Here is a 72,089-nt window from a genome sequence, read left to right on the forward strand (position 1 = left end):
GCCAATGTCGCGTTTTCACTTTAGCTTTGCTAGTTGTGCATCTCTCACTTTTTACTGTGAACTGTCACTCTTGCATCCCTGTGCTACCATCCGTGACTGCCTTCTCCATACTGATTCACTCTTTTCTCTCACTGTCTCCTTCCCTTCTTCCGAGTTCTGCCCTCGCATAACTGTCGGTGTTGATGATATTCACTGACATTCAGGTTCGTAATCATCGCCAGTTTGCTGTGCCTGTACAACTACTTATCAAATAAATAAAGGCACACACTCAGAAGTGAAGTAAACTTGTATATTCACTTTGCAGAGAGAGCAACAGATCAATGTGCATGGATAAGTTATCAGTCAATAACTAAGTGCTAAGTGGAGTCATTGCACTAAAAGAAATAGATCTGTACACTACACTCATTTCAATGAATATAACTTGATTCAAAACATACTTCTGTAATTAGGAACCTACTGTTGTATTTCAGTTGCCATGGGTCTCCTGTAATCCACAGAACTATACACCATCTTCTGATTGACCATCACCCAGGGCATGCCCTTTTCTCACTGTTACCATCAGGTAGGAGGTATAGAAGCCTGAAGGCACACACTCAGCAATTCAGGAACAGCTTCTTTCTCTCTACCATCCGATTCCTAAATGGACATTGAAGCTTTGGACACAACCTCGCTTTTTTTAATATACAGTATTTCTGTTTATGCACATTTAAAAAAATCTATTCAATATATGTAATTGATTTACTTGTTTATTTATTATCATGTTTTATTTTATTTATTTTTTTTCTCTCTCTGTGCTAGATTATGTATTGCATTGAACTGCTGCTACTAAGTTAACAAATTTCACATCACGTGCCACTGATTCTGATTCTGAACAAAGACATAGAGGGTTTGCCAGATATGAATATAGCATGAACATAAGACAGCACAATAGCTTTTCATGAATAAGTATCATAAATTCTAGAAACATTCTAGATCAGCCAGAGTTTGTGGAGAACAAAAAACATTTCAGGCCAGTGATTTTTTTTTTCAAAAGTAGTCACTGTCCTGAAACATTATTTCTGTTCCTCTCCAAAAATTCCTGGCTGGCATGTTGAATATTTCTGATATTTACAAATCTCTATTTGGCCTTTGAACTAAGTACCTTGAAAATGGCCATGCCAAATGCAAGGTTGAGTGGGAATATTGTACTCTTCATCCAAATATTGAAGAATCATAGAATATCTACAACACAGACAAATGCTATTTCACCCATTGTGGTGATGACTGTCTATAAAGAATTTCCCTGCCTAACCCTGACTTTCCAGCACCAGATCTCCTGCCTTGCAGGTCACAGTTCTTCAACTACATATTGTGATGGATTTAACATATTTCTTTGAACTGATTGGAATGAATTTCAGAGACAGTATACATCAAAGTGATATTGCCATACAGCATGATTAATACTTTCAACCATAGATGAATTTCAAAGCAATGCTTTTCCCTACAGCACAAAATATGTAGGTTGTTCCTTTAATTAAAAGCAATACAAGCAGCTAATTCCATTACACGTTTTTGAAATTACCATCAATGGGAATGTAGAATATATATAGATTCCTTTCACTGACTTTTATTTTTCAGAAAAACTGACTTAAATAAATTGGAAACTGGGCAACATGATCAAGATCTTTCATTGTTACAATGGGAACACAAACGCTTCACAGATTTAATTATTTCTGTTTTACTTGCTCTGCTAGGAGTAGTCCTCCATTTATGTAGCAATTTAATTATTTTTCAATATCTTCTTGTGATGATAATGTATCTTAGCTACTAAAAGAGGAAAAATCTTTGAAAGGAATGAACTTAGTATTGAATTCACTTTCACTCTACTCTGAGGGCCTCAGGACCTACCTGTACTCTGGGCCTGTACTAGCTGGAGTTTAGAAGAATGAGGCTGAATCTCATGGAAACTATCAAATATTGAAATACCTAAATAGAGTGGATGTGGAGAGGATGTTTCCTACAGCAAGGGAGCCTAGGACCAGAGGCCACAGCTTCAGAATAGAAGGATGTCCTTTTACCACAGAGATGAGAAGGAATTTGTTCAGCCAGAAAGTAGTGAATCTGTGAAATTCATTGCCACGGATGGCTGTGGAAGCCAAGCCATTGGGCATATTTAAAGTGGAATTTGATAGGTTATTGATTAGTTATGGAGTCAAACATTAAGGGAGAAGGCAGGAGAATAGGGTTGGGAGGGATAATAAATCAGTCATAATAGAATGGCAAAGCAGACTCAATGGACCAGAAGGCCTAGATCTGCTCCAATGTCATATGGTCTTATGGTCTATCTGTGTGCTTTTCCTGTTAATTTCCTGAGCCAGAGGCACAGGGGACGTGAGTATTAAATGCTTAAATCTTAGATGGTGTTGAGGTTGTAACTCCTCCCCCCGCACCCCCATCCAGAGATCAAAATTGATTTGCACTCTTACATAAGAATAAAACCAAACTTACTTCAAACTTAATGAAAAAATCTATTTTCAGACCTTATTAACTGAATTGCCTGACCCCTGCCCATTCCTGCAAAGCAGAGATAACCATTATTTTCTCTGAACATATAAAGTGAAAACCTTGTTATTGAGCTATAGAAAATAGATTCCATCTGTCAGAGTCTAACAGCTGATAACATATCTCAGTTGGTATGTTTAAATCAAGTTGTACAGCACCATCTTAAACAGTTCCTGTGTAAGTGCTAATGTGATTTTCCCATTAACTGGACTGGATGCTTCAAAGAGGAGGTACTATTCAACTAGACTGCAGCAAATTATTATTGAATAAACAGAGCAAGATTAGTCGACTGCGAGAGGCCAAAGGGAAAAGATTTGTGAGGTACTGGCAATTGAACATGTAAGACTATTTCAAAGTTGTTTGGAGGTCAAAAGAAGTCGATACACCTTTGGGACAACCAATACAGGGTAAGGAATGTATCGAGGCATAGGGTTGGGAGGAGAGTGATGGAAGATCATCCAGAAGCCGGTTGAAATGACAACTGGCAAAGTCCTGGGATGGGAACAGAGGAGATAGGTGTAGAGTGAGAGTAGATAAGTACAATAGATGGTAAGGACATGGAGGGCCACAGTGTTTGTTTCTATACTGTACAACCCTGACTACAAAAAAAGTGGAAAGGTGCAGAACAGCATAGGTGAATATAAAGTATCAACCATTTGAGAATGGACGAATCAACATGAATAATAAATAAGATGACATCTCATCCAGGAAAGCATAAAATAAATAAATGAAACTTGACATTAGCAATGAAATATTACTTAAATTGGATGCATCCAATCTTCACTGGGGAAGTTAATTAAAAAAAATTAAGCTTCACTGGGGAAAATTAATTAAAAGGCAAATCTTCACTGTAAGAAATAAAGATATGCACTTCGCTGGGGAAAATAAATTAAGGATAGAATTTTCCTTTTGGAAAATTAATTAATTATTTGGTCTTCACTGGGAGGGGGGATTAATTAAATATCAAAATGCCAAGGGAAAGATAATTAAGGATTTGAATATTTCTGCAGAAATTAATTAATTAGTAGGCCTTCACTGGAGATAATTATAGATTTAAGGATCACTGGGGAAAATTAGCTAGTTCTTCACAAGGGGAAATAAATAAAAGATCTTCACTGGGAAATGAAGTCAAGACCTTCTAAGATGTAGTGTATATGGATCCAAAACTAAATTACTTTTTAGGAACAATGGATAAGTAGAAGATCAGAGGACATAGCAAATTAGTGACCTTATAAAGGTGTACAGAATGATAAATTAATTTGGTGGAATAAATGAAGAGGAAAAGAAATCTCCCAAATTCATGCCCATGTTTTCAAAATCCTAAATAGAACCCTTTTCTCAGACTTATGCCCCTGGTCCAGCAATGAAAATCACTTACAAAATGATTACTGACATTCTGTGTGATAGTGAAGATAAAATAGCACTTTCCATCTTTCTCAACCTCCCTGCACAGTGTCCTCTTCAAAAACTTCTTTGCTGTTAGGCACCACTCAAAACTATTTCTATTCCTTAGTTCTCACATCTGCATTGAGAACACATACTCAAAAAAATTAAATGATCTCTAGAATCTGTGGCCATATGGGCTTTCCTTGGATGTAAACAACAGGAATTCTGCAGATGCTGGAAATTCAAGCAACACACATCAAAGTTGCTGGTGAACGCAGCAGGCCAAGCAGTCCTGACGAAGGGTCTCGGCCTGAAACGTCGACCACGCCTCTTCCTATAGATGCTGCTTGGCCTGCTGCGTTCACCAGCAACTTTGATGTGTGTTTCCTTGGATGTGCCTGTTTCCACCCACATTACAAAGAACTGCTGCTTGACAAGTTAGTCATTGACTGTAAGTATCACCGAGAGTAAGCAGTTGACTAAAGAATTAGGTAATAAATAGGAAGTTACAGGAAATGAATGGAAACGTGGGATTGATGGGATTTGTGATACAATTGCCTCTAACTGCTCAGGTTTAAACAACAAAATAAATCTTACTAAATGATTCAGCACAATGAAATACATTAAAAAGTAGTTTACAACAAGCGGGTTCATAGTAGAAAATAGCACAACTTAATGATCTGAATAGTCTTCTTCAATGTCACAAGAAAGAAAAAGAAGCAAATCTTGGATCCTCCAGCAATTTATTCCTGGCAACTTGTTTTCCCAAAGAGCATTTGGCCCATGTTCTTTGATCCTGTGCAGATCAGCTGGCAAGAGTATTAACAGGCATTTTTTTTTCATTCCCTGCTTCTGTCTGTGGCTTCCACCTGCGTTCATTCATCATCCTGGTACCTAAGAAAAGAAACATAACATGCTTTAACAGCTAATGCCCAATGGTTCTGATATCTACAATCATGAATTGCTTCAAGAGGCTCATTACAGCCCACTTTAACTCCAGCCTTTCAGACAACATTGACCCTCTGCTGAGAAAGCTCTATGGTGGATGCACTCATTTATGGAGCACATGAACAGTAACCTTCAATACTATAAATCCAAACAAACTCATTACCAAGCTCATAACCTTAGGAGTTAATACTTCCCTCTGCAAATGGATCTTTGACTTCTTGCCCAACAGACCGCAATTAGTAAAGACAGGCAACAATGCCTGTGCCACAATTATTCTAAACACTGGTGCTCCACAAGATTGCATTCTCAGCTGCTCCCACTCTGCTCCCTCTAATCTCATGACTATACGGCTGGATGCTGCTCAAACTCTATCTACAAGTTTGCAGATCGTACCACTACAGTGGGCCATATCTCAAGCAATGATGAGTTGGAGTGCAGAAAGGAGATAGAGAGCTTAGTAAGACGGTGTTATGACAACAGCCTTCCCTCAGCAAATCAAGGGAGCTGGTTATTGAGTTCAGTAAGGGGATAGTGAACATCTCCTGTCTACATGAACGGTACTTAGGTTGAGAAGATTGAGAGCTTCAAGCTTCTATGAGTGAACATCACCAATACCCTGTCCTGACCCTACCATGTAGATGCCATTGCCAAGTAAGCTCATCAAAGCCTCTACTTCCTCAGAAGCTAAAGGAATTTGGCATGTTTCTGTGAAACCTTACTAATTTTTATCAATGGACCAGAGAAAGCACCCTTATCTGTATGCATGATGGGTTGGTATGACAACTGCTCTGCATGTGACTGTAATAAACTATGGAGAGTCGTGAACACAGCTCAAGCACATCACAGAAACATGGAGTCACCTATGAACTCTTCTCCAGCCTCAGTAAAGTATCCAACAGAATCAAAGACCCTATCCACCCCAAACATTCTCTCGTCTCCTCTTTTCCATTCAGCAGAAGATGCAAAACCATGAAAGCATGCACCATCAGGCTCAAGGAGGGCTTCTAATGTGCTGTTATAAGACTATTAAGTGTTTTTTTGCTACAAGAAGATGAAATATTGGCCTCACAATCTTGCACGTCATTGCATTGCACTTTTCTGTAGCTATTACACTTCTATTCTGCAATGTTATTGTTTTACATTGTTCTAGCTCAATGCACTCTGTAATGACTTGATATGTAATGAAAAGTGTGCAAGACAAGTTTTTCACTGCACCTTGGTATCTGCGACAGCAAGATTACTCCACAAGATGTGCTCCATGAAATTGTGTCCTCAACCCCCTGCTCTACTCCCTGTACGTTCATGACTGTGTGGCCAGATTCTTCTCTAATTCCTTCTACAAGTTTGCAGATGATACCTCTGTAGTTGCCGTACCTTAAATAATGATGAGCCGAAGTATTGGAAGGAGAATAAAAACTTAGTAGCATGGTCTCATGACAACCTTTCCCTTACTGTCAGAGAAACCAAAGAACAAGTCATTAACTTCAGGAAGGGAACAATGCAAATGCTCCTGCCTGCATCAACGGTGTCGAGGTAGAGATCTACAAGTTATTGGGAGTGCCCTTGTTCACACATGTGACATGTGACAATAATAGCCTCATTCCATTTCTATTACCAGTTCCAATTTCAATTCCTTGTCTGTATTAAACTCTTTGAGGAAAATCATCACTTAGCTACTGATTATAACAGGTCCATTGCACCACCATTTTGTTGGTCTCTTTTCTGTTTCTAATTTGTTAAATTGTTGAATCAACAGGGAGCATTGGATGAGTAGAAATTTCCTCCAATAAATTTTGGGAAAACTGTAACATCTGTACTTGTGGTAAATTTTGTTTCCTACCAATTTACTCCATTCTTCTCCTTGGTTTCTGCCTGAAACTGAATCAAACAGTTTGCAGACTTGTTTTTATTTTGATCCCCATTTCCACCTTGGTAAGGTTACCCAAGCCTACCCTGCTTCTGTTCAAGTACAATTAAAGCCCTTATTTACTACTAGTTACTTAATAATAATGTTGACTATTACAAACATTCTGCATGATCACCATTATCTTACCGAAGGAAGAATCTTTTTAATCATTGCTAACAAAAAGAATAATTTCAATCCAAAGTGAAATACTGTGAATTGTAGAATCATGTAAATTATGTGAGAAGAACTTTAATAATAATTGAACCACATCAGGCTGATTGTTACCATCATCAGTTGAGCTAAGAAATAGAGACACTAAATTATCTGTCAACTGATAACAAAGGATAAATCATAAGTTGCTCAGGAGTGAACCATTCAAATTAGAGCAAACTTGAGACAAGCCATTTGTTAAACTTTGGCAATTGACATATAAAATGAAGAGGACAAACTGTTTTTTGACTAAGTCTCAACAACCTAGAATCTTCCTTCACAGAACTGAGAACATGGTCACAATTGCTGTGTATTTAATATGTCTGTAATATTTTCAATATATTGTTTGATTAAGAATTCTTTTCTGTTTACATAATCCATTATGAATTATATGTAAAAGTAAGTGAATGTTCTGTGTCATTACGCCACTAAGCCATAAGTGCATGCCTCACTAAAAGTAAAAATCAGGTGCACGTTATTCCCAGCTCTTTGTTTTTTTTCAATTAGATTTTTGCTTTGGAGTTGCAAAACTTAACTGTCACAATGAGTAAGAACTTAAACAAAACAGAGATGACTGCATACATATTTAACCACAGCATGTGTTATTCTTTGCAGGAGGAGAGAAATGGTTAAGTTTAAAAAAATGCACAAAACAGGTGAAATTCATGGGTTCATAAACAGTGAGTACAGGATAATAATAATAATGATAAATTTTCAAAAATCAGAATTGGCTAGTTATCAGAAAGATAGACACATTTGATTACACAAGAGATAACTGGATATTGTAAGCAAATGAAATAGGCAATGCAAAGCAATTGCCCGTTTTGCTGAGCATGTTGCATGGAAAAGCATTCAGTTTGCTTAGAAGTGTGACTGTTCCAACCAAACCAGCCGCAATGAGCTTTGCTGATATCGTGAAAGTAATGCAGGAATGTTTAGAACCAATAATATTGCTGATTGCAAAGTGCACTAATCAAAACAATTTCACTGCATGTGGTTGAACTGAAGTAAGTGTCTGAGCATTGTCTGAGAGATTGTTTAGTTTGTGGAATTTACAATAAAACATTCAAAAACAGCTCCTAATTGAGGAACAACTCACATATAAAAGAGAAGTGAAAATTGAGGAGACACAATTATGTTGCAATCAGGAATGAAAGTTAGCATCAAAAATGTTTCAGCATCTAATAAGAAACCGACCTGGCTGAACAATTTCTTATACCATTGTGCCCGGGAGTAACATACCCCAAACCAATGCAGGTTTAAAGGAAAAAATTGCAGAAAATGCAACAAAGTCAAACACATACAAAGAGCATGTTGGGCAGATAGAAACAAAGGGAATGCACAGGGAAGACAAAAAGCTAAAATGTAAAGTAGCAGGTTTAAAAAGCCAATTGAAAGTGAGTTAAGTAAGGTACTGGTTGATGCCACAGCAGTTTTCAAAAGGGCATTGGAAAACTCAAACATATCAAGGATAAAACAGCATTAAATGAAAATGCCACACCCAAGATTTACAAAGCCCGTCCAGTTCCTTATACCATCCATGATAAAGTAGCTGGTAACCTAGATTGCATGGAGGCTGAAGGAGTTTTTTTCCCAAAGTTGAGTGGAGCCCAGTATTCCCAGTAGCCAAGAAAAATGGATCTGTCAGGATCTTTGTTGATTTTAAGGTCACTATTAACCCAGTGGTGAAAGTGAAAATCTCTTCCCAGCATAGAGAATATCTTTGCAAGCCTTTCTGGAGGAAAACCCTTCAACAAAGTGGATTTATCTGAGGCGCACCTACAGATAGAAATCAAAGAGGAATTTGAAGTGTTTGCCACCATAAAAAATTATAAAGTGATTTATCACTATAATAGGCTTATACTTGGAATAGCATCTGCACCTGCCGTCTGGCAGAAAACTATAGACTAGGTGCTGCAAGGTAGTACAGGCACTTAGTGTTACCGAGGTGATATCATTGTTACTGACAAGGATGACACGGAAAATCTCTAAAACCACAAAACGGTGTTAAAAAGATTAGACAAAAATGGGCTCGAAGCATAACCAACAAGTATGAATTCTTTAAACCAAGCATCATTTACTGTGGTCACACCATTGATGCACAAGGATTACACAAGTGCACGAAGTAAATTCAAGCAGTGCTGAATGCTTTCATGTCAAAGGACATGTTACAGTTGTGACTCTTTTATTAAGTTGTCAGTTACTATAACAAGTTCCTGTCAAACCTGGCTAATGTCCCTCCACCCCTTGAACTCATTTCAATAGATTGAGAAGAATGGCAATGGACAAAGCAGTGTGAGGTGGAAATGGCGATGTCACACACTGTTCTCACATTTAATGATCCGCATCATCCAGTAAAACTTACCTGTGATGCTTTGCCTAATGGTATAGGTGCAGTTATATCACATGTTATGAGTGATAGAAGTGAACACTCCATAGTTTTGCATCGCAGTCCCTTACAGGTGCAGAAAAAAATACGCACAGATTGACAGAGGACTTGAATCTGGTTTGCGTTGGAAAACATTTCAGCAGTATTTCTATGGGAGAGAGTTCACCCCCATTACTTATCATCAGAAGGATGTTCCACTAATAGTAGCAGCACAAATGCAGAGATGGACACTGTTTCTTGGAGGACGCAAATACAAGATCAAATTCAAGAGGACATATAATGATAGAAATGCTGATGGATTGCCTCATTTAACCTTATAAAAGGAAGTACAGTGAAACCCCGTTATAATGTGATTGTTTGGGTCCATAAAATGTGAACACAAAAAAAGCAGGTCGTGCTAAATCAGGGTTGTTGTTACTGTAGAAATTAAAACACAAATTAATTTTTTGTGAAGCTTTTTAATACACAAAACAAATAAAAACATTCAAGAATATTAGCAATCATCATTTACAGTTTATTTCTTTAAAAAGTGATCTAGTGTTCCTTGCTTAAATGTAGCATGTCACTGGCTGCGAGCGAAATCTAGAATGCTTCTGAGTTGGAGGTTTTTTTATGTGGTCGACCTCCTGGGTCTCCAGCCAACGGAGGCTAGCCTCGAGGTGTTCAATGGCTTCAGACACTTTTGGGGGTGGGGGTGGAAACTCTTCATTATCATTTTCCTGTGGCTCGAGAACCGGTACACTTGCGTCCAGCAGGTGCACAGATGTTGGGCATTCGTCGTTGGCAGCACTGGAGTAGCTCTTCTTTGTTCCATTGAGACAGCTTCTCTGTCTCATGCACATCTTCCTCTATGAAGCCACACAAATCTGGCTCGTCATCATCATCTACCGTGGTGGATTGGCGTGATGAAACGGCTGGCCCCAGACTCTTCTCCCAGCATTTCTCTACACATGACAAGCTGACTGATGCCCAGGCCTTCCCACCTAAGTGGCAAACTTCCTTCACATTCAGGCTTTCCAGATAGGCTTCAAGTGTTGTTGAGTAGTCTACAATTCCATGAATTAATTCCCACCTGTAATTCTGCTTGAACACGGAGATGATCCCCTGATCTAGGGGCTGGATCTTGGATGTAGTGTTCTTGGGGAGGTAAGAAGCTCGGATATTTCCATCACGGCTTACTAGGTTGGCAGTTGGTGGATGAGTGGGACAGTTGTCAAGCAAAAGAAGAGCTTTGGGTTCTAGCTTTTGCTTATGCAAATAAGCGCAGAGGGCTGGGAAAAAAGTTTTGTGAAACTAATCCTCAAAGATGATACTTGTCATCCAAGCGCTGCTGCTGTGCGTGTACACAAACGGTAACAACTTCATGTTGACATGGTGGAAACAGCGGAGCGAGCAAGATTTGCCAATCATGAATGGTTTTAACTTAAGTGTTCCAACTTGTTTACACAAATCAACAATATCACGCGATATTTGCGTTGTTTGAACCCCTCACATCTGTGGGCATCATCTTTGACCACAAGACCACAAGACAAAGAAGCTGAAGTCGGCCATTCGGCCCATCGAGTCTGCTCCGCCATTTTATCAGGAGCTGATCCATTCTCTCATTTAGTCCCACTCCCCCGCCTTCTCACCATAACCTTCGATGCCCTGGCTACTCAGATACCTATCAATCTCAACCTTAAATACACCCAATGACTTGGCCTCCACTGCTGCCCGTGGCAACAAATTCCATAGATTCACCACCTTCTGACTAAAAAAATTTCTTCGCATTTCTGTTCTGAAAGGGCGCCCTTCAATCCTTAAGTCATGCCCCCTCGTACTAGACTCCCCCATCATGGGAAACAACTTTGCCACATCCACTCTGTCCATGCCTTTCAACATTCAAAATGTTTCTATGAGGTCTCCCCTCATTCTTCTAAACTCCAAGGAGTACAGTCCAAGAGTGGACAAATGTTCCTCATATGTTAACCCTCTCTTTCCTGGAATCATTCTAGTGAATCTTCTCTGTACCCTCTCCAATGTCAGCACATCCTTTCTTAAATAGGGAGACCAAAGCTGCCCACAGTACTCCAAGTGAGGTCTCACCAGCACCTTATAGAGCCTCAACATCACTTCCCTGCTCCTATACTCTATTCCTCTAGAAATGAATGGCAACATTGCATTCGCCTTCTTCACTACCGACTCAACCTGGAGGTTAACTTTAAGGGAATCCTGTACGAGGACTCCCAAGTCCCGTTACATCTCAGAACTTTGAATTCTTTCCCCATTTAAATAATAGTCTGCCCGTTTATTTTTTCTGCCAAAGTGCATAACCATACACTTTCCAACATTATACATCATTTGCCACTTCTCTGCCCATTCTTCCAATCTATCCAAGTCTTTCTTGCAGACTCTCCATTTCCTCAGCACTACCGGCCCCTCCACCTATCTTTGTATCGTCAGCAAACTTAGCCACAAAGCTGTCTATTCCATCATCTAAATCGTTGATGTACAATGTAAAAAGAAGCGGCCCCAACACAGACCCCTGTGGAACACCACTGGTAACCGGCAGCCAACCAGAATAGGATCCCTTTATTCCCACTCTGTTTCCTGCCAATCAGCCAACGCTCTATCCACGTATGTAACTTTCCCGTAATTCCATGGGCTCTTATCTTGTTAAGTAGCCTCATGTGTGGCACCTTGTCAAAGGCCATCTGAAAATCAAAATACACAAAATCTACTGCATTTCCCTTGTCTAGCCTACTGGTAATTTCCTCAAAAAATTGTAATAGGTTTGTCAGGCAGGATTTTCCTTTAAGGAATCCATGCTGAGTTCTGCCTATCTTGTCATATGCCTCCAGGTACTCTGTAACCTCATCCTTGACAATCGACTCCAACAACTTCCCAACCACCGATGTCAAGCTAACAGGTCCATAATTTCCTTTTTGCTTCCTTGACCCCTTCTTAAATAGCGGAGTGACATTTGCAATCTTCCAGTCCTCCGGAACCATGCCAGGATCTATCGACTTTTGAAAGATCATCGCTAATGCCTCCGCAATCTCCACAGCTACTTCCTCCAGAACACGAGGGTGCATTCCATCTGGTCCAGGAGATTTATCTACCTTTAGACTATTCAGCTTACAGAGTACTTTCTCTGTCGTAATTGTGACTGCGCACACTTCTCTTCCCTGCCACCCTTGAGTGTCCGATATACTGCTGATGTCTTCCTCAGTGAAGACTGATGCAAAGTACTCTTTCAGTTCCTCTGTCATCTTCTTATCTCCAATTACAATTTCTCCAGCATCATTTTCTATCAGTCCTATATCTACTCTCACCTGTCTTTATATACTTGAAAAAGCTTTTAGTATCCTCTTTGATATTATTTGCTAGCTTCCTTTCATAGTTAAGCTTTTCCCTCTTAATGACCTTCTTGGTTTCCTTTTGTAAGGTTTTAAAAACTTCCCAATCCTCTGTCTTCCCAGTAATTTTTGCTTCCTTGTATGCCCAATCCTTTCCTTTAACTTTGGCTTTGACTTCTCTTGTCAACCACGGTTGCATCCTTTTTCCACTCGAAAATTTCTTCTTTTGTGGAATATACCTGTCTTGCACCTTCCTCATTTCTCGCATAAACTCCAGCTACTGCTGCTCTGCCGTCTTTCCCACCAGCGTCCCTTTCCAGTCAACTTTGGCCAGTTCCTCTCTCACTTTGCTAGCCAGTTTACGGTCTGGGATCATCTTGTAGCAGAGGCCTGTTTGTCATAGTTGTATACTTGTCACAGTTGTATACTTGTTCTTCCATGTAGCCACCTTCTTCTAAGAGTTTTTAGTTCAGCTGGGTATTTGCTGGCGGCGGCACTGTTGGCTCTGTGAATTTCTCCTGACACTAACACTTGAGAAATCCCGTGACGGCGTTTAAACCGGTCTAGCTATCCATTACTAGCTCTGAATTTTGTGAGGTTTCTCCGTTGATCTACTTCTCAACTTGAGCTTTGAGAATAGGACTGGAAATTGGAAGGCCTTCTGAGCGAGCTTGAATGAACCACTCGTACAGGGAGTCATCGAGGCTGAAATCTTTGGCTGTCTTCAGGCGTTTGGCTTTTAGTCCTGCTTCTTCTTCAACTTTGCAAAGCAACAAGCGTAACTTTTCTTCGTGAGATTTCCAGCCACAAAGTGTTGATTCTAGTATCCCAAGGTCTCATGCAGCTTGAGTTTGACTTTTAGTCTTGATCGCGTCAAGTGCGTGAAGCTTATCTTTCACAGAAAAAGATTTTCTTTTTCTCACTTTTTGTTCCATTTCCAGAGAAAAAAAGGTCCAATGACTCACACAAAATGCTGGTGTAAAGAAGCAGGCCAGGCAGCACCTCGTCGTGACTCTTCATCAGGACCATGTCATACGGGGCGGTGGCTGGGAATGGACCCAAGTGCGAGACACAGACACTGAAGTACTAGGAACAAGGCTAGGAGACAGGGCGAGGGCAAGGACATGGACAGGAGAACCAGGAACCTGGAACAGGACTGAACAAGAGAGCTGGGAGCCCAGGCAAGGACTCCGAGCTAGAGACTGGACAAGGACCCAGTCTGGATGGCTCCAGTCTAGGTACAGGGTGGCTCCAGGACCAAACTTGAGGCGAGGCTGGAGGCTGGAGACGAGGCAAGGCGAGGCTGGAAGCTGGAGACTTGAGGCGAGGCGAGGCTGGAGGCTGGAGACTTGAGGCGAGGCGAGGCGAGGCTGGAGGCTGGAGACATCAGGCGAGGTGAGACTGGAGGCTGGAGACATCAGGCGAGGCGAGGCTGGAGGATGGAGACGAGGAGAGGCGAGGCTGGAGGCTGGAGACTTGAGGCGAGGCGAGGCTGGAGGCTGGAGGCGAGGCGAGGCTGGAGGCTGGAGACTTGAGGCGAGGTGAGGCTGGAGGCTGGAGACTTGAGGCGAGGCTGGAGACTGGAGACTGGAGACTGGAGACTGGAGACTGGAGACTGGAGACTTGAGGCAAGGCTGGAGACTGGAGACTGGAGACTTGAGTCGAGGCTGGAGACTGGAGACTTGAGTCGAGGCTGGAGACTGGAGACTTGAGGCGAGGCAAGGCTGGAGACTGGAGACTTGAGGCTAGGCGAGGCTGGCAGCTGGAGACTTGAGGCGAGGCAAGGCTGGAGGCTGGAGACTTGAGGCGAGGCGAGGCTGGAGGCTGGAGACGTCAGGCGAGGCGAGGCTGGAGGCTGGAGACGTCAGGCGAGGCTGGAGGCTGGAGACTTGAGGCGAGGCGAGGCTGGAGATGAAGCGAGGTGAGGCTGGAGGCTGGAGCCTTGAGGCGAGGCAAGGCTGGAGGCTGGAGCCTTGAGGCGAGGCTGGAGACTGGAGACTGGAGACTTGAGGCAAGGCTGGAGACTGAAGACTGGAGACTTGAGGCGAGACTTGAGACTGGAGACTGGAGACTTGAGGCGAGGTTGGAGACTGGAGACTGGAGGCGAGGCTGGAGACTGGAGACTTGAGGCGAGGCGAGGCTGGGGGCTGGAGACTTGAGGCGAGGCGAGGCTGGGGGCTGGAGACTTGAGGCGAGGCGAGGCTGGGGGCTGGAGACTTGAGGCGAGGCGAGGCTGGGGGCTGGAGACTTGAGGCGAGGTGAGGCTGGGGGCTGGAGACTTGATGCGAGGCGAGGCTGGGGGCTGGAGACTTGAAGGGAGGCGAGGCTGGGGGCTGGAGACTTGAGGCGAGGCGAGGCTGGGGGCTGGAGATTTGAGGCAAGGCGAGGCTGGGGGCTGGAGACTTCAGGCGAGGCGAGGCTGGAGACTTGAGGCGAGGCGAGGCTGGAGACTTGAGACTTGAGGAGAGGTGAGGCTGGGGGCTGCAGACTTGAGGCGAGGCTGGAGACTGGAGACTGGAGGCGAGGCGAGGCTGGAGACTGGAGACTTCAGGCGAGGCTGGAGACTAGAGACTTGAGGCGAGGCTGGAGATTGGAGACGAGGCGGGGCGAGGCTGGAGACTGGAAACGAGGCGGGGCGAGGCTGGAGACTGGAGACGAGGCGGGGCGAGGCTGGAGACTGGAGACGAGGCGGGGCGAGGCTGGAGACTGGAGACGAGGCGGGGCGAGGCTGGAGACTGGAGACGAGGCGGGGCGAGGCTGGAGACTGGAGACGAGGCGGGGAAAGGCTGGAGACTGGAGACTTGAGGCGAGGCGAGGCTGGGGACTGGAGATGAGGCAGGGCGAGGCTGGAGACTGGAGACTTGAGGCGGGGCGAGGCTGGAGACTGGAGACTGGAGTCGGGGCGAGGCTGGAGACTGGAGACTGGAGGAGAGGCTGGAGACTGGAGACTGGAGGCGAGGCGAGGCGAGGCTGGAGACTGGAGACTTGAGGCGAGGCGAGGCTGGAGGCTGGAGACTTGAGGCGAGGTGAGGCTGGAGACTGGACGCGAGGCAAGGCGAGGCTGGAGACTGGAGACTTGAGGAGAGGCTGGAGACTCGATACTGGAGGCAAGGCGAGGCGAGGCTGGAGACTGGAGACTTGAGGCGAGGCGAGGCTGGGGGCTGGAGACTTGAGGACAGGTGAGGCTGGAGACTTGAGGCGAGGCGAGGCTGGAGGCTGGAGACTTGAGGCGAGGCGAGGCTGGAGGCTGGAGACTTGAGGACAGGTGAGGCTGGAGGCTGGAGACTTGAGGACAGGTGAGGCTGGAGGCTGGAGAATTGAGGCGAGGCTGGAGACTGGAGACTTCAGGCAAGGCTGGAGACTAGAGACTTGAGGCGAGGCTGGAGATTGGAGACGAGGCGGGGCGAGGCTGGAGACTGGAAACGAGGCGGGGCGAGGCTGGAGACTGGAAACGAGGCGGGGCGAGGCTGGAGACTGGAAACGAGGCGGGGCGAGGCTGGAGACTGGAAACGAGGCGGGGCGAGGCTGGAGACTGGAAACGAGGCGGGGCGAGGCTGGAGACTGGAGACGAGGCGGGGCGAGGCTGGAGACTGGAGACGAGGCGGGGCGAGGCTGGAGACTGGAGACAAGGCGGGGAAAGGCTGGAGACTGGAGACTTGAGGCGAGGCGAGGCTGGGGACTGGAGATGAGGCAGGGCGAGGCTGGAGACTGGAGACTTGAGGCGGGGCGAGGCTGGAGACTGGAGACTGGAGTCGGGGCGAGGCTGGAGACTGGAGACTGGAGGAGAGGCTGGAGACTGGAGACTGGAGGAGAGGCGAGGCGAGGCTGGAGACTGGAGACTTGAGGCGAGGCGAGGCTGGAGGCTGGAGACTTGAGGCAAGGTGAGGCTGGAGACTGGACGCAAGGCGAGGCGAGGCTGGAGACTGGAGACTTGAGGAGAGGCTGGAGACTGGAGACTGGAGGTGAGGCGAGGCGAGGCTGGAGACTGGAGACTTGAGGCGAGGCGAGGCTGGGGGCTGGAGACTTGAGGACAGGTGAGGCTGGAGACTTGAGGCGAGGCGAGGCTGGAGGCTGGAGACTTGAGGACAGGTGAGGCTGGAGGCTGGAGACTTGAGGACAGGTGAGGCTGGAGGCTGGAGAATTGAGGCGAGGCTGGAGACTGGAGACTGGAGACTTGAGGCGAGGCTGGAGACTGGAGACGAGGCGGGGCGAGGCTGGAGACTGGAAACGAGGCGGGGCGAGGCTGGAGACTGGAGCCGAGGCGGGGCGAGGCTGGAGACTGGAGCCGAGGCGGGGCGAGGCTGGAGACTGGAGCCGAGGCGGGGCGAGGCTGGAGACTGGAGCCGAGGCGGGGCGAGGCTGGAGACTGGAGACGAGGCGGGGCGAGGCTGGAGACTGGAGACGAGGCGGGGCGAGGCTGGAGACTGGAGACGAGGCGGGGCGAGGCTGGAGACTGGAGACGAGGCGGGGCGAGGCTGGAGACTGGAGACGAGGCGGGGCGAGGCTGGAGACTGGAGACGAGGCGGGGCGAGGCTAGAGTCTGGAGACGAGGCGGGGCGAGGCTGGAGACTAGAGACGAGGCGGGGCGAGGCTGGAGACTGGAGACGAGGCGGGGCGAGGCTGGAGACTGGAGACGAGGCGGGGCGAGGCTGGAGACTGGAGACGAGGCGGGGCGAGGCTGGAGGCTGGAGACTTGAGGAGAGGTGAGGCTGGAGGCTGAACACTTGAGGCGAGGCTGGAGAATGGAGACTGGAGGCGAGGCGAGGCTGTAGACTGGAGACTGGAGGCGAGGCGAGGCTGGAGACTGGAGACTTGAGGCGAGGCTGGAGACTGGAGACGAGGCGGGGCGAGGCTGGAGACTGGAGACGAGGCGGGGCGAGGCTGGAGACTGGAGACGAGGCGGGGCGAGGCTGGAGACTGGAGACGAGGCGGGGCGAGGCTGGAGACTGGAGACGAGGCGGGGCGAGGCTGGAGACTGGAGTCTGGAGGCGGGGCGAGGCTGGAGACAGGAGACTTGAGGAGAGGCTGGAGACTGGAGACTGGAGGCGAGGCGAGGCGAGGCTGGAGACTGGAGACTTGAGGCGAGGCGAGGCTGGAGGCTTGAGACTTGAGGCGAGGTGAGACTGGAGACTGGAGACTTGAGGCGAGGCTGGAGACTGGAGGCGAGGCGGGACTGGAGACTTGAGGAGAGGCTAGAGACTGGAGACTGGAGGCGAGGCGAGGCGAGGCTGGAGACTGGAGACTTGAGGCGAGGCGAGGCTGGGGGCTGGAGACTTGAGGACAGGTGAGGCTGGAGACTTGAGGCGAGGCGAGGCTGGAGACTGGAGACTTGAGGCGAGGCGAGACTGGAGACTGGAGACTGGAGGCGAGGCGAGGCTGGAGACTGGAGACTGGTGGAGAGGCTGGAGACTGGAGGCGAGGCGAGGCGAGGCTGGAGACTGGAGACGAGGCGGGGCGAGGCTGGAGACTGGAGACGAGGCGGGGCGAGGCTGGAGACTGGAGACGAGGCGGGGCGAGGCTGGAGACTGGAGACGAGGCGGGGCGAGGCTGGAGACTGGAGACGAGGCGGGGCGAGGCTGGAGACTGGAGACTGGAGGCGGGGCGAGGCTGGAGACAGTAGACTTGAGGAGAGGCTGGAGACTGGAGACTGGAGGCGAGGCGAGGCGAGGCTGGAGACTGGAGACTTGAGGCGAGGCGAGGCTGGAGGCTGGAGACTTGAGGCGAGGCGAGACTGGAGACTGGAGACTGGAGACTTGAGGCGAGGCTGGAGACTGGAGGTGAGGCGAGGCGAGACTGGAGACTTGAGGAGAGGCTAGAGACTGGAGACTGGAGGCGAGGCTGGAGACTGGAGACTTGAGGAGAGGCGAGGCTGGGGGCTGGAGACTTGAGGACAGGTGAGGCTGGAGACTTGAGGCGAGGCGAGGCTGGAGACTGGAGACTTGAGGCGAGGTGAGACTGGAGACTGGAGACTGGAGGCGAGGCTGGAGACTGGAGACTGGAGGCGAGGCGAGGCTGGAGACTGGAGACTTGAGGAGAGGCTGGAGACTGGTGGAGAGGCTGGAGACTGGAGGCGAGGCGAGGCGAGGTTGGAGACTGGAGGCGAGGCGAGGCGAGACTGGAGACTTGAGGAGAGGCTAGAGACTGGAGACTGGAGGCGAGGCGAGGCGAGGCTGGAGACTGGAGACTTGAGGTGAGGCGAGGCGAGGCTGGAGACTGGAGACTTGAGGCGAGGCGAGGCTGGGGGCTGGAGACTTGAGGACAGGTGAGGCTGGAGACTTGAGGCGAGGCGAGGCTGGAGACTGGAGACTTGAGGCGAGGTGAGACTGGAGACTGGAGACTGGAGGCGAGGCTGGAGACTGGAGACTGGAGGCGAGGCGAGGCTGGAGACTGGAGACTTGAGGAGAGGCTGGAGACTGGTGGAGAGGCTGGAGACTGGAGGCGAGGCGAGGCGAGGCTGGAGACTGGAGACTTGAGGCGAGGCGAGGCTGGAGACTGGAGACGAGGTGAGGCGAGGCTGGAGACTGGAGACTGGAGACTTGAGGCGAAGCTGGAGAATGGAGACTGGAGACTTGAGGCGAGGCTGGAGACTGGAGACTTGAGGCGAGGCTGGAGACTGGAGACGAGGCGGGGCGAGGCTGGAGACTGGAGACGAGGCGGGGCGAGGCTGGAGACAGGAGACTTGAGGCGAGGCTGGAGACTGGAGGCGAGGCGAGGCGAGACTGGAGACTTGAGGAGAGGCTAGAGACTGGAGACTGGAGGCGAGGCGAGGCGAGGCTGGAGACTGGAGACTTGAGGCGAGGCGAGGCGAGGCTGGAGACTGGAGACTTGAGGCGAGGCAAGGCTGGGGGCTGGAGACTTGAGGACAGGTGAGGCTGGAGACTTGAGGCGAGGCGAGGCTGGAGACTTGAGGCGAGGCGAGGTGAGACTGGAGACTGGAGACTGGAGGCGAGGCTGGAGACTGGAGACTGGAGGCGAGGCGAGGCTGGAGACTGGAGACTTGAGGAGAGGCTGGAGACTGGTGGAGAGGCTGGAGACTGGAGGCGAGGCGAGGCGAGGCTGGAGACTGGAGACTTGAGGCGAGGCGAGGCTGGAGACTGGAGACGAGGTGAGGCGAGGCTGGAGACTGGAGACTGGAGACGAGGCGAGGCTGGAGACTGGAGACTTGAGGCGAGGCTGGAGACTGGAGACGAGGCGGGGCGAGGCTGGAGACTGGAGACTTGAGGCGAGGTGAGACTGGAGACTGGAGACTGGAGGCGAGGCTGGAGACTGGAGACTTGAGGCGAGGCTGGAGACTGGAGACTTGAGGCGAGGCGAGGCTGGAGACTGGAGACTTGAGGCGAGGCTGGAGACTGGAGACTGGAGGCGAGGCGAGACGAGGCTGGAGACTGGAGACTTGAGGCGAGGCGAGGCTGGAGACTGGAGACGAGGTGAGGCGAGGCTGGAGACTGGAGACTGGAGACTTGAGGCGAAGCTGGAGAATGGAGACTGGAGACTTGAGGCGAGGCTGGAGACTGGAGACTTGAGGCGAGGCTGGAGACTGGAGACTTGAGGCGGAGCGAGGCTTGAGTCTGGAGACTTGAGGCGGGGCGAGGCTTGAGTCTGGAGACGAGGCGGGGCGAGGCTTGAGTCTGGAGACGAGGCGGGGCGAGGCTTGAGTCTGGAGACGAGGCGGGGCGAGGCTTGAGTCTGGAGACGAGGCGGGGCGAGGCTGGAGACTGGAGACGAGGCGGGGCGAGGCTGGAGACTGGAGACTTGAGGAGGGGCGAGGCTGGAGACTGGAGACGAGGTGGGGCGAGGCTGGAGACTGGGGACGAGGCGGGGCGAGGCTGGAGACTGGAGACTTGAGGCGAGGCTGGAGAATGGAGACTGGAGACTTGAGGCGAGGCTGGAGACTGGAGACTTGAGGCGAGGCGAGGCTGGAGACTGGAGACTTGAGGTGAGCCTTGGCAGGCTCCTCCTGGGCAGGGCACGGATCACCTGGGCAGGGTGCGGATCACCACCCAACAGAGGCAACAGACAGGAAGGACAGAACCAACCCCAGGTAACGGCAAGACGGCCTGGCTTACTTGGGCGGAGGCAAGAGACAGGAAGGGAGCTAGGTACAGGGTGGCTTCAGGACCAGACAACAAGACAAGGCAAGGCTACTGGCAAAGCAAGGCAAGACGAGAACTTCAGTCGAGGCAAGAGTTACCTGCAAGACAAGGCAGGGCTTCTGGCAAAGCAAGGCAAGACAGAACTTCAGGCGAGGCGGGAGTTACTTGCTAGACAATGTAGGGCTTCAGGCGAGGAAACAGAAGGCAGGGGAAGGGATGCAAGGAGTAAGGACAAGAACAATCCAGCAACCGTGCCCTGGTCTTAGAGGTATTTATGCAGCCAGTCACAACTAGCATCAGCTGCCTCAATTAACTCAACAAGGACAGAAACAGGGTAGATAGGAAAACCTGGAAAAGGTTGATGGACCGGACCGTGAACTGGAATACGGACTTCATGGACCGGACCATGACAGACTAACAGAGAAAAGAGATAGTAAGAGATTTGAAAGTGGGAGGGGGTGGGAGAGACCCAAAATGATAAGAGAAGACAGGAGGAGGAGAGATGAAGCCAAGATCTGGGAAGTTGATTGGCAAAAGGATTCAAGGCTGGAGAAGGGGATGTATAGATTGATATGGACATGGATTCCAATGACTCATCACATTATATCTGAATTCGCGTTAAATCGGGGCGCATAAAATCGGGGTTTCACTGTTCCTGAAAAATTTTCAGAAGAGGATACTCCTCTTGCTGTATTCTCCCAAATGCAAACCAAAAGTCTACCTGTCACGACAGATTTGATCCAAAGGGAAACCAGATAAGACCCCACACTGTCTCAGGTCTATCTGGCTACCCAAAATGGCTGAAATGTGCAGCAGAAACTCTGGGTTCCCCCATTTTTACCAGTGCTGGACAAACTTGCCCTTGATGGAGGTTGTTTTACATTGGGTTTGAGAGGAGTTGTGCCATTCAAGCTGAGAGTTAAAGTGTTGGAGGAGCTACATCCGGTCATCTAGGCTTGGTCAAAATGAAAGCATTGTCTCGAAGCTTTGTCTGGTGTCCTAGGATAGATCAGGTGTTTGAGCAGCTTGCCATACACTATTCGGATGCCAGCACATCCAGAAGATGCCAAGAGCAGCGCTTCTCCATCCCTGGAAATGACCTACATTTGCCTTGGCAGAGGATTCTTGTGAATTTTACGACCCCACTCAAGGGAACAAAGTTCTTGGTAGTAGTGCATGCAGCCACAAAGTGGCCAGAAGTGTTCCCAATAGCCTCCACTGCAGCCTCACACACTGTTGATACACTGAGAAGACCCTTCTCAAGGACCAGTGTACCAGAAGTGTGCTGTTTTTCCCTATGTCCCAATAACTTTGGTAGATAGCATGAGGGATTCTGAAATTAATGGGAAAAGATATCTAAAGAGGCAGGCTTCAATGGTGGTTAATTTAGCACAGTCAAGTCTCTTGCAAATATTTAGTTGTAGTTCTTGATTTATTCATAAGTTAATGGTGAACTTTATGAGAATGGTACATCTACATTTCTGTCTCAGCTGAATTAGGTCCACAACCCCATGCTTAAATATGTGAACTACAAAAGAATGAGTAATCCCTCCAGCTCCAGCCCGATAAACCTACAGCCTTACAAAATTCTGCTGTCTCTGAATTGATGTCACATTCCCTTATTGTAGTTTATATCCTGACTAATGTCACTTTCACCCAAGCAGCCTTTGCTGAAACCCAAGTGTCTCAACTCAGAAGTTCTCTTAATGGTACTGTCTGACCCACTGAGCTGCTCCAGCATCTTGTTTGTATTGCTCTAGATTTCCAGCATTTCCAGTGTCTGTGAACCTGAACGGTTGTCATTGCACAAGCATTTATTCCTTCCATCACCAGTGCAGAGTGGATATTCTATAAAATGTTCTGCTGTTCTCACTAGGATGCTCTGTGAAACCTTTCAAACCTGGAAACTCTACGGAAGTGTGGATAGATGGGAACACCACCAAATGTATGTTCCACATGAACCAGATTGATCTGCAAATGGATTGCTTTATTCTAATTTGTTATTGACCTAAATCTTACAATTTCCTACCCCAGGAACTGAGGATGTAGGTTCTTTAGAACTGTGTAAGGTAAGGGAAACAAGTAGAGTAGTTATGGAAACTATGATGATTAAAGAAGGGGAAGTACTGGCGCTTTTAAGGGATATAAAAGTGGATAAGTCTCTGGGTCCTGACAGGATATTCCCTAGGACCTTGAGGGAAGTTAGTGTGGAAATAGCAGGGGCTCTGACAGAAATATTTCAAATGTCATTAGAAATGGGGATGGTGCCAGACAATTGGTGTATTTCTCATGTTGTCCCATTGTTTAAAAAGGGTCCTAAGAGTAAACCTAGCAATTATCGGCCTGTGAGTTTGACGTCAGTGGTGGGTAAATTGATGGAAAGTATTCTTAGAGATGGTATATATAATTATCTTGATAGGCAGTGTCTGATTAGGAAGAGTCAACATGGATTTGTGCGTGGAAGATCATGTTTGACAAATGTTACTGAATTTTTTGAAGAGGTTACTAGGAAAGTTGATGAGGTTAAAGTGGTGGGTGTTGTCTATATGGACTTCAGTAATGCCTTTGACAAGGTTCCACATGGAAGGTTAGTTAGGAAGATTCAATCGTTAGGTATTAATATTGAAGTAGTAAAATGGATTCAGCAGTGGCTGGATGGGAGACGCCAGAGAGTAGTGGTGGATAACTGAATGTCAGATTGGAGGCTAGTGTCCAGTGGTGTGCCTCAGGGATCTGTACTGGGTCCAATGTTGTTTGTCATATACATTAATGATCTGGATGATGGGGTGGTAAATTGGATGAGTATGTATGCAGATGATACTAAGATAGGTGGAGTTGTGGACAATGAAGTAGGTTTTCAAAGCTTGCAGGGAGATTTAGGCCAGTTAGAAGAGTGGGCTGAAAGATAGCAGATGGAGTTTATTGCTGATAAATGTGAGGTGCTACATTTTAATAGGACTAATCAAAATAGGACATACAGGGTAAATGGTCAGGCATTGAAGAATGCAGTAGAACAGAGGGATCTAGCACTAATGATGCATAGTTCCCTGAAGGTGGAATCTCATGTGGATAGGGTGGTAAAGAAAACTTTTGGTATGCTGGCCTTTATAAATCAGAGCATTGAGTATAGGAGTTGGGATGTAATGTTGAAATTGTACAAGGCATTGGTGAGGCCAAATTTGGAGTATTGTGTACAGTTCTGGTCACCGAATTATAGGAAAGATGTCAACAAAATAGAAAGAGTACAGAGAAGATTTACTAGAGTGTTACCTGGGTTTCATCACCTAAGTTACAGAGAAAGGTTGAACAAGTTGGGTCTTTATTCTTTGGAACGTAGAAGGTTGAGGGGGGACTTGACAGAGGTATTTAAAATTATGAGGGGGATAGATAGAGTTGACGTGAATAGGCTTTTTCTATTGAGAGTGGCGGAGATTCAATCAAGAGGACATGAGTTTAGAGTTAAAGGGCAAAAGTTTAGGGGTAACATGAAGGGGAATTTCTTTACTCAGAAAGTGGTAGCTGTGTGGAACGAGCTTCCAGCAGAAGTGGTTGAGGCAGGTTCGATGTTGTAGTTTAAAGTTAAATTGGACAGGTATATGGACAGGAAAGGAACGGAGGGTTATGGGCTGAGTGCAGGTCGGTGGGACTAGGTGAGAGTAAGAGTTCAGCACGGACTAGAAGGGCCATGATGGCCTGTTTCCATGTTGTCATTGTTATATGGTTATATCGTTACATATTAGAGCTGCAGTGTTTCTCGGAGCCAGTATCATATTTTTCCCCAAGGACAATGAGAGATGAGTTAAGAATGCTGCACTTGTTAGCAATGGCCATATCTCAAAGAAAAATTCTCACTTATTTTCCATTTGCACTATGGCTTACATCTCCCTATATGTATTAGTTTCTCCACCCTTGCAACACAGTGTTGCTTCAATGCTAGATTGCTGATCATCCCTAGATTTGATTTGATTTTCCTTGGTGGACGTGCTTTCAAGTGCCCAAGTTGTAGGCTCCAGAATTCTCTTCTTAAACCTCAGTATTTTTTCAACCTCACGTTCTTCCATTAAGAAGTTCCATAAAACCGACACATTTTTCTGAACAAATCTCTCCTCAAGTAAGTGTGATATTTAATAAGTAAATATATTCCTGCAAAGCAACTTAGATGAAGATGAGAGGGCATACAGAAGTGAAATATGCCAACTAGTGGAGTCGTGCTGCAGCAACAACCTTGCACTTAACGTCAGTAAGATGAAGGAGCTGATTGTGGACTTAAGAAAGGGTAAGACGAAGGAACACATACCAATCCTCATAGAGGGATCAGAAGTGGAGAGAGTGAGCAGTTTCAAGTTCCTAGGTGTCAAGATCTCTGAGGACCTAACCTGGTCCCAACATATCAATGCAGCTATAAAGAAGGCAAGACAGCGACTATACTTTATTAGCAATTTGTTTTGGTATGTCAACAAAAACATTCAAAAACTTCTATATATGTACCATGGAGAGCATTATGAGAGGCTGCATCACTGTCTGGTATGGTGGGGGGGTGCGTTGGCTACTGCACAGGATTAAAAGAGGCTGCAGAGGGTCTTGAATTTAGTCGGCTCCATCATAGGTATGAACCTACAAATTACCCAGGACATCTTCAAAGAGGAGTGTCTCAGAATGGCAACACCTATTATTAAGGAACCCCAGCACCCAGGGCAGGATCTTTTCTCACAGATACCATCAGGTAGGAGGTACAGAAGCTTGAAGGCACACACTCAGCGATTCAGGAACAGCTTTTTGCCTCTGGCATTTGATTCCTAAATGGACATTGAACTCGTGAACTCTACTTCACTTTTTTAAATATATATTATTTCTGTATTTGCATGATTTTTAATCTACTCAATATACATATACAGTAATTGATTGAATTATTTATTTTTCTTCTTCTTCTTCTATATTATGTATTGCACTGAACTGCTGCTGCTAAGTTAACAAATTTCACAACACATGCCGATGATAACAAATCTGATTCTGATTCTGGTTCTGAATACTTTTCAATATAACAAGACCAGCATTCCTGACTAACAGACTGAAATTAGTAAAATTAGGCAGCAACAGCTCTGCCATGACTATTTTAAACACAGGTTCTCCAGAAGATTATCTTCATAGACCTCTTCTCGACTCCTTGTACACTCATGACTGCGTGGCCAGATTTTGCTCAACTCCATCTACACGTTTGTAAATGACACCACTATATTGATCCATTTCTCAAACAACAACGAGTACAAGAAAGTGATAGAGAGCTTAGTTAGATGGTACCATGACAACAACCTTGTCAGCAAAATAAAAGAGCTGGTCATTGAAGATGGGGGGGTGGTGGTGTTGGTACACATGCTCTTGTCTACATCAGTGGTGTTGAGCTTGAGAGGGTTGAGAGTTTCAAGTTCTGAAGAGTGAACGTCACTAATAGCCTGCTCTGATCCAACTATGTAGATGCCATGACCAAGAAAACTCACCAACTCCTCTATTTCCTGAGGAGTCTAAAGAAATTTGATATGTTCCTGTCAACACTTAGCAATTTTAATCAATGCACCTTAGAAAACATCTTATTTGGATGCATAGCAACTTTGTATGGTAACTACTCTGCACATGACTGCAAGAAACTGCACTGAATTGTGAATGGAGCTCCCCTCTTTGGACTCCCTATAATCCTCACCACATCAGTGAAACAGCCAGCATAATCAAAAGCCACAATCATTCAGAATTTCTTGCTTCTCCCCTCTTCCTTTGCAAAGAAGACAAAAAAGCTTGAAATCACCTACCACTAGTCACAATGACAGCTTCCACCCCACTGTTATAAGACTCACAGTTGTAGTCACCAGCGTCACTGGAGGTCTCCCTGCATTCCTGCATCCTGCAAGAGGAGCATTCAACTATCCTGCCTGGCATCTCTACTGTTCCTATCTGAGCAATTATAAAGAAGGAAGAACAATGAACTGTGGGAGAGGAAAAATAATTCTACCTGCAGCTTTTTTGCCTTTTCTCACTTAAGCCTCTCCTCACTGAAGCCTCCTGACCTGTGACCAATACAACTGGAGAGGGAAAATCTGGAATGCTTCTTGACCCATGGGCCAGCAAAGGTGCCAGAGGCAGCCCAATATCTTCTATGTTGTAACTTAACAATATTTGCTCCTCGATGTCTCTGTTACTATTGGGGGCTCTATAAAAAACACCCAGTAGGATTATTGCCCCTTTCCTGTTTCTGACTTCCACCCACAATGACTCAGTACACAATCCCTTCATGACTTCCTCCATTTCTGCAGCCGTGATACTAGCCCTGATTAGCAAAGTCACTCCCCCACCTCTTTCACCTCCCTCCCTGTCCTCTTTTGAAAGGTCTAAAGCCTGGCACACTCAGCAGCCATTCCTGCTCCTGAGACATCCTCTCTGTAAAGGCCAAAATGTCATTATTCCACATACTGATCCACGCACTAAGTTCATCCACCTTGCTTATGATCTTCCTTAAATTAAAATAGACACATCTCAATCCATCTGGCTGAGTGCATCTTTGCTCTATCATTTGCTTATCCTTCCTACAAGCTCCCCACAATCTGTCTCTACCTGTGCACCAACCACCCCATCCTCTGTCTCTTCACATCAATTCCCTCCCCCCGAAAACCCAGTTTAAACCCTCCCCAATAGCATTATCAAACCTCCCTCCCAGGATATGGTTTCCCTCCAGTTCAGGTAACCTGTCCCACTTCTACAGGTCACCCCTTCCCCAAAAAAGGTTCCAATGATCCAAGAACTTGAAACTTTGGCCCCTGCACCATCTCCTCAGCCACTCATCCATCTGTGTTATCTTCCTGTTCTGATCTTCATTAGCTCATGGCAGTGGGAGTAATCTGGAGATTACCACCTTGGAGGTCCTGCTCTTCAACCTCCTTCCTAACTCCATAAACTTACTGCACAGGACCTCTACCCCTCTCCTGCCTATGTCATTGGTACCAGCATGTACCACGACCTCCGGCTGCTCACCCTCCCTCTTCGAGAATATTCTGTAACTGCTCAGAGACATCCTGGGCCCTAGCACCGGGGAGGCAGCACATTATCCTGGCATCTCTTTTGCTGCTGCAGAATCTCCTATCTGTCCCCCTAACTATTGAGTCCGCTATGACTATTGCTCTACCTGACTTCACCCTACCCTTCTGAGGCTCAGATCCGACCACAGTACTATTGATCTGGCTGCTACTGCCTTGTCAGACTGGTCATCCCCCTCAGCAATATCCAAAGCAGTATACCTGTTGCTGAGGGGAATGGCCACCGGGGGATTCTGTACTGACTTCTTTTTCCCTTTCTTCTCTCTGTGTTCACCCATCTACTCTCTGAATTCTGACCTCTGGATATAACCACCTGCTCAAAAGACATATCTATTAATTGCTCTGCCTCCCGGATTATCCAACGTTCATTCAATTCCAGCTCCACCTCTTTAGTTACGGTCTTTCATGAGCTGGAGTTCATCTGCAAATATTTGATCTGCTATTAGGCAATGAACCAGAGCAGGTGATAGAAGTTTGTGTAGGTGAACACTTTACATCTAGTGATCACAATGCCATTAGTTTCAAAGTAAATATGTAAAGAGATAGGTCTGGTGTGTGAGTTGAGATTCTAACAGAGAAAGGCCTATTTTGATGGTATCTGAAAGGATCTGGCAAGTGTGGATTGGGACAGGCTGTTTTCTGGCAAAGGAGTACTTGGTAAGTGGGAGGTCTTCAACAATGAAATTTTGAGAGAACAAAGCTTGTATGTGCCTGTCAGATTAAAAGGCAAGGATAGCAGGTTTAGGGAACATTGGTTTTTGAGAGGTATTGATGCTCTGGTTAAGAAACAAATAGAGGTGTACAGCAGGTTCAGGCAAGTAGGAACAAATGAGGTGCTTATGGACTATAAGAAATGCAAGAGAACACTTAAGAAATAAATCAGGAGGGATAAAAGAAGGCACGAGTTTGCCCAACAGGCAAAGTGAAGGAGAATCCTAAGAGATTCTACAGATATGTTAAGAGCGAAAGGATAGCAAGGAACAAAACTGGTCCTGTGGAACATCAGAATGGTAATCCAAATGTGGAGTCAAAAGAGATGGGGGCATTCTTAAATGCAATTTTGCATATGTATTTACTCATAAGACAAACACAGTCTATAGAAGTAAGGCAAAAAAACATCAACTTCATGGACTCAATAGAGGTTACAGAGGAGGAGGTGTTTGCTGTCTTGAGCCAAATTTGGCTGGCTAAATCCCCAGGGCCTGACAAAGAGTTCCCTCAGAGCCTGCAGGAGTCAAGTGCAAAAATTGCTGGGGCCGTAGTAGAGATATTTAAATCATCCTTAGCGATGGGTGAGATTCTTGAGGATTGGAGAATAGCCAGTTTGTTACATTGTTTAAAAAAGGCTCTAAAAATAGACTAGAAATTGTAGGCTAGTAAGACTGACATCAGTAATGGGCAAATTATAGGAAGATATTTGAACAGAAAAATGGCAGTTGAAATTCAATCCAGATTAGCGTGAGGTGTTGCACTTCGGTACGACCAGTGGGGTAGGTCTTACTCAGTGAATGGTAGGCACAGTGGATGTTATGTTTTGCAACTTCAAAACATTAAACTACTTCTAAGGAAGATGCAAGAGTCCAGGAATCTGGAGTCTAGTTGGAGTTTACTTTAAGGAGGCATGTACTTATTATGTGCTAGCATGACATCATATGCAGTTAACATATTTTCACATATAACCAATGTTCCTTCCAATTTGTAATGACCATTGTGCATGAAAATCTTGTGCTGTGCAATTTTTTGCCCAGTGACCACATGTGTGCACTGAATAATTACTTCAATAAAAGCAGTACAAATTTGCCATTTCTACAATCTGCAGGCAAATCATCACAAACTCCGCTTTGTCACACTGTCCGCATCAGAAACTGGAAAATGAAATGTGGTTGTGGACGATCGTGAGATATACTTAACATGCCAACAAGGTAGAGGCTGACAACTTTTTGACTGCAGTTTAAATTCTTTTCTGTGCTAGTAGCAAAAGATGTGTGCACAGGCACACTTTAGCGGGAACGTTGCATATAACCCATAATTAATTAATTAAATGAACAAGAATGCTTAATCAACCAATTTTTCACAAAATATTCTCAAATATTATTAAAATATTAACTATACATGGGATGCTATGTTGAAGCTGTATAGGACATAGCTGAGGCCTAATTAGTAGTATTGTCTGCAGTTTGGATCACCTACCTGCAGGAAAGATGTAAATAAAGTTAAAAACTTACAATGATGTTGCTCAGTCTGGAGGACCAGAATTATATGGAAAAAATGAATAGGTTAGGACTTTATTCCTTGAAACATAGAAGATTGAGAGGTGATTTGACAGAGATATATAAAATTATGAAGGATATAGATAGGGTAAATCCAAACAGGCCTTTTCCACTGAGGTTGTGTGGGACTACAGCAAGAGGTAATGAGTTAAGGGGAAATGGTGAAAAGTTTAAAGGGAAAACGAGGGGAAACTTTTTACTCAGAGGGTCATGAAGGTGTGAAACGAGCTGCCAGAGCAGATGTGCATGCAACCTCAATTTCAATCTTTTAGAGAAATTTGGATTGGTACATGGATGGCAGGGGTTTGGAGGGTTCTGGTCCAAGTGTAGGTCAATGGGATTAGGCAGTTTAAATGGTTCAGCATGGACTAGATGGGCCAAAGGGCCTGTTTCTGTGCTCATGAACACTGATCTGTGAGGATGCTGCATTATTTCAAGCAGCGTTTAAGAATGTCTTTGGATTATTTGCTCTGCACCCCTGTAATTCTCATGCGCTAGACACTCAGAATGAGCAAGACACGTAGTGAGATCCTTGTGGATCTTCTCTGCATCACCTTCCAGCCTAATGACATCCTTCCTATATCCAGGTGACCAGTCTCGCCAATGTCTTTACACTATGACTAATTATTTACATGGAAATCATATTTGTATAGAAATCACATGTTTAAAATGTCAATAGCCTAATTAGGAAGGAATAATTTGGAGTGTTTGCTGATTGAAAGGATAATAAGGAGGGTAAAGCAGTAAGGATAATCATAGACACACACACACACACACACACACACACACACACAAACACATGCACACACACACACACACACACACACACACATGCACACACACACACGCACACACACACACACACGCGCACACACACACACACACACACACACACACACAGAGTAGAGGGTGTGATATTTATTGAGGTGAGCTGAAGTGGTGGTGATTAGTACAAAAAGCATCAAGTGGAAGTGGGAAAAGATGGGATATGGGATTACCAGGAAAAGATCCTAAGGAAGCTTATAGGTCTGAAACATTAAATCCACTTTCTTCTCCATTTCTACCAACCCCATATACTATTTGCAGAATGTTATATTTTAATCAGATTGCTAATGTGCAATGCATTGATAAATGACTTTACAATACAGAATTATGAGGGTATAAATATAGTGAATACAAACAGACGTTTTCCACCATGTTCAGGTGAGACTAGAACTAGAGGTCAAAAGTTAAGGGGGTAAGGTAAAATATTTAGAGGGAAACCAAGGGGGAACTTCTTCACTCAGAGGGTTTTGAGAGTGTGGAATGAGCTACCAGCAGAAATGATGGGTGTGGGTTTGATTTCAATATTTAAGAGAAATTTGGATAAGTCTTCAAAGGGAAAGGTATGGGCATCTTTGAACCAAGTGCATGCCGCTGGGATTAGGCATAAAAAAGTTCAGCATGGACTAGATGGGCTGAAGGGCCTGTTTCTGTGCTGTAGTGCTCTATAACTCTATGACTAAAATTGAAATACAGTATTTAAAATCCATTGCATATACATAATTCAAAGATACCTCAGAGGCATTATTAAGACATGTTCTTTGGAAGCAGTTCATTAACAGACCCAATTCACTTTGCATTTTTCTAGCAAAATGCATTGTGTACTGACCCACATTTAACTGTTTACTCAGGGCATGCTGAACTCTTATATTACACAATGGATAAATGTAGTCGCTTACTGCAGCAAAGTGATCCAACTGCATTCTGTCTCTTGGATCATGAACACAAATAAACAAAATTAATTTTAAAAAATGAAATTAGCATGTTTATCATAACACAGAAATTTCAAAAAGAAAGAAAGCTTGGTAAGCATTCTTCATTATGCCCTTATTCAACATGATATATTTGCAAGTAATCAACAGAATTAATAATGCATACAGTAAACCACATGTTTGTGATTATATGCTTTTAAAAGTGATCTTCACGACATACTGTATAAAACAAAATGAAAATAAAACTGCTAATAATCAAAATCTAAAATAAAGGCAAGAGTGTTAGAAACAGTTATCAAGATACAGTCAATGGAATGCAAAACAGAGTTAATGTTCTAGTTTGGAAATTCAATATCAATATGAATTTTTGACCATGTTAGGCAATTGAAAATCAATTGTTTGTGAGCAAGACACAATAACAGCCATTTCTGGTTGATTTATATTCTGAAAACTCATGGGCAATTCCTGAGTCACCTTAGTGAACCAGATAAAATGTTTCCATCGGGGACCTTCATGATAATCACTGGTCTTTATCAGTCAATCCTTTGTAAGTGATGACAGAGAACTAAAACTACATTATATTTGGATGGCTGTTATCAGGTCATCCAGGGACAACAGCGCTGGAACAGGACACTAGAATGTCGATGAAATACTTTAGATCCTTCCACCACCCTCATCCCCATTCTGATTCTATACCCCTTTCGAATATCAGGAGACCGGCTTTGACGGAGACCCCCTTCCTGGGGCAGAGAGAAGGTTCAATCGCTTGACTAATGGAAGATCCCTTGTTTGGTGTGAGAAACATGTTTTTTTTGGTCCAAAATGGAAAATAAAATTAAGGAATTGTTGACCCAGGGCCATTTACATGAATACTTGCATATGATATAATAAAGTTGATGCATAAAGTTGTAAGATTGAATTAATTAGGATTTGTGTGGACATGTATGAAATTAAATTTGCTGTTGACACGACACTGATAGGCCTAATCTCAAATAATAATGAGTTAGCCTACAGCGAAGAAGTCACCCAGACACAGTGGTGTCAAGAAAACAACCTCACCTTCAATGGCGCAAAAGCAAAGGAGCTGGTTGTGGACTGCAGGAGGAATGGAGACAGGCTAACCCCTCTTGACATCAATGGATCTGGGATTGAGAGGGTGAACAGCTTTAATTCCTTGGCATAAACAACACCAAGGATCTCACATAGTCTGTACAGCACCTCTTTCACCTCAGATGGTTGAAGAAGTTTGGTTATGGGCCACCAAATCCTACGAACTTTCTAAAGGGGCATAATTCAGAGCATCCCAATTGGCTGCATCACTGCCTAGTATGGGAACTGTACTTCCCTCAATCGCAGGACTCTGCAGAGAGTGGTGCGGACAGCCTAGCGCATCTGTAGATGTAAACTTCCCACTATTCAGGACATTTACAGTGACAGGTGTGACGAGAATACACATAAAATTAAGATGTTTGCTGGCCTAGGTTAGCATCAGTGACATCAGCAAGTGGTCTGCCACCTGCCCTCAGGGGAAGGAGAGATAAGGAACAATGGAGCAGCGTCTGGAGATGTGTAATGAAGGAACGGGGGAGAGAGAGCTGTCTGGAGCGGCTCCCCCCTTTGAACCTTGAACTGTTTGAAGTGATGGACAGGCCATGCCCCAGCAGGGGGATAAAAAGGGACAGGTTCGCTAAGGCAGACACACACGCCACCCGAGGTAACGAGACCCTGGAAGCGGTACGCTTCTCACGAGTCGGTGGGAAGTATCAGACAACGGCCAGGGTGGAAAGGTATGATCAGCGGGAACCCGGTGTGTGTCCGCCCTTGCCTGGGTGCCGGGTTCACTTCAGAGGATCGACCGCATCTGGAGGAGGGGTCACAGTCGGTGACCTCAGGTGACATCACCAAGGACCTGCCCAAAAAGCTGTTTGTGAGCCATATCGCTGGTCTGTGAGTGAAGCCGTGTCTGAATGATCAGTTGTTCCTGTTCTCTCTCTCTCCCCCCCCCCACGTTGTCCATCGCCATGGCAACGATTACTGCGAACTAAACTACTAAACTGGACTGAACTTTGAGTCACTTTGAAATTTGGTCATTTACCCCTAGACAACGATAGAGCTTGATTGATGCTGTTATCTTAATTCTGGGCACATGTGTGTTTATCATCGCTGAACTGTTGCATTTATTATCCTTTCGATTATTGTGTTGCTTGTTTCTTTAATAAAACTTTCTTAGTTCTAGTACTCCAGACTCCAACTGAGTGATCCATTTCTGCTGGTTTGGCAACCCAGTTACGGGGTACGTAACACAGGTGTGTAAAAAGGGCCCAAAGGATCATTGGGAACCTGAGTTACCCCAACCACAAATTGTTCCAGCTGCTACTATCTGGGAAACAGTATCGCAGCATAAAAGCCAGGACCAACAGGCTCCGGGACATCTTCCACTAGGCCATCAGACTGCTTAACTCACGTTGAAACAGCTGTATTTCTATGTCCTGTTGTACATACTATTTATTATAAATTACCATAAACTGTACACTACACATAGTCAGAGTTGTAACGCAAAGATTTTTATTCCTCATGTATATGAAGGATGTAAGTAATTAAATCAATTCAATTCAATTCAACTAAGTTTGTTATCCAAGGTGCGAGTCAACAGGTCTCACTGCATCTTTCATTGAAATATCTACAAAATTGGGGGAGGGGGTGGATAATTATCAACTTAAACATAATCGCTTATTTTGTTTTTCAATAACTAGCTAAAATTTGTAGCTCGAATACTGCTTCTGTTGACATGATTCACATAAATATGATGGTGTAAAATAGAAGAATCAGAATCAGGTTTATATCTCGGACATACATTATGAAATTTGTTGTTTTGGAGCAGCGGCGGAGTGCGATTGAAAATTGCGATATGTTACAATAAGTATCAAAAAGTAAACAAACAGTGCAAAAAGTGATTGAAATGGTGAAGTTGTGTTCATGGTCAATGAACCATTAAGAAATCTGATCATCACAAATCAAAGTAAATTAAATTAAGATAATTTTGAGTGATAATCTTAATAACATCAAATACTGCTTTAAATCTTTGGTTAAAATGTTGTTTTCTCTGTATAAGCTGGAGGAACAGACAGTATAGACTGGCATTAATGTTATATGCAAAAATCATTTAGGGAGCTAATACCTAAGTCTAGAGAAGTCATTTTGAATCTGCATTACAAAAACTTGATAGTAAAGTTATGTAAGTATTTTAGATCAGTGGTCCCCAGCCTCCGGGCCACAAGGCATGCAGGGGTGCAGCGGTAGCCAGAACGCACCCAACATATCTTTAAGAAAAAAGCCAAAATAAGCAAGCTAATTAACTAGCTGCCACCTGGCACGTAAACGTCGCCCAGCCTGGCACGTAAATGTTGGCCCGGATCAGAGATGACACAATCAGCAATCGCCTCTGATCTGGGCTGACATTTACGTGCCAGACGGCACCTAATTAATTAGCTTGTTTATTTCAGCTTCTTTCTTACAGATGTGCTGGGTGCACTCCAGCTACCGCTGCACCCCTGCATGCTTAGCGGCAATGTATCGGTCCGCGGCCCGGACGTTGGGGGCCACAGTTTTAGATAATATAGGTCAACAAACAATGCTGTAAATTAATTGCTTGGGTTGAATAGATCATATGGGAGAATATAAAATAACAATTCACTAAGGTTAGATAAGTTTTTGAGAAGTTATGACTTGTTTGAAATTGATGAGTTCTGATTATATAGGATTTGAAATGGAACTTGTTGAAAGTAATTAAGAAATGCTTAAATTAGATTTGCAAAAAATAAGAGCATAAGATTCAATGTATGTAAGAACAGATATCTTAATAGAACTGAGATATAAATAAGTCCAGAAGTAATACCGGATAACTGACTGCCTGACTACAGATATTTATAATATTAACAAATTAAGTATTTTAAACTAAATTAAGCAGCATGAATAACATGATATCGAGGCTTGAAGGTTGCGTATTGAATGATAATGTAAGTTTAATGAGATTAATTAAGACATGGCTAATGCTTGAGAAAACACAGATGTTTCACTTCTTTGGGATTAAAATGGATCTGAAAGTAAAATAGTGGCATTTTTTAGAAATATATGCTATGACAATATTATTTATTATTTTATGTATTCTTCATAATATTATTATAATATATATATATATATCAGGACTAGGATCACTGCAATGCACAACCTGTGTTCTCCTGCTGGGAAGTGTGCTTTTCAACTGTCTGTACAACCTGATATTTTTGAAGTATCCTGAAATATTCGGTGCACTGGACTCTCAAGACTTCAAGTACAACTGTGGTAGCCATTACTGAAGTGGACTTGAGGACAGTCTGAACCAAAACAGCAGAGTTCAGCATGAGAGTGGATAACGAACAGTTTTCTGCCCGATTTGAGCGCCGAGCCAGATTAAAAAGATTAAGGCTTTGAGGTCAAGGATGGAGAGCTAGCTCGTGCTCGGCTCACTACATCGTTACACTGAGAAGCTTTATTGGCTTCAGCGCTGAACTGATCATGCAGCTGAGGCCCATGCCTCAGTGCTGATCCTGGCTCTGTGGCTGTGGCCTGCATGCAACCACCAGGCTGCTGGACTGTCTGTGGTGCTGAACCAGCTACAAGGCTGTAGATTTACTTAGGGGAACTCTGTGACTCATGCCTGTGGATTGTTTGTGTGATTTGTTCTTTCTTTTTCACACATTGGATGTATGAGTGTTTTTGTGGTGTGTTTCTTTGTGTTGTGACTGCCTGCAAGAGGCTGAATCTCAAGGTTGTATATGTTATACATACTTTGATAATAAATGTACTTTGAACTTTGATTTAAGTTGCTTAAAGGATAGATCTAAGCTAAGTTACAGTTATGATCAATATTGTTGCAAATGTGAACACCAATAGCTTAATTAGAAGGTATTTTGGAATATTAGATGTGTTTAGAATAATGTTAGATTACCTGCTATGTAACAGTTATGTCAATCAAGAGCAGTAGACTTCATTCTTACCTTTGGAATAAAGCTGACACTAAGCACAAAGCCTGAACTAAAAATAATGGTCCCTATGACTCATTAAAAGTGAACAGGAAAATAGTCAAAATTATGCAGAATGTTCATTGACACCTCATGTACTCAAGGCCTGAACATAATATGTCTAAAGCACTGCTTAAAGACAACTACACTCCTTAAATTGGTTCTAGCCTTTCAAATTCTTAAAGTTGGAACCTGCCACAGATTAGAGAAAATCTGCAGAAGCTGGAAATCCAAGCATAACACACACAAAATGCTGGAGGAACTCAGCAGACCAGGCAGTATCTATGGAAAAGAGTATAGTTGATGTTTTCGGCTGAGACCCTTCAGAAAGGCTAAGTTCCTCCAATATTTTGTTTGTGTGACCTGTTAGATTGTCAAAATTGGTAACAATTTTGAGATTTTTAGGTTCGCGGCTGGTATAGAATCAGAACCAAGTAGTTTCCAGACTAGTGCACAGGCTACAGCCAAAAAATGACAGAGTTATCAAAGTTGGGTATTGTATTAATGGACAGAGCTGAAATACTATAACTTCAACTTCAGTGAGATTCTCCATAACAGTCTTAATTCAGGCCTCTTCTTAGCACTCGTCACCTAGTTAACATAAACAACGCTACTGTACCTTTCTCCTCTGGTCTTTTACAATATGGGAATAATTTAAAGAGTATAAGAATCTGGCAGCTTCTCTGGAAAAGGAATGTGCAAGAGGTAATTGGTTCAGAAGTTTCATTGCAGTGGGGAAGAAGTTGCTCTTGAGTCCAGATATCCAGGCTTTCAAACTCCTGTATCTTCTCCTAGAAGGTAGAAAGCGGAAAAGGGAATGGCTAAAACGGCAAGCATCCTTGACAATACCAATAGCCTTCCTGATGTAAAGCACTGTGAAAATTGTCTGAATGGAAGGATGTGGTAAACAAAGCTGGCTAAAAATAATCTGAGTTTAAGGCAAAAATTTCAAAGTCAACACAAGTATCACAGAAACCCGAAGAGAACAATCTGACAGGTATATTAATAAATAACACTTGTGAAAGCAGCTTGAACAACCAGAAATCATTTGTCTAAAACCATAGATTCACTACACTACCTGGATAAGAACCTGACAAACTAACTGTTGATATAAATCTGCTTCCCACACTCTTCTCAAATCAATCTGATGCCCTGTCACATTATGAACTATATAAACCCAGGTGCAGCCAGCAGTTTCAGCTGCTCCAATGACTATACGGACTGGGCTTTTGCAAGCCTGTGAGAAGACAAGTGATTTCACCCCATCACTGGATCACAATGAAGAACCCACTCATGCTGGGCTTCCCCCACAGCGTACTGATTAGGTTACTGAGTTAACTACCAAAGTTGTAGAATAATTGATCCAAAGATGGCAATTAATTTAAACTCAAATAACTAAATAAACATGAAACAGAAGAATATTAGACTTTGTAATAGTAACAATTGCAATACTCCGTCCGTCGGCTGCATAAGTCTAGGGGAGACACCCTCGGACCTGCCAAATGTGGGAGATTGAGGTGCAAGCCTCCCAGATCACCTTTTTTTGTGTGGATGATGCGTGATTTGTTACCCTGTTACAAATAAGTACCACAGAATAACAGACAGAAACACCGCATACAATTAAAAGATTTAGCTTTATAATTCTTAATTTGACTAAAGGGATAATAAAGAAAAAGCAAAAAAGAGAAAAGGGCCAATGTTAAATGAAACAGTCTAATGTGCACAAGCTGGAGCTCACAGTTAGCTCTTCGCCGATCCTCCTTCGATCTCCCCGGGCTTCACCGAATCACAGCTCCACTCTGGGTCAACTCCTCCAACCTCTTCTCTCCAGCGTCTTCTCCCTTCTCCCCTCCCAAAAGCCCCAAGCCCAACCTTCGTCTCCCTCACCAGAGAAACCTCCCTGAATCCGTTCATCCCAACTGGATGGTACATATATCTCCTATCTCTTATCTTCGACAGTAACCCAAACAAGCAGCTTCAATAGAAAAAGAAAAGCATAACAAAGAAAAGATATGAACCATGTGAACCAGGGCATTACACAGTGAAGCTGCTGGACTGTTATAAAGGTTACATTGGCTGGATCAGAGGGGGGAATCTACCATTCTTACATGATCTGAACCTACATGTGACTCCAGACTTGGCAAAATTGTCAATTGTTTCCAGGTAATTAGGAACGGTCAATAATTAAAAGCATTGACATACAAAGATGATTGTTGGATGGTGAGGGCAGGATTTTTGAACCGCAGGTCAATCAGACCTGGCATTGGGAAGGAGATTGCATTATTTCAATAGGTTTCGAGGTCCAGATTATGTTAAGTAAAATCATATTTTATTTTATTTTTTTAATTATCCTAAGTTTTTTGTGTTGTTTCAATGTTATTATTGCATCTTAATCATTTTTTTAAAAAAAATTATTAAATGTTATGGTCCAGGTAATTTTCGTAGTAAAGTTATTGAAAATCTGTTACAGTGTGATGACAGGCTTTGAGAGACTGAAGCTCAACTCCAGCTTTTCATCCTGTCAAAGGCTGTCAAGACCGATCTAAGACGGGGTCTCAGCACTAAATTGCCCACAGTCACAAAGGCCTGGCAATGCCTTGCTGGGTCCCCACTTAGTGTAAGGAGCATTTCATCATCCCTCAACATTGCTCCAAGCAAACGCAATCAAACAGGGGATACAAACGAGGAGCCCAAGCTTAAGTAAACTCAGTCTCGATTCAGTCCACTGGTTTAATTGAGTCTATATTCTATTTAGATAACTGTCTGTAGCATGTAAAGGGATTCATGCATCAGTTTATGCAATTCAGGCATGGAATTAATTCCTGTGGGTAGATGGCAGTGCACTTAGATGCAGTGGCCTCTCTGGATCCATCAGAAGGTGTAATTTGTTATGTTTTTTAACTCCTAAACATTAAAGCTAATTGAAAGGAAAACAAGGGAGCCAGGAATCTGAGTCTAACTTCTTTTTTACCTTAAGCGAGATGCATACAGGGTGGTGGGATGATGTATGCCATTCACGTACTATTACAGATAACCTGTCATGCATTATGTAACCAACAAAGAAAGCTTAATTAAATAATATACATATTTACAATATACTCAAATATACAAATTAATTGTTCGCCCTTTTTGTCTTTTTTATGGTCACAGGACACTGCAGGATATTAAGAGCATCAAGTGTCACAGGTCTACCACATCAGCAAGACACTAGATAGCAATGTAGCTGGACCTATTGTGTACCATTGTTGTATTGTTGCCTGAACCTGTCGCGATCTAACCAATGATACAAATCTTGGACATCTTTCTTGTGATCGCAAGACCCTGTTGGACATTGATAACGCAGAATACTGCAGATCAGTTCACTGGGACATTGGCGAGACTGACCACAGGGAGCTCCATTGCCTCTGTTGTGGCATGGGCCAGGCTGTCATGGCATAGGCTCTCCTGTTGCAGCTGCCCAGGAAAGCAGTGTGGACAAGAACAAAGGTTCATATTGGAATCTGTATTGTTTGGGGCTGGCCTCTCCTGTCAGTGTTGATCTCCAGTGTTCACTTGATGAAAGAAAGTAGGACAACATCCCATGCACCATCAATCTATAGGCCATGCCAATCAGGGTTTTGAGCTATTTTTTCGTGACTCTGCCTTTGTACCTTGGCCCCAGAGAAACGCTGTTTCATTTGGCTGTATTCACGTATGATTTAATGATGATTAAACTTGAAGTTGAACTTGAACTTGAAGTATTTTACAACATGAAAAGCATGCAAACCAAGGTCCAATAACAAAACAAAGTACTGATTACCTTAGGTGCAATCACAGAATAAAACTTACCAAAGAAAATACATGTTTTCATACTGCTTGTTAAAGAAAGTTTATGAAAAGGACTCTTAATTAGCTCTTCAGTGATGGTAAACCTTGAAGATTATTAAGCCTTTCATCATAGATCTAACAATAATGCTAGGTGGCAAGTTCTAAGATCCATGAAGTTCTGGTTAAAGGAGACGGAAATGGAATATTTGCTGGGAATACTAAGCACAGTTAGCTTTCTATCTCAGCCAAAGGTGAACCATCAGCAGAGCAAATTCACATCTCAACAAGAAGCTTAGTCATTTTTATAGACTAAAGAAAATTAATGCTTAGACCAACCCTGCTCTGAACTTTCCTCCTTTTCTGCACCTTGTAGACCCATTGGGAACCTTAATATTTAAAGTACTGGTGCTGAGATTTTCACGCCTTGGATTCTTCCACCTACCTAACTCAGACAGAAAGTTTTTCAGAGGCAGCCACAAGAGTCTGTAAATGCTGGAACTCTGGAGCATCACACAAAAGTTGGAGAAACTCAGCAGGTCTGGTGGCATCTATGAAGGCTAATGGACAGTCAACTTTTCAAGTTAAGATCCTTCATTAGGATTGGAAAAAATAGGGAAAATAACCAGTATCATCTACTAGCCTTTGAACCCCCCCCCCACCACTGATTCGCTATCTCCCTACTTTCTTTCTCATCCTGATAAAGAAAACAACCCAAAATGTTGACTGTCCATTTCTTTCCAGAGATGCTGCCCAACCGATTGAGTTCCTCTTCAATGGTAGGTTAATGAGATCCAAAATTGAAAACCTGATACGGTAACTCAATTTCTCTTGTGGATAGTAACCTCAGAAAGATAGTGTGGTGCACACAATCCTGTTTACATCAATGGAGTTGATGTCAAGAGAACTCAGAGCTTCAGATTCCTATGTTTAAGCATCAGCAATCCCCTGCCCTGCTCCTACCACACTGACCCAAGAATACTCATAAATTCTTCTAGGTTCACTGTGTACAAAGCCCTAAACTCAAAAGAAGATATTAAGCCCTATCCAATATACACTAAGTGTCCCTGGCTACGATAGATTAGATTAGATTAGATTATGAGGACACTCAGTCCTCATTTATTGTCATTTAGAAATGAATGCATTAAAAAATGATACAATGTTCCTCCAGTATGATATCACAGAAACACAAGACGGACCAAGATTAAAACTGACAAAAAACACATAATTATAACATATAGTTACAACAATGCAAAGCAATACCGTAATTTGATAAGAGCAGACCATGGGCATGGTAAAAAAATGTCTCAAAGTCCCGATAGCCCCAACATCTCAGGCAGACGGTAGAAGGGAGGAACACTCCCTGCCATGAGCTTCCAGCGCTGCAAACTTGCCAATGCAGCATCCTGGAAGCACCCGACCACAGTCCAACTCTGAATCCATCCGAAAACTTCGAGCCTCCGACCAGCCCTCCGACACCAAGCACTGAACACCATCTCTGCCAAGTTTTTCCATCCGCCGAGCAATAAGCAAAGCCAAGGGTTCGGGGCCTTCCCCTCCGGAGATTTCAGATCACACAGTAGCGTGGCAGTGAAACAGGCATTTCAGAAGTTTCACCAGATGTTCCTCCGTGCTCTCACATCTGCCTCCATCAAATCAGACTTGTGCATGGTATCCTACTTGACAGATAACAGATATCATCACTGGAGAGGCGCGCGCGCTGCATCGTGTTGCCATCTTCTCCTCCTCCTCACTAGATAGAGTTTGTACTGCATCCACCCACTACATATGCAGTACTGTATTCACCGACTCTTCAAGACCTAACTTATTGCCCTGTCTAGTCATTGTGGTGAGGTTTAGCTGCCAATATCCACTGCTAGAGTGATGGTTGCCCCCACTTACCAAGGAGGAGATATTTCCATGTAACAAAGTAACTTAAACAAAGTTTATTTTATTTTTAATGACACATATTTATAGTTAGGCAAATAGGTCATAACACACATTTAGCATTTACAGAGGATTTCTAAATTTTAAAAGATTTCCAAATTACAAAAGATTTAAAACTACTAAAGGTTTTCCAAACACAGGTAAAATTCTTATGAACTAAAAGAGCATATCAATGGATTGCAGGTGAACGAGTTGTCCATCGTGGAAAGCGAAGACTGAGAAATGAATTCTAGTTCAGCTTTCTGTCAAGCCATATTTCCGTCATTGTCATCTCCAATGCTTTCTAATATTTATATAATTAGTTGCATTTGATGTTTCTCAGACACCTTTGTTGTGACAAAATAATTCACACAGTTGGTCTAAAAGCTTTTGGGATAGAATCCCAGATATCACATTTAATGCTGTGAGGGCAGAGTCTCTGAATACACAACTATCCCAACTATTGATTAATCATACCTGAGGCTATGTTTGATGTGGTAATTGACAAATCCTTATTGCCTTTTGTTGGCTAATGCACTCAAGATGTTTCATGGTCACTTCACTTTGCAAACCACATCTCTTGGCAGCCATCTACCATCACCCTCATTTCCCACCACTGTGGGCCAGCAGCCTATACTCTATAACACCGTTTGCAAAGTTGTCCTTTTAACTTCAGACTGAATACTGCTTGCACTTTACATTAAGAACTGAAGACTCATTCTTGTTTTCAACAAGAAGCAAAGCAAGAAATATTGGTTAGATGTTTAATTTTGTCACAAACAGCTTTGACCCTTTGGAAACGTTATGCTACTGTACTAAACAATTAAGGTTAGTAATAAGCATTTTGGGCCCTGGAAAGTGAATTTCCATCACAGTATGCCTGTTTTGACCCTCACCATTTTTTATTGATGCACCACAGAAAGTATCCTATCTGGATCCTTCATGGCACCTGCTCGATCCATGCTGCAATAAAGTCCGGGGAGAGTGGACACGGTTCAGCACATTACAGAAACCCACCTCCCATCCATGGACTCCACTTACACTTCTTGCTGCCTCAGTAAAGCAGCCTGGTTTCTCAAAAACCTCACCCACCCCAGACATTCTCTCTTCTTCACCCTCTCATTGGGTAGAACATACCACATCATTTACCACCAGGCTCAAGGCCTGCTGCTACCCAACTATTATAAGACTATTATACTATTATCTTATTGTAATACTCTAGTAGGATAAGATAGATTCTTGACCTCTTAATCTACCTTGTTATGACATTGAACCCTATTGTCTACCTGTACTCAACTTTCCAAGTAACTGTAATACTTTATTCTGCATTCTGTGACTTTCTTACCCTGTACTACCCTAATACCCTGTTATAATGCATTAATTAGTATAAGTGGTATGGAACAGCATGGAACACAAGCTTTTCCATTTAGCTCGGTATATGTGACAGTAATGAACCAATTTACCAAGTTGTTTTAATATATGCTGCCTGACCTGTTGAATGTCTCTAGTTTTTCCTGTTTAATATTTCAGATTTTCAGCAAGAAGAGTCCCAAACCTGAAATGCTACTTCTTTTCTCCATACAGCCATTGCCTGACCTGCTAATTTTTACTAAAACTACCATATCCAGCAAATCAATGTCAGTTAATTTTCCCTCATAATCCTGGCAAACAGAATCGTTCTAATTTTGAAAAGATCAAGGCAATTGCCTGACATCCTCTCTTCAATCTCCATCTGTTCCATTAACTCCAAACTTTTCCTGACTCCCATTGTGCTTGTTCAGAAAGTTAAATAAAACATCATGGAATAGAAGACGGTGCCACATATAAAAAGACATCTGGAGGAAGCCATGCTTACTGGTAGTTAATAGCCTGTGAAGTTCTCTAAAAATACAAGCAAAGTCTCAATCTAAGGAGAAATAAGTTGTTTAACATTGATTGATCATTGATTTCTGAATCAGGAATTGTTCTAAAGAGCTGTCAGCGGCAATTCAGACCATGTACAGTAAAGCACATTGGGCTGAAGCCAGAGCAAATAAACTTTCATGTGGTAAGATGATATGGCTTGTTAAAAATCTCTCAAGTCTTATCCAGGACCCCATTAGCTCTAATTGCCAGTCCAATGGTAAACACAGCTAACCAGAGACACAGGCCAAAACAGACTGCTTAGTGAAAAGGCCTGGTCAAAAGAATATCAGGCCCAGAAAGAAAATTATTCAATTTGTTGTATAATTGATATTTCAATAATATTTGAGTAACCTTGTATATACAGATATTGTTGATTAAGCATTCTTGTTTGTTTCAATAATTCATTCTGGGTTGTTGTATAAATACATAACTGCATACATCATCACACTACGATGTGATACATGAGCATCTTATTTAAAGTAAACATGAAGTTAGACCCACATTTCAGACTCATGAGTCTTCCTTTAAATTGGTTTAATATTTTCAAGTTACAAAACATAACATAAATGTACCCAAAAAGGCTACCAAACTGTTGAAATGCAGTGACACATTTGAGTTTTTAAAAAGCACAGTGCAGAATGTGTTATTTGGAAGGGAAGACACAATTGAGTTTTTATAAAAGGCAGAAAATAGAAGAACATGAGGTTCATAAACAGTGAGGACCAGGAGATAGTAATAAAAAAAAAGTGGCTGGCTGCATCAGAAAGATTGACGTTTTTCATTGCTCCACAGGTAACTAGCTCATGTACACTGAGATAATTTGACAGTATAAAGCAAATGAAATAGCCAATAAGAAACATGTACCAATTTAGCTGAGTGCATTGGGTTTAAAGGAATACAGATTGTTTTGAAGCTTAACTGCTTTAGCCAAACTATCTGAAATGAAATTTACTGCTATTTTGAAAGTAATGCAGGAACACTTAGAACCAAAACCATTGTTGATTGCAGAACACTTTTGGTTTTATAAGTGGAAGTGAAAGGAAGGGGAATCCATTTCAGTGCATGCGGTTGAATTAAAGAGATTTTATGAGCATTGTCAGTTCAATGATGGGCTTAATGATGCACTGAGAAATCATTTAGTTTGAGGAAAGTGACAGGAAAGCAATCAAGAACGGCTCCTAAGTGAAGCATAGCTTACATTTAAAAGAGCAATTGGAAGTGCTGTATCAATGGAAACAGAATACAGAGAAGCAGTGGAGTTGCAGTCAGGAAGGAAAGTGAGCATGAAAAAAATTGCAGTGTGTCTAGATGGAGGACTGCCTAGCCAAATAAATAGTTTTGCCATTGTGGCATGCGCTCAGATACACCAGACCAATGCAGATTTAAAGGCAAAATGCGTAGAAAATGCAACAAAGTAGGTCATATACAAAGAGCATGTAAGGCAGACAAAAATAAGTGGACTGCACAGAGAAGAGAAGAAGATAAAATACTAAGCTGCAATTTCAAAAAGAGCACTAATCTGCATGCTGTTGGTGATAAATCTGATAAAGAGAGTGACTCAGGACGGAGTAGCCTTTTGATTTCAAATGTAAGAACTGGCAATATTCAACCAAATGGCTTATACCAGAAGTGAAAGGCAAATTAATTAAAATGGGAATTAAACAACATTTCAGCTGTTTCAGTCATTCCACAAAATGAGCTTGAGAGTAATTTCAATGACACAAAAATCAAGTCTGCAGATATCCAAGTAAATGAACTTATACTGGAGTAAAGATAACTCCTATGGAAAAGACATTCTTGAAACAACCAGCAAATCACATTGGACTTGTTTGTCGTAAAAACAGAAGGACCAGCATTGTAGGGACATGATTGGCTGAGACAACTTCAAATTGATTGGAGGTCATTGCACAATTTGCATGTCACATACCCCGCATTGAAGCCACCTGAAAGCAAATTAAGTACGGTACTGAATGGTGCCAGAGCAGTGTTCAAAAATAGCATTGTAAAATGTAAACATAACAAGGGTAAAATATTACATAGAAACATTGGAAACCTACAGGAAACTACAAGCTTTTCAGCCAACATTGCTGTGCCGAACATATACTTACTTCAGAAATTTGCTAGGGTTACTTATAACCCTCTATTTTTCTAAGCTCCATGTACCTATCCAAGAGTCTCTTAAAAAACCCTGTTGTATCCGCCTCCACCGCCGTTGTCGGCAGCCCATTCCACGCACTCACGACTCTCTGCATAAAACCTACCCCTGACATCTCCTCTGTACCTACTTCGAAGCACCTTAAAATTATGCCCTCTCATGTTAGCCATATCAGCCCTGGGAAAAAGCCTCTGACTATCCACACGATCAATGCCAATCATCTTCTTATACACCTCTATCAGGTCACCTCTCATCTTCTGTTGCTTCAAGGAGAAAAGGCCAAGTTCTCTCAACCTATTCTCATAAGGCATGCCCCCTAATCCAGGCAACATCCTTGTAAATCTTCTCTGCAACCTTTCTATAGTTTTCACATCCTTCCTGTAGTGAGGTGACCAGAACTGAGCACGGTTCTCCAAGTGGGGTCTGACCAGGGTCCTAAAGCTGTAACATTACCTCTTGGCTCTTGAACTTAATCCCATGGTTGACGAAGGCCAATGAACTGTATGCCTTGTTAACCACAGAGTCAACCTGCGCAGCAGCTTTGAGTGTCTTATGGATTCAGACCCCAAGATCCCTCTGTTCTTCACACTGCAAGTTTCTTACCATTAATACTATATTCGGCCGTCATATTTGACCTACCAAAATGAACCACTGCGCATTTATCTGGGTTGAAATCCATCTGCCATTTCTCAGCCCAGTTTTGTATCCTATCGATCTCCCACTGTAACCTCTGCCAGCCCTCCACACGATCCACAATACCCCCAACCTTTGTGTCATCAGCAAATTTACTCACCCATTACTCCACTTCCTCATCCAGGTTATTTATAGAGATCACGAAGAGAAAGGGTCCCAGAACAGATCCCTGAGAGACACCACTGGTTACCAAACTCCATGTAGAATATGACCCGTCTGCAACCCCTCTTTGCCTTCTGTGAGCAAGCCAATTCTGGATCCACAAAGCAAGGTCCCCTTGGATCCAATGACTCCTCACTTTCTCAATAAGTTGTGCACGGGGTACCTTATCAAATGCCTTGCTGAAATCCATATACACTACATCTACTACTCTACCTTAATTAATATGTTTAGTCACATCCTCAAAAAATTCAAACGGGCTTGTAAGGCACGACCTGCCTTTGACAAAGTCATGCTTACTATTCTTAATCATATTAGCCTCTCCAAATGTTCATAAATCTTGCCTCTCAGGATCTTTTCCATCAACTTACCAACCACTTAAGTAAGATTCACTGGTCTATAATTTCCTCGGCTATCTCTACTCCCTTTCTTGAATAGGAAAAAACATCTGCAACCCTCCAATCCTCCAGAATCTCTCCCCTCCCCATTGATGATGCAAAGATCATTGCCAGAGGCTCATCAATGTCCTCCCTCGCCTACCACAATAGCCTGGGATACATCTCACCAGGTCCCGATGACTTATCCAACTTGATGCTTTCCAAAAGCTCCAGCCCATCCTCATTCTTAACGTCTATATGCTCAAGCTTTTCAGTCTGCTCTAAGTCATCCCTGCAATTGCCAAGGTCCTTTTCTGTAGTGAATACTGAAGCAAATTATTCATTAAGTACCGCCACTACCTCCTCCAGTTCCATACACACTTTTCCACTGCCACACTTGTTTAGTCTTATTCTCTCAGGTATTATCCTTTTGCTCTTTACATCCTTGTAGAATACCTTGGGGTTTTCCTTGATCCTGCTCACCAAGGCCTTTTTCTGGCCCCTTCCGGCTCTCCTAATTTCATTCTTAAGCTCCTTCCTGCTAGCCTTATAATTTTCTAGATCTCTACTTTTCCCTTTCAGGGTTCTTTTGAAGACCCTGACCTGGAATTACACGCTGACTTTGGTTCTTTGTGGGAATGGGACCCATTCCCAGGGTTTCACAATTAGTCATTATCTGATATGCCTGGGGTTCTAAGAGTTCAGCTTGCCTTTGGAGGACTAAGATCTTGAGGCTCTGGAGATGGGCAGATTGAAGGTCGGTGTCCCAACAGACTGGTGTGTTGTGGGAGCTGGAAGATCTTTGGCTGTAGGCCCAGATACCTGAGATCTCTGGGCACAGAGCTCGGAAAAACTGACGCAACAAACTTTTAACATCGTAAACCAACGAGTTGTTTGTCATGTCTCCCGTCTCACTATGAGACGGAGACACCTCTTTCTCCCTTATTAGGGAAAAAGAGAACCTGTGGTATGTTGAATACCGGCTGAATGCATAGTCTTTGAAGTACTGCAAGTCTGTGTCAACAGACAATAGACAATAGGTGCAGGAGTAGGCCATTCGGCCCTTCGAGCCAGCAACGCCATTCACTATGATCATGGCTGATCATCCACTATCAGTATCCAGTTCCTGCCTTATCCCTATAACCTTCGATTCCGCTATCTTTAAGAGCTCTATCTATCTCTTTCTTGAAAGCATCCAGAGACTTGGCCTCCACAGTCTTCTCGGGCAGAGCATTCCATATATCCACCACTCTCTGGGTGAAAAAGTTTTTCCTCAACTCGTTTCTAAATGGCCTACTCCTTATTCTTAAACTGTGGCCTCTGGTTCTGGACTCACCCATCAGCGGGAACATGCTTCCTGCCTCCAGCATGACCAATCCCTTAATAATTTTATATGTTTCAATAAGATCCCCTCTCAGCCTTCTAAATTCCAGAGTATACAAGCCCAGTTGCTCCAATCTTTCAACATATGACAGTCCCACCATCCCAGGAATTAACCTCGTGAACCTATGCTGCACTCCCTCAATAGCAAGAATGTCCTTCCTCAAATTTGGAGACCAAAACTGCACACAGTACTGCAGGTGTGGTCTCACCAGGGCCCTGTACAGCTGCTGAAGGACCTCTTTGCTCTTATACTCAGTTCTCCTTGTTATGAAGGCCAGCATGCCATTAGCTCTATTCACTGCCTGCTGTGCTTGCATCCTTGCTTTCAATGACTGATGTACAAGAACACCTAGATCTCGTTGTACTTCCCCTTTTCCTAACTTGACTCCATTTAGATAATAATTTGACTTTCTGTTCTTAACACCAAAGTGGATAATCTCACATTTATCCACATTAAACTGCATCTGCCATGCATCTGCCCACTCACCCATCCTGTCCAAGTCACCCTGCAATCTCATAACATCCTCCTCACATTTCACACTGCCACCCAGCTTTGTCTCATTGGCAAATTTGCTGATGTTACTTTTAATTCCCTCATCGAAATCATTAATATATATTGTAAACAGCTGTGGTCCCAGCACTGAACCTTGTGGTACCCCAATGGTCACTGCCTGTCATTCCGCAAGGGACCCGTTAATCGCTACTGTTTGTTTTCTGTCAGCCAGCCAATTTTCAATCCATGTCAGTACTCTGTCCTCAATACCATGTGCCCTAATTTTGCCCACTAATCTCCTATGTGGGACTTTATCAAAGGATTTCTGAAAGTCCAGGTACACTACATCCACTGGTTCTCCCTTGTGTATTTTAATAGTTACATCCTCAAAAAATTCCAGAAGATTAGTCAAGCACGATTTCCCCTTCGTAAATCCATGCTGACTCGGACCGATCCTGTTACTGCTATCCAGATGGGTTGTAATTTCATCTTTTATAATTGACTCCAGCACCTTTCCCACCACCGACATCAGGCGCACCGGTCTATAATTCCCTGCTTTCTCCCTTCCTCCCTTCTTGAAGAGGGGGACAATATTAGCTACCCTCCAATCCACGTCTTTGCTGTTGATTTTGCTGTGTGCTTGAATGCTTGGTGGCGGGTGCTGATGTTTTTTTTTGCCAGTGTGAGGGGCAGGGATCGTTGCTTGCTGCTGCTTACGCGCGGGAGGGAAGGGAGCTGGGGGTAACTTTGGGGTTCTAGCATTTAAGTGTTATTCATTCTTCTGGGCACTCCTCTGTTTTTGTGGATGGTTGCAAAGAGGAAGCATTTCAGGATGTATATTGTATACATTTCTCTGACATTAAATGTACCTTTGAAACCTGACCAGGTTCATTTCCCAATACCAGATCAAGTACAGCCTCTCCCTTTGTAGGTTTATCTACATATTGTGTCAGAAAACCTTCCTGAACACACGTAACAAACTCCACCCCATCTAAACCCCTTGCTCTAGGGAGATGCCAATCAATATTGGGGAAGTTAAAATCTCCCATCACGAAAACCTTGTTATTATTGCACCGTTCCAGAATCTGTCTCCCTATCTCCCTATTTCCATTTTGTCAAATGAAAATGCCATACCCAAGTTTTGCAAAGCCCATCTGTCTTTTTATACCATCTGTGATAAAGTAGCTAGGGAGCTAGATTGCATGGAGGTTGAAGGAATTCTTTTGAAAGTTGAGTAGAGCCAATGAACAATGCCAGTGGTCTCATAGCCAAGAAGGATGGGTTTGTCAGGATCTGTGGCAATATTAAGTTCACCATCAACCCAGTACTGAAAGTAGATCAACAACCTCTGCTCAGGATAGAGGATGCCTTTGTAAATCTTTCTGGAGGAAAACACTTCAGCAAAATGGACTTAGCTGAGGACTACTTGTAGATGGAGATGGGAGAAGAGTCTAAAGTGTTTCTCACCATAAACACCCACAAAGGGCTTTATTGCTGGAAGAGGCTTATTCTTGGGGTAACATCTGCTCCTGCACTCTGGCAGAAAGCTATAGACCAGGATCTGCAGGGCTACCCAGGTACTCAGTGTTACCTGGATGATGTCATTGTTACCAGTAAGGTTGGCAAGGAATATCTCCAAATCTTAAGACAATGTTAAAAAGACGAGAAGATCAGGGGCTGTGAGCACAATGCAACAAGTGTGAATTATTTAAACCAAGCATCATTTACTGTTGACACTACTGACATGCAAGGATTACACAAGTTTGCTAAGAAAATTCAAGCAGTGGTAGATGCTCCAAGACCAAAGGGCATGTCACAGTTTTGATCTTACTTAGGATTTGTCAATTACTGTAACAGGTTCCTTCCAAACCCAGCTACTCTGCTCCACACCTGGTACTCACTACTGCAGATCAGAAAGAAATGGCAATGGGCAAAGCAGTGTGAAGTAGCTTTCCAAAAGACAAAGGAAGTAGTGACATCAGACACTTCATTCACACATTATGATCCACATCGTCTAGTGAAGCTTGCCTGTGATGCTTCGCCTTATGGTATAGTTGCAGTCATGTCACGATTTGCATGACAGAAGTGAATGCTCCATAGCCTTTACATCACTTTCCCTTACCACCGCAGGGAAAAATTACACACAGATTGACCGAGAGGCCTAAATCTGGTTTAGGGTGTAAAATGTTTCAAACAGCACTTGTATGGGAGAGAGTTTACCCTCATTACTGATCATCAACCACTAGTGTCCAATTTGAATCCACAACAGCACTGTCTCAGGTCTACATGGCCACCCAAAATGGCTGGACTGTACAGCAGACATTCCAGTTCCCCCATTTTTACCACCACGGAGATAAACCTGCCCTTAACGGAGGTTGCCTTATGAGCAGATTGAGGGTTGTTGTACCATCCAAACTGTTGTATTCATTATGAAGGATAATGCACAGTGCACACCAGGAGGCCAGCTGCTGGATATTCAACTGAACTTTACTGATACTCTGCTTGTACAGTACGTGAACTCTTCCCATGTGGAGTGGCTAACTGAGTGACACAGGAATAACACTATCAACTACCACACAATCTTCCCCTTCTTGAAAAAAAGAAAAAACTAGGTATGTACTGGTACTTTTGTGATGGAGGAGGAGAAGATGGCGGCGCGACGGCGGCGCGCGTGGCCTCTCCGGTGAATGATATCTGTAATCTGTCAAGTAGGGTACCGTGCACAATTCTGATTCGATGGAGACAGATGTAAGAGTATGGAGGAACATCTGGAGAAACTTCTGAAATGCCTGCTTCGCTGCCGCTGTTACTGTGTGGTCCGGAATCTCTGGAGCAGAAGGCCCCATATCCTCGGCTTTGCTTGTTTCAGCGGCCGGGGTGAGGTCGAAGGCGCTCGGGAGGCTGTATCAGAGGGGCTGGTCAGAGGCTCGAAGTTTTCGGATGGACGGACTCAGTGTCGGCTGTGGTCAGCTGCTTCCAAGGCATCAGCAAGTTGACGGTGCCTGGAGGTTTATGGCAGGGAGTTTCTCCTTTTTGCCGCCTGCTATCAGGGACTCGGGAGTCAATCGACTCGGGGACATTGAGACTTTTTTTACCGTGCCCATGGTTTGTTCTTCATCAAATTATGGTATTGCTTTGCACTGCTGTAACTATATGTTATATTTATGTGGTTCTGTCAGTGTTAGTCTTTGGTTTGTCCTGTTTTTCTGTGATATCACTCTGGAGAAACATTGTATCATTTCTTAATGCATGTATACATTTCTAAATGGCAATTAAGGAGGACTGAGTGTTTTCATAATCTATATATCTATACTTCTTGTCCATAGAAATGCATTGAAATTATAGTCACTGAAACTGAGCGATTCAGTTCACTTTAACTTTTGCTCCTTACATAAACATTAAAAAAAATGCCAACATTATAACTATCTTTCTCTTTGCTTTCACTGGTCTCTCACTCTCTTTGTTTTCCTCCTTCTTTTCACCACAAGTTCCTTTTTTAAGAACAGTCTCATTTTGTGAAATGTTTTCAATATTAGAACTCTTTTTCAAAAACTCTAAATCTAGTGGAGTTCAGAGTAGACTACCCGAACACTCCGGCAAAGTGAAAGGATTACTCTGCCTCATTATTCACTTGCCCTAAGCTATTAGGCTATGTAGTATATATCTAAACAACCCGATCTGGTATAGGTTCCTGGAATTGTTGGAGCAGATGGAGATTCTTGAAAAAATGTGTTCACCTCAGGTAAATGTCCTCATCATAAGGATCAGGTCACTTTATTTTTTACAGTACCTTTCATGGACTTTGAAGATGTTCCACCTGATTTCACCTTGTGATGTTCTGATCACAAACAATCTTGGTGCATGCTGTCTTACTGCTGTTCCCTTGGTGGATTTGACTGATGATTTTGGCATGTGTAGAAGCAAGAATGATGAGTCTGGAGCCCTTTAGCAGCAAACCATCAAGAATGGTGAGTGTGTCTCTTTCAAGCCAGTAAGGTCTGAGTTCATGAGCTCTTTTTGGAACAGCTAGCCATCCATGCACACAGTATGGTATGACCCTGCTGCAGATTTGGTCCTTTTTCAACTCAGCAAAAATTACGTCCATTTGAGGCACAAAAGCTTTCATGTACCTGACCTAAGTAGATGTTGGTATCTTCCATGAGGACAGGTCAGCTTCTGTGCACTTATTTTTGCATGGCATCCTTGACAGATGTCTGGTGTTGTGGAGATTTGCCGGGAATATTTTCAAAGTCGTAACAGTATTGCATAATCTTGATTCTGAATCTTTGCAGACATGGAGGTAAGTCATCCAAGTGTTTTGAGCTAAGGAGGCTGACAAGTGGCTTGCAATCTGTTTCAAGTATAAATTTCGTGCCTGTGAAGTAGCACCTGAAGCGTTCACAAGCCCACATAAGAGCCAGCATCTCCTTTTCAATTTGGGCATTACATTGTTCAGTAGGAGTCAGTTCTCTTGATTCATAGGCCACTGGTTTCCATACACCACTGCAGTTTTGCATGAGCTCTCCCCTTAGGCCAAAGGAAGAGGCATTTACTGGGTCCTTGGTTAGGCATTGTTTGGAATGCTAATGTTGGAGGAAAGTTAAGCTCCGTTTTAGGTGATGAGAATGGCTTCTCCTGTGGTGCATCCCAGGTCCAAACATTTTTCTGAGAGATGAGGTATCATAGTGGCTTTGTTGCTTTCTGCCAAATTTGGAATTAACTTTCCCAGCTAGATTACCATGCCAAGGAAACGACGGATCTCTGCTACATTCGTAGGTTGTTTCATGTTCCGAACTCCTGCCAGTTTGTCTGAATCTGGCTGAACCCTTCTGAGGACAGTTGGTGGCCTCAGGACTTCCCCTCCAACTGTGTAAATTCACATTTCTTTTTGTTCAGGGTGTTTCCAGCCAGTTCCATTTCCTCCAAGGCACTTTCCACTCTTCTGTCATGTTCCTCATTGAGCCTCCAAAGATGAGTATATTGTCCATGTGGCAGACTACTTCCAGTCCCTCCACAATTTGATTAATTCTCATCCTCTTCTCCATGGATTGTCACCTTGTCGTGGTGGAGGAGCTTGTGTGGTCCTGTGATCTCGAGAGCAATGCTGTCTAGAGCTATGCTCCTGGTAGTGTCACCCATAGTGGTAAGGTCAAGGGTGAGGTCCCTGACAAAGAACAATCCAACCAAGACCTCAACGGTGGAACTGGCGGACAAAGTTACTTCGAACTCAATGGCTGTGAAGTCGGATGACGGCTGCAACAAATCCTTCAGCTCCAGTCGTTGTGGTTTCCATGCCATTGGAATCAGGTGGTTAATTTGTGCTTCATGTGCTTCTTGCAGTGCAACATCAAGTACACATTAAACAAATACACACACAGGCATCTTCACTCTGTGGGCCACTTCTTCAGAACGAAGACCATCATCCTCGACCTCGAGGGATAGCCGTGACAACGAATTCTCATCCGAGAGGGTTCAGGGGCTGCAGAGTTGCTAATAGGGAATTTATTGAATGCATAGTGTCCATTTGGTGTGATAAAGGTTGTGAGGTTCTGTGACTCAGGAAATAAACAGATCTGCCAGAACCCTGAGTTTGCATCTAGTTTGATGAAGCACTTGCTCCAATCTGCATACCCAATGTGTGCTCAACAGAGGACACAATAAACTTCTCCCACCGCATTGCATTATTCAATTTTGTAAGATCAACACATATCCTCACTGTGACATCTGGCTTGGGAACAAGAACTATATACGCACACAGTCAGTAGGTCCATTCAAACTAGTTTTGATGTCAAGTGTCTCCCTTTTGGTTGTTCTCCAATCTTGGCAACTTACTTGAAAATGTTTCCTCACCATACAAGGAAACATAATCAGTGCAATATTAATTGTGGTGCTCTCTGAATGCTTGGCCTTTATATAGAAACATAGAAAATAGGTGCAGGAGTAGGCCATTCAGCCCTTCAAGCCTGCACCACCATTCAGTACGATCATAGCTGATCATCCAACTCAGAACCCTGTACCTGCCTTCTCTCCATACCCACTGATCCCTTTAGCCACAAGGGCCATATTTAACTCCCTCTTAAATATAGCCAATGAACTGGCCTCAACTGTTTCCTGTGGCAGAGAATTCCACAGATTCACCACTCTCTGTGTGAAGAAGCTTTTCCTCATCTCGGTCCTAAAAGGCTTCCCCTTTGTCATCAAACTGACCCCTCGTTCTGGACTTCCCCAACATCGGGAACAATCTTCCTACATCAAGCCTGTCCAATCCCTTTGGAATTTTATATGTTTCAATCAGATTGCCCCTCAATCTTCTAAATTCCAGAGAGCACAAGCCTAGTCGATCCACTTTTTCATCATCTGAAAGTCCTGCCACCCCAGGAATCAATCTGGTGAACCTTCTTTGTACTCCCTCTATGGCAAGAATGTCTTTCCTCAGATTAGGGGACCAAATCTGCACACAATACTCCAGGTGTGGTCTCACCAAGGCCTTGTACAACTGAAGTAGTACCTCCCTGCTCCTGTACTCAAATCCTCTTGCTATGAATGCCAGCATACCATTAGACTTTTTCACTGCCTGCTGTACCTGCATGCCCACTTTCAATGACTGGTGTATAATGACACCCAGGTCTCGTTGCACCTCCCCTTTTCCTAATCGGCCACCATTCAGATAACAATCTATTTTCCTGTTCTTGCCACCAAAGTGGATAACCTCACATTTATCCACATTAAATTGCATCTGCCATGAATTTGCCCACTCACCTAACCTATCCAAGTCACCCTGCAACCTCTTAGCATCCTCCTTACAGCTAACACTGCTGCCCAGCTTCGTGTCATCTGCAAACTTGGAGATGCTGCATTTAATTCCCTCGTCTAAGTCATTAATATATATTGTAAACAACTGGGGTCCCAGCACTGAGCCTTGTGGTACCCCACTAGTTACTGCCTGCCATCCTGAAGAGGTCCCATTTATTCCCACTCTTTGCTTCCTGTCTGTCAACTAATTCTCTATCCACATCAATACCATATCCCCAATACCATGTGCTTTAAGTTTGCACACTAATCTCCTGTGTGGGACCTTGTCAAAAGCCTTTTGAAAATCCAAATATACCATATCCACTGGTTCTCCCCTATCCATTCTACTAGTTACATGCTCAAAAAATTCTACGAGATTCGTCAGACATGATTTTCCTTTCACAAATCTATGCTGACTTTGTCCAATGATTTCACTGCTTTCCAAATGTGCTGTTATCACATCTTTGATAACTGACTCTAGCATTTTCCCCACCACCGATGTCAGGCTAACCAGTCTATAATTCCCCGGTTTCTCTCTCCCTCCTTTTTTAAAAAGCCGGGTTACATTAGCCGCCCTCCAATCCTCAGGAACTAGTCCAGAATCTAAAGAGTTTTGAAAAATTATCTTTTCCTCTCTTTCGTGGTACTCGACAAGGCTGTCCTCTTAGTCCCCTATTATTTGATATTGCATTAGAACCTCTTGCAATTGCTATTCGAGAATCTTCAAATATTACTGGGATAACTCGGGGATTAAAGTCCCATAAATTATCACTCTATGCTGATGATTTACTTTTATATATTTCTAATCCTGAGAGATCTATTCCTGTTGTTTTAGAGTTATTAGCACAATTTGGTCTTTTCTCAGGTTATAAATTAAATCTTAGTAAGAGTGAACTTTTTCCGATTAATAAACATCTTTCCTTATATTATAAATTTCCATTTAAATTGATTAATAATTACCTTTCATATCTTGGGATTAAAATTACTTGTAAACATAAAGATTTATTTAAGACTAACTTTTTACCATTAATAGACCATATTACTCAACTTTCATCTAAATGGTTTCCCTTATATTTAACTTTGATTGGTCGTATTAATGCAGTTAAGATGTTTTTTTTGCCAAAATTTTTATATGTGTTTCAGGCATTACCAATTTTCGTTCCTAAATCTTTTTTTGATAAAGTCGACTCTAAAATTTCTTCATTTATTTGGCAGAATAAGAATCCGAGACTGGGTAAAATACATTTACAGAAAGCTAAGAGAGATGGAGGTTTAGCATTACCTAACTTTAGATTTTATTATTGGGCTATTAATATTCGACATATGAAATTTTGGTTACTTGACCGGGATATACTATCTATTCCTAAATGGGTAGCATTGGAATTACAATCTGTTCAGGGTTATACACTTGGTTCTATTTTAGGTTCATCTCTTCCTTTTGATTCGAAACGCTTTAAGCAGGTCTCTAACCCGATCGTTAAATATGCTTTGCGTATTTGGTTTCAATTCAGAAAATTTTTTGATCTTAATCAATTCGGGTTAGCGATTCCTATTTTAGGTAACATATTTTTTCCTCCCTCTTTTACGGATCGCGCTTTTCAAACTTGGAAGACTAAGGGTATTTTACGGTTTTTGGATTTATTTTTAGATGGTTCCCTTATGTCTTTTGAACAATTATCTAATAAATATAACTTATCAAGAATACATTTTTTTAGATATTTACAAGTTAGAAATTTCCTAAGTACTATACTTTCTTCCTTTCCAATGCTTCCTCCTATATATATTTTAGATTCGATAATTAACCTTAATCCATGTCAGAAAGGTGCATCGGCTATGATTTATAATATTATTATGAAACTTAGGAAAGCTCCATTTGATAAGATTAGGGTAGATTGGGAACAGGAATTGGGGCTTACCATTTCTGTGGATGATTGGGGGCAGATTTTACAATTAGTTAATACTTCCTCTATTTGTGCTAAACATTCCCTAATTCAATTTAAAGTGGTGCATAGAGCACATATGTCCAAAGATAAGTTAGCGCGTTTTTACTCGCATATTAATCCTTTCTGTGATAGATGTTCGGGGCAGATAGCCTCTTTAACTCATATGTTTTGGTCTTGCCCTACTTTGGAAACTTTTTGGAGAGATATTTTCAATATTATTTCTAAGGTATTAAATATAGATATCTCTCCTCACCCTATTACTGCTATCTTTGGACTACCTAAAATTTCTAGTAATCTTTCCCCTTCAGCCCGTAGAATGATTGCATTTCTTACTTTAATGGCGAAAAGATGTATTTTACAACATTGGAAAGAGCTTAATGCTCCAACTACCTTTTTTTGGTTTTCTCAGACGATTTTATGTTTGAATCTGGAGAAAATTAGAAGTAACCTTTATGATTCTTCATTTAAATTTGAACAGATTTGGGGACCTTTTATTCGATATTTTCATTTAATGTAATATTTACCCTTCTTGTTTTTTTTCACTGTTTTAATGGAGGTGGGGATTGAGGACGTGATTTTAAGTTTAACTCTGTTTGGTTTCAAGTTAGCCCATTGCTTTGCTTTGCTTTTAGTTAGTTGCACGGTGGGTTTTTTTTGGGGTTTTTTTTTCTTTTTTTCCATTGATATATATAAAATCTAGTATACTATTATGTTATCTTGGTTTCTTATGCTTAAATTACATTGTTTGTAGTATTTTCTTTTTGGTATTGTTATCTTTTGGAATTTTATTATACTTTAACATTGTATTAATGTTTATATGGCTTACCTTTTTTGTATACTTACTCAATAAAAAGATTTAAAAAGAAAGAAAGAAAAATTATCACTAATGCAGCCACTATTTCTTGGGCTACTTCCTTAAGCACTCTGGGATGCAGACCATCTGGCCCTGGGGATTTATCTGCCTTTAATCCCTTCAATTTACCTAACACCACTTCCCTACTAACATGTACTTCCCTCAGTTCCTCCATCTCACTAGACCCTCTGTCCCCTACTATTTCCGGAAGATTATTTATGTCCTCCTTAGTGAAGACAGAACCAAAGTAGTTATTCAACTGGTCTGCCATGTTTTTGTTCCCCATGATCAAGTCACCTGTTTCTGACTGTAAGGGACCTACATTTGTTTTAACCAATCTTCTTCTTTTCACATATCTATAAAAGCTCTCACAGTCAGTTTTTATGTTCCCTACCAGCTTTCTCTCATAATCTTTTTTCCCTTTCCTAATTAAGCCCTTTGTCCTCCTCTGCTGGACTCTGAATTTTTCCCAGTCCTCAGGTGTGTCGCTCTTTCTGGCTAATTTGTATATTTCTTCTTTGGAATGGATACTATCTCTAATTTCCCCCGTCAGCCATGGGTGCACTACGTTCCCTGGTTTGTTCTTTTGCCAAACTGGGATGAACAATTGTTGTAGTTCATCCATGTAATCTTTAAATGCTTGCCATTGCATATCCACCATCAACCCTTTAAGTATCATTTGCCAGTCTATCTTAGCTAACTCAAGTCTCATACCTTCAAAGTTACCCTTCTTTAAGTTCAGAACCTTTGTTACTGAATTAACTATATCACTCTCTATCTTAATGAAGAATTCCACCATATTATGGTCACTCTTACCTAAGGGGCCTCGCACGACAAGATTGCTAACTAACCCCTCCTCACTGCTCAATACCCAGACTAGAATGGCCTGCTCTCTAGTTGGTTCCTCGACATATTGGTTCAGAAAACCATGCTGCATACATTCCAAGAAATCCTCTTCCTCAGCACCCTTACCAATTTGGTTCACCCAATCTATATGTAGATTGAAGTCACCCATTATAATTGCTGTTCCTTTATTGCACGCATTTCTAATTTCCTGTTTAATGCTATCCCCAACCTCACTACTACTATTAGGTGGCCTGTGCACAACTCCCACCAGCGTTTTCTGCCCTTTAGTGTTATGCAGCTCTACCCATATCGATCCCACATCCTCTCGGCTAATCTCCTCTCTAACCAGCAATGCTACCCACCTCCTTTTCTTTCATGTCTATCCCTGCTGAATATTGAATATCCCTGAATGCTGAGCTCCCTTCCTTGATCACCTTGGAGCCATGTCTCTGTGATCCCAACTATATTATATTCATTAATAACTATCTGCAGTTTCATTTCATCCACCTTGTTACGAATGCTCCTTGCATTGACACACAAAGCCTTCAGGCTTGCTTTTACAGCACTCTTAGCCCTTATACAATTATGCTAAAAAGTGGCCCTTTTTAATTTTTGCCCTGGATTTGCCAGCCTGCCACTTTTACTTTTCACCTTACTACTTTTTGCTTCTACCCTCTTTTTACACCCCTCTGTATCTCTGCACTTGTTCCCATCCACCTGCAACATTACTTTAAATCCTCCTGAACAACAGTAGCAAACGCTCCCCCTAGGACGTTGGATCCAGTCCAGCCCAGGTGCAGACCATCCTGTTTGTACTGGTCCCACCTCCTCCAGAACTACGTTCCAATGCCCCAGACATCTGAATCCCTCCCCCTTGCACCATTTTTCAAGCTACGTATTCATCTGAAATAGCCTCCTATTTTTACTCTGACTAGCAAGTGGCACTGGTAGTAATCCAGAGATTATTACCTTTGTGGTCCTACTTTTTAGTTTATCTCCTAACTCCCTAAATTCATATATTTATCAATCAGCTGATTGGCCATCATTACAGAAACTCAATTGTGATATAAAGAGGAAGTCTCACCGCTGACTGTTTATGCGGCAAACTCTGTGTGTTGTAGTCAGGAATTTTGCCCGCATTGGCATGTTAATAGGGTTGAGATCTGCATGTATGTTTACAGAATTGTTCACGGAAAACCATGGCTTTCGGAATTCTAGTGCATGCCGTGTGTTTGCTTGCAACATGACTTTCACTGATGCCCAGTCGAATTTGTGCCCCTCTTGATCTATATGGGTAGAGACAAGGGAGAATTGGTCATGTCGCTTGAGAGCCAGTTGATCTTCTTGGATCCCTGTAGGTAGTTTTCTCCCAGTTGAGCTAATATTTGCTGCAGTCCCCGCATTGGATTTTTTTAGACCACATTGGTCTTGTCCAATATTTTAGTTTGTTCTTTTGGTCTGCAAAGTACTCTGCTCAATGTTGGCTTATGTGCGACTGAAATTCTAAGTTCTTGGAGCAGTCAGGCTGACATTTCTGAAATATTTCAAATGTCTGGAAGGATAACCCATTTGGTGTTTTCTTGGTTGGTACATTGTTGATGTCATAGGCATCTTGGTATGGAGTTCTGTGGGTATCCATTTCAAGCGAATACTTTAAAGCGATGTCTCTCCTCTTTATCCTTTAGCTTCTCGATGCTACAGTGTGTCTCAGCTCTTTGGAACAAAGTTTTGAAACAGCTTTTCTAGTGTGCATTTGGATGGTTGCTGTGATAATTTAGAAACAGATCTGTATGTGTTCACTTACAATAAACGGAAGTTTCCAAAATGCCAGCTATGTTTCTACTGCCAAGCATACCAAGAATGCTAGTTTCTTTTTCAGTTTCTATTTCCATTGTGAACTTAGAATCATTGAACATATCATTGATTAGTTTGTAAGTTCTTCCAATTTTGCAGTGTTTTACTATGACAAATATATCATCAATGTAATGTACCCAAATTTCTGGGTTTATAATTTGTCACACTGTCTTTTCTAACTATTGCATGATGACCTTTGCTATGAATCCAGAGATGGATTTTTCAAATTATTCCCTCCATTCTCTCAGGTTCAGCTTTGACTTTGTTAATCAATGGGACTGATATATGCCTCATTGTGGTCAGAGAGGAGGGCGTCACTCCTGGTCTCATTTGGATAAAGCACCCTTCTTTCAGTACCCCCAGTGCTGTGAAAAACTCTGGTTACTTCTCCTGCCACTGAACATAGTTTAGAGAATCCAACCTTGCAATGAGATTTAGCTTCTCGATGGCATGTCATGCCAGTAATGGTGAGAGAGATTTTAAACAACATAGGCATTTTCTTTTAACTGTCTCTCATTTTTATGGATAGAAATAGTAAACATTCCCTTCACACTGAGCTTATGTTTCATTTTATGCACTTTTTTGTTGGGTTTAGCGAATTACTTGCTTTGTTTGCCAATTTTGTGAACAGACAAATGGGGATGGCTGTGACATTTGCCCCAGTGTCCATTTTGAACATCTCTGCCTCATTTTGCAACTGAACCGTAGTACACCAACCTTGTCTATTTGAATCCAGGTCCCCAAGGAAAGTTCTCTCTTAATCTGAGTCATGGTCTTTTTTGACCTCCTGAGGAAATGATTTTGAGTGACACTGACTTTTATAATGGGCAACTCTATTGCATTGCTGGCATTTCATTTCTTTTGCTGGAATGGGCTCTTTGACGTGGAATAGAGACTTGCCACTTCTCTTGCAGTCAGACATTTTACCTGCTATTGTTTTGCTTGTCTGTTTTCAGTGAGCTGAGCTCTACTGTCTGCTCTTTCTGTAGTCCTGCCTGCACCTTGTTTCCTCTCATATATTGCCTTTTGCTTTCCTGTGAAATATTCTTTGAATTTGTTTGGCACTCTTTTTTTCCATACATCTGTCAGTCCTATCCGCCCATGTTTTCATCTGCTTTATCCCCCATGCCAGTATATCAGTGCGCTTACCTGATGCTCTTCTGAAGCCTGAGTGAGATAGCTTGCAACTCTAAATCTCTCAAAGTGTCTGAGCCATCTCTCAAAGACCCTTGGTTTAGAGAAATTAGATGCCTCGAGGGCTTTACGAGGATGTAGGTACTACAGGTGTCTGCTCCATTCTCCTGATTGTTTATTTATTTATTATTTTATTTATTTGGACTACAAAAGGTTTCATTTCTCTCCTTGAGAGCTTGACTGATTTCTCTGACTTCTCTGCTGTGTCTGTGTCTCTGTGCACTTCCCCAGGCCAGTGGCCCGCAAATTATTACAATGTGTCTATTTCTGGGTGTAGCTCAAAGGCATTACCTGGCAAGCCTGGCCAGTTCTCAGCCTCATGGTGCATACAATTAGCAGTTAGCATGGGCAGTTTGGGTTGATAAGTCTCTGGATATTTTGCATAGATATATGTGGACAAGAACAGTCTTACTATAAATTCTTTCTTGTTGGGTATCTCTCTTAGTCTCTAGCACCAATTCATTGATGATCAACCACCTCTGACATCACGTTGTGTTCATTATAAGGGATAGTGCAGAGGACACAGGATATTCAACTGAACTTTATTGATAATGCTGCTTGTACAGTAGATGAACTCCTCCCAGCTGGGACTGGCTAACTGAGTGACAAACAAATTCCATTATTAACTACCAAAACACAATCTGAGAGCAAAGTGTTGGAGGAACTACATACCAGTCATCCTGGTGTGGTTAAAATAAAAGTGTTGGCTTGAAGCTTTTTCCGGTGGCATGGAATAAATCGGCAGATCGAGCAGCATCCCATGTACTGCATGGGACGTCAACTCGTCCGGAAGATGCCAAAAGTTGTGCATCTCTATCCCTGGTTTGGCCTGCATTACTCTGGCAGTGGATTCATGTGGACTTTGACATACCATACATGAGCACAAATTTCTTGGTAGTAGTGAAAAAAAACTGTGATAGAAATAGCAATGAAGAATCCTTCTACACCTGAGTGCAAAGGTATTCCTGAGTCTCCACCTGGAACTTGCATGACTGACAGTAGTGAAAACCAAGCTGCTAAAATGATGAAGGAAGCCCTGAATGCTGCCAGAGATAGAGGACCTTCATTGCTGCCGTAAGCACCAGCAGTGTAATGGGCAGTAGGTAGGCCTCGTTGTGATGAATAGTATACAGTGCCAGCTGTGAGCCCTTATACTGGTCTTTGTAAAGAAAAGTTTGAATAAAGCTGAGATGTATATCTCACAACAGTTATCAGGGCTTTGACTCTAGATTAGAATTCAGCACACCACTATCTCAAGCTCCGGACGGTGCTTTAAAGCTTCATTGTCCAAGCTGATCGCATGCTGATCCCCCACACAAAATTGTTTCCATCTGCCTCTCCATAATGTTGCTGTTTCCATCCTTGTCTCAGTCCATTTGCTGCTGAAATTCTCAAATATTGCTTTGGTCTTATTAGACTTACCTCATGGTCTGCTTGCTCTGGAAAATACAGCCATACCCGCTGCCCTAGTTTCATCACACAAGATGCCTTACCCACATCCCAATTCTGACCTTACTTTTGTTTCATTTACTTAGAGATGGAGTGTGGAACAGGCCTGTCAGGCCCACTGACTAGCACCGCTCAGCAACCCAGCTGTTTAACCCCAGCCTAATCACAGGACAATTTACAATGACCAACTAACCTACTAACCGATACGTCTTTGGACTACGGGAGGAAATTGGAGCACCCGATGGAATCCCACGCACACACAGAAAAAATGTACAAACTTTCTTACAGAGGACGCTGGAATTGAACTCCGAATCTGATGCACCGAGCTGTAATAGTGTCATGCTAACTGCTACGTTACTGTGGTGTGCTATGTTACTTACTTGTGTTGACATTCTGTCCCTCAGTGTTTCCAATTTAAAATTTTCATTTTCACCTTTAAATGAACTTTAGTCTACCAAACTCTATAAATGGCAGCAGTGTGCAACTCCCAGAGCTTGATTATATCTCCTGTTAAGACTATGTCAAACCCTCTGCCTCTCCCACCGTTCTTCAAAACATTCTGCAGAACCCAACCCTTTGGTCATCCCTAATATATCCTCCCTGCCTTGGAATCCACCTTATCCAGAGGGATTCACTGTCTAGGGATGTTGTTTCTATGTTAGAGGTACTACATAGATGTTCTTATATCCCTGTGAAGCTGAAGATCAGAAGGGGTCAGACTTGAGTTTTTTTCTGCACTGCCTCTGAAACCTTAATGTCTCCAATGACTTACTCTCAAAACGAGATCCAGTATAGTCAAACCCGTACATTCTGCAGGTTACATGATATTCTCCACCATTAAACAAAATTGATTTTGTGGCCTCAGCTTGCTGTTAGCTTGCTTTTGACTGCCGCTGTACCATGAAAGAATATCATGGATGCTGGATCGAATATCCTCACACAGATATCCTTCAATTTCACCGGTAGCTCCTTCAAACCATTTATGCATTTCCAATCTTAATTTGCAAGGGACAATATCACATTAACCTATATAAAATTTCACCCCCTTTGTTTCATTCACATCCAGGTTTCATCCCAATCTTCATGTCCTTCCCTTGTACATTGTTTCACCTCCAATTAAGAAGTTTAAAGCATTTGGTCACACTCCTAATATTTCTCATATGCCTTGTTACGTACCCCGTAACTGGGTTGCCAAACCAGCAGAAATGGATCACTCAGTTGGAGTCTGGAGTACTAGAACTAAGAAAGTTTTATTAAAGAAACGAGCAACACAGTAATCGAAAGGATAATAAATGCAACAGTTCAGCGATGATAAACGCACATGTGCACAGAATTAAGATAACAGCATCAATCAAGCTCTATCGTTGTCTAGGGGTAAATGACCAAATTTCAAAATGACTCAAAGTTCAGTCCAGTTCAGTTCACAGTAATCGTTGCCATGGCAATGGACAACGTGGGGGAAGAGAGAGATAGAACAGGAACAACTGATCATTCAGAACACTGTTTCACTCACAGACCAGCGAGATGGCTCACAAACAGCTTTTGGGCGGGTCCTTGGTGATGTCACCTGAGGTCACCGACTGTGACCCCTCCTCCAGATGCGGTCGATCCTCTGCAGTGAACCCGGCACCCAGGCAAGGGCGGACACACACCGGGTTCCCGCTGATCGTACCTTTCCACCCTTGTCGTTGTCTGATACATCTCACCCACTCGTGAGAGGCGCACCGCTTCCAGGGTCTCGTTACCTCGGGTGGCGTGTGTGTCCTGCCTTAGCGAACCTGTCTCTTTTTATCCCCCTGCTGGGGTATCGCCTGTCCATCACTTCAAACAGTTCAGGGTTCAAAGGGGGGAGCCGCTCCAGACAGCTCTCCCTCCCACATCCCTTCATTACACATCTCCAGACGCTGCTCCATTGTTCCTTATCTCTCCTTCCCCTGAGGGCAGGTGGCAGACCAACTGCTGATGCCACTGATGCTAGCCCAGGCCAGCAAACATCTTAATTTTATGTGTATTCTCGTAACACTTCCCCCCTTTAAGGATTTTTACCGGGAGGTAAAAATTACAAACATGACTACATTATCTGATACATACACAATATACATCTTTATCAGCTATTTGGCTAATACAGAGAATTTGAAGCTGTCAACACCTTGACAGACAGTCATCACATTTTCTGTTCCTTTTACACGTGTTATTAATAATCCCTTAGACCAGGCTCCAACTCAGCAAACTTCATAGTGGCCAAAAACACTGATGAATTGCGACCAATGTAACCTCTCATTTGGTTTTGTCCCGGACCACAATAACAAGGGTCGTCCCATTCCGACTCAATTTTCTCTCGCAAGGGCTTAGTAGGAGGGGGACGGGTATTGACCGCAGAGTTATTGCAAAACTTCCTGCAGTACCCCACCATCTCCAAGAGCCTTCTGAGGGCCCTCTTGTCTGTCGGGGTTGGGAGGACAGCGATAGCCTGCACTGTAGCTTGCATCACTGCCAGCTGCCCCTGTGTCACCACAATTCCCAGGTAAGTGACCCTCGTGTGGCCGAATTCATTTTTTTCAAGGTTCACTATCAAACTGGCTTCAGACAGCCGTATTAAATTGCCAATACACACCTCTGTGGTCATCAGCCCTTTAGTCACTGAATTACTCAATATATATGAGTGTTCTTTACTGGGCTGCCCTATTGTAACAGACATAACCCAACGTCCCAGTTCTTTGCATTTCCTCGGGACAATCAAACACATAGGTGCGAGTCGTTTAATTACTCCTTCTAAAGATTCACTTTGTTCGGGGATTAAGGGAGAGACCTTATCAGTAGACCTGGCCAAAACAATAGCCTTCTCCCATCTGACCGATCCCATCCTAATCTTTTCAAAATGGTTCTTTTCTCTTATCAGGGGGCCCCTAGCTTCATTGATTTCCACGCTAACACCGACTAGGTTTGTTAGCATATCAAAAGCCGGTGACCGTCTCAGTTCGCGTCGGTCATGATCAATAACATTTTTCCCCCTGGGCAGCCGGTAAATCTCTTTCATGATTCCACCAACTGTTTCCTCCAGCACCGCAAAATGTCCACCGGGGGGTACCTCATGGGCCATGTTAAAAACCTTATCCCCATAACTCTTTTGCACCACCCCCCATTCCTCATCTGCGGGTACTGTACTTGATTTCCCTTTCTTCCTTAGCACTTCCTCCTCCACACAATAGCTTGTCAAGGCTGTGTCAGAGAGAGCGGTCTCTGCCAAAACCATCAGCCCCTCGTCTCGCTCCTGCGTCTGCACAAATTCTTTCCTGGCTACTGCTACATCTGTCCCAGCTCCCTCACTACCTCTTATCTCACTACACCCTGTCTCATACAAGGTTGACAGAAATGTTTCAGCCAAATTCACCATCGGGGGCCCGCGATGAACCTGTGAGTCCATGGGCCGGGCCTCAATGCTGGCAGGTTGACCCGTCAGTCTCACGACTGGGAACACGATTCCTCCGGCGATGTCATTACCGAGCAAGACTTCCACGTCTTTCATCGGTAATTCGGACCTCACCCCGATCGTGACTAGTCCAGAGACCAGGTTGCTCTGTAAGTGTATCTGGTGCACAGGGACTGACTCTGTCCCTTCCCCAACACCTTTGACCTCTACCTCCCCAGTCTGGGTCTCTGAGCTAAACTCTAATACACTCTTCAGTATTAGTGACTGACACGCTCCCGTGTCTCTCCAGATCCGCACTGGAACTGGTTTTAACCCCTCCTTCACTGACACCAGTCCGGCCGAGATAAACCTCTCGCGCCCTTCCTGGACTTTTTCAGACCTGTCCTTCCCTAGCGGTTCACTTAACAGCTCGATACAGCCATTCCAAATTTCCGCTTTTCCTTTCCCCGTCTCCTTCCTTGGGGCAAAGCACCTGGACGCAAAGTGTCCGACTTTCCCACAATTATAACAGACAACCCCAGGAGACTTCCTACCAGACTGCTCCCGGTCTACCTTATCCTTTTCACTAGTCCCCGGCTTACTTTCTGACTTTTCCGGCGGACTCTCCCCTCCGTCCTGACTACCCTTCTGGTAGCCTTTACTCGGGGCAAACTTCATTTTATGCGTCAACGCATACTCATCCGCTAACTTAGCAGTTGCGGCTAACGTGGCTGCCTCTTTCTCATCGAGGTAGGGTCTCATACCCTCAGGGACACAACCTTTAAACTGCTCAATCAGAATCAGCTGCAGCAGTCTGTCATAATCCCCCTCTACCCCTTTCGAGGCGCACCAACGCTCACAATATGTCTGCATCTCACGAGCAAACTCCAAATACGTGCGGTCCCACCGCTTCCTCGCATTCCGGAACCTCTGCCGGTATGCCTCCGGGACCAACTCATAAATCCTGAGGATGGCCTCTTTCACCACCTCATACTTCTGGGCATCTTCCGCGGATAAAGCGGAGTAAGCTTCTTGGGCCTTCCCTTTCAGTACACTCTGAAGTAAAACAACCCACTTATCCCTCAGCCAGTCCTGACTTATAGCCACCTTTTCGAAGTGGAGGAAGTACCGATCCACGTCGGTATCGTCAAAAGGGGGAACCAGCCTTACCTCCTGGGTCGCCCGGAACCCTCCACCTTGGTTCGGCACGAGCCCCTGCTCGGCCCTTATCTTTAACTTCTCCAGCTCAAATTCCCTTTCCCTCTGTTTCTCCTCTCTCTCCAACTGTCTGTCCCTCTCTTTCTCTTCTCTCTCCATCTGTCTGTCCCTCTCTTTCTCTTCTCTCTCCATCTGTCTGTCCCTCTCTTTCTCTTCGTGTTCTAACTGCCGTACCCGGAACTCGTGCTCGAGTCTCAGTTTTTCAAGCTGTACCTGTACCGCGTCTCCAGCAGGTTTTTCAATAGACACCTCCCCCAGCTCACCTTGGGGAAACACTCCTTTAGATACATAGTGCTCTACAATAGCTGTGTATCTCCTCTCTCCTCATTGTCGACTTCACCTTGGCAAGATTCACCCGTTTGGCCACAGCTATCAATTCCGATTTCCTGGCATCTTCTAATGCCTCCAAGGTCGGCGCCTTTATAAATTCCTCAACCTCCATTTCTGCTGTTTGTCTTTTCTTTCTTTCGGGAATTTTAACCCAATCAATTTACTCCGTCCCAAATTTAGCGTTCAAAATCCCGGACGAGAACCCCACTTATGTTACGTACCCCGTAACTGGGTTGCCAAACCAGCAGAAATGGATCACTCAGTTGGAGTCTGGAGTACTAGAACTAAGAAAGTTTTATTAAAGAAACGAGCAACACAGTAATCGAAAGGATAATAAATGCAACAGTTCAGCGATGATAAACGCACATGTGCACAGAATTAAGATAACAGCATCAATCAAGCTCTATCGTTGTCTAGGGGTAAATGACCAAATTTCAAAATGACTCAAAGTTCAGTCCAGTTCAGTTCGCAGTAATCGTTGCCATGGCGAGGGACATCGTGGGGGGAGAGAGAGATAGAATAGGAACAACTGATCATTCAGACACGGCTTCACTCACAGACCAGCGAGATGGCTCACAAACAGCTTTTGGGCGGGTCCTTGGTGATGTCACCTGAGGTCACCGACTGTGACCCCTCCTCCAGATGCGGTCGATCCTCTGCAGTGAACCCGGCACCCAGGCAAGGGCGGACACACACCGGGTTCCCGCTGATCGTACCTTTCCCCCCTTGTCGTTGTCTGATACTTCTCACCCACTCGTGAGAGGCGCACCGCTTCCAGGGTCTCGTTACCTCGGGTGGCGTGTGTGTGCTGCCTTAGCGAACCTGTCCCTTTTTATCCCCCTGCTGGGGTATCGCCTGTCCATCACTTCAAACAGTTCAGGGTTCAAAGGGGGGAGCCGCTCCAGACAGCTCTCCCTCCCACATCCCTTCATTACACATCTCCAGACGCTGCTCCATTGTTCCTTATCTCTCCTTCCCCTGAGGGCAGGTGGCAGACCAACTGCTGATGCCACTGATGCTAGCCCAGGCCAGCAAACATCTTAATTTTATGTGTATTCTCGTAACAGCCTTTATAACAATGGAAGAGAATATTGTGCGCATCAAATCTATGATGGCTTTTGGAACATTCTCATCAGCCCTTTTCCACATTTACCTTCCCGCAGCCTAATCTTTCCCTTATGGCCATCAACACCCTCCTGGTTTTCCTGTCATCTCTTAATTGTATTTGTCTGCAGAAATTAAGCAGACAGGGAGAAATGCTCCTTGTATGTCTAAGAATACTCAGATAAATACAATTCACCCATGGCAATACCGTGTTTTAAATCCTTTAAGCTTGTCCTGGAACTCCATCTCATTGATAATAGCCATTAAGCCAAGTTGCATTAACCCTGAGAATGAAGGTCATGTTGCCAATGCCTCCCCGAGTGAGCGTTGGGAAAGGAAAATCACAAAGTGCATTAACTATTTACTTTGACCATCAGATTTTTTCAGGTCAGTATTTATTTATGAATTTGTGACACAGTGTGAGGTAGGCCATTCTGCCCCTTGAGCTCTGCTGTCCCAGCAACCCCTCAAACCTGATTAACCCTAATCTAATCATGGAAGATTTACAATGACCAGTTAACCTACCCAGTATATCTTTGGACTGTGGGAGGAAACCAGAGCACCCGGGGACAACGCATGCATTCCACAGGGAGGACGAAAGAGATTCTTTACAGAATGGTTTCGGAGTTGAACTCTGAACTAGGAAAGGCCCTGAGCTGTAGCAGCGTCACACTACCCACAATGCTACTGTGCTGCCCTACTCCTTAGAGTTGCCGCCCAAATCTGGTTGCTCTCTTATTAGCAGAGCTATTCGTTTCCATTACAGTGACTAACTACAAATACATTCTTCGTGGCTACATTGTATACTTCAGAGACAGTCTGGGAATCACAAAGTGTGGTTAATCCACGCTCATTCAACGAGACATTCTGTGCTGACTGCTCATTATATTGATTTCTGTATCCAGCCGGTGCCAGCACTAATCACTTCTGGAGTTGACCCAGCTTGATGAGTGACTGGGGCCATGTTTCGCCTGTATAATCGACAATCAACCTGAACCTCTTAAAAGGCAGGCACAGAGTGGCTGCAGCAGGTGGTGAAAGTTATAGTGGAGGTGAATGCAGCGCGTGACCCTCTTCAAAACACAGTGGTTTCTGCACTGGAAGTCTTGCTACAGAAGAAGATTAGTGAATGACATTATAAAATGCATTTCCTCTTCTCAGCTGCGAGGGAATGGTTACCTTCGCCGAGTAAAAGTACCATTGGTAAAGGATAAACAAGGGAACAAGC

The sequence above is a fragment of the Mobula hypostoma genome, chromosome 1, assembly GCF_963921235.1.
Source record: "Mobula hypostoma chromosome 1, sMobHyp1.1, whole genome shotgun sequence".
In the NCBI taxonomy this organism is placed as follows: domain Eukaryota; kingdom Metazoa; phylum Chordata; class Chondrichthyes; order Myliobatiformes; family Myliobatidae; genus Mobula; species Mobula hypostoma.